The sequence below is a fragment of the Coregonus clupeaformis genome, chromosome 27 (genome assembly GCF_020615455.1).
Source record: "Coregonus clupeaformis isolate EN_2021a chromosome 27, ASM2061545v1, whole genome shotgun sequence".
In the NCBI taxonomy this organism is placed as follows: domain Eukaryota; kingdom Metazoa; phylum Chordata; class Actinopteri; order Salmoniformes; family Salmonidae; genus Coregonus; species Coregonus clupeaformis.
The window spans coordinates 38,207,893-38,279,981 of record NC_059218.1 but is presented as its reverse complement, the minus strand read 5'-3'; the positions used below and the strand labels follow the sequence as shown (position 1 = coordinate 38,279,981).

The following is a 72,089-nucleotide window of genomic DNA, read 5'->3' as shown; positions in this document are numbered from 1 at the left end:
AACGTGGGATGTTCAATCGTCATTACAATGAATATCCATTGATTCTTGAAGAACAATGTAACATAGCTCGATTTAGCCTAAACCAAGCCTAGTACAACCGTCTCATCTGAGCTAGAAAAAAAAACGTATTACTCTGGTGTTTGTTTTATATCGTCATTGGAGTCTGTATACACAACAATGTCATCTCAGAGACTATCAGTCCTTGCATCCACAGCACATTCTAATAATTTGAGACTGGTTTAATTCCCCCAGCAGCTTTACCAAACCAAGTAGCGGGGCTGCAGTTGTGCTGAAGCACGAACTCAGGCTTTAACTTCCTGGCACTACATCAAAATATATTTTGGCAGCTGAATCGCCTAGCCACAGACCAAATACAGGGACTACAAAATTAACTTGCAGGTGTCCATGGCATGTCTCAAAATGTTGCTAGCTAGCGATTAGCTTACCAGTAAACTGTACTCACCAGCCCCGTGTGCTTGCAAATATGAGCATCTAGTTTCCATGCTTTGTTGTACGATGCATGACAGTCAGGGAATGAACATATAAAACTTTTGCGCGGTACTTGCTGACTTAATTCCATTATAATCTGAAAAAGCGAGGATTACAGTGTGTTGTTGACCTACACACGTGTGGAGTTGACAGGAAGAAGACCTTTCGCCGCTACCATGTTGGCTCTAAAAAGAGGTGGGGTTGTAATAATAAGAAAACAAAATACCATTCCAGTCACCAAACGCGTCAGTAAAATTTATATTTTTGTTAATAAATTGTAATACTACGTCGAAATGGACACGTTGTTTCTGTGTTTGTCGACACATTTGGGTATTTTTCTTTCGACGTTTAAAATAGGCTGACCCAGCAAAAACATAGCCCGTGTAAGCTATTGCACTCGTTTTGCCAGACGGATTGCCCCGTTTCTGACCCCGGCATTCTCGGCGCCTGTGGAGACGGGAATCCTATGCGGAGTGAGCCGCTCAATATTGACAGCAAGTTAAAAAACAAAATGCCTTGTTGAGACAAACATTTATGTTGTTTCTCAAAAAAGTTATATTGTTATACTAAGCAGTATAGAGACCAATGATGTAAACAAATGTTATGTTTTTGTGTACATAATTGGTCTAAGTAGTAAGTAGACTAGACACCCCCAGTGAGCACCCTCTGACACCGACGTCCATGGACGTTAAAAATACGTTCAGTCCGTCCAGCCTGGCCTTGATTTCAACGTCCACAGATGTCGTTTTCCGGTCCGGACCGGCCTTGATTTAACGTCCACAGACGCCTGGATCCGACTTGAATTGGCCCAAATATAGATGTCTATGGTTGGTTCAGATTTGGTCGAAGTTTGGACAGCACAGTGCAGTAGAGCACAGCAGAGGACAGTCAGGACCGGCATTATGGGTGGGCCTTAGGGGGCCTGGCCCTCCCTACCATACATCCTTGCCCATCCAAATAAAATATTTAAATATTGATAATTTATTAGACCGAGATGCGCGCCGACAGAAATACGCATCAATCTCAGATAAAACATCAGAGCGAGAGAAAAAGCACCCCTCTGTCTCATTATGTGTAGCCCATGTATCTGATACTGTCTGGCCAAAAATAATATTACATTTTAGCAGACACTCTTATCCAGAGCAACTAGGATTAAGTGCATTGCTCAAGGGAACATTGCCAGATTTCTTTAACTAGTTGGCTCAGGGATTCAAACCAGCAACCTTTCGGTTACTGACCCAATGCTCTTAACCGCTAGGCTACCTGCCACCAACAGTGTGGCATGTCACACTCTTTTTGGCCAGACAGCATCAGATACACATTAAAATATAATACATTTTTACAGTCAAATTACGTCTTTACTATAAAACCCATAAAAAAAAATGTGTCCACACGAAAGTGTGTGCACACATCGGAGGTCCTGTGGAAAAAAAACATGGAAATCAAATGCCCATCCAACTGATTATTTCTGGCCCCGGCCCTGAGTACAGTACAATTAAGTATAGTAAAGAAAAGTAGAGTATAGTTCAGTACAGTACAGTAGAGTACAGTACAGTACAGTACAGTAGAGTACAGTACAGTACAGTAGAGTAGAGTACAGTATAACATTATGTATTGTATTGTACTGCACTGTACGGCACTGCACTGCACTCTACTGCACTCTATTGTGCTCTACTGTACTATACTGTGCTGAACTGTTCTGTGCTGTCATAACTTGTGAAACATAGATGTCTATGATTGGTTCAGATTTGGTCCGGTCCGGAACAACCAAATTTGGTCTTGCTTCGGGGTGGAGCTTATTAGAATAATACCCAGCATGCTTTGCAAGTGTTCATTTTTACGTTTACATTTTGCTAATTTAGTAGATATGCTCTAATCCAGAGCGATTTACAGACTTACTGTAACCATTACTGAGAATGGTATTGTAGTTGAAATATTCTTTTTTTTTTTTCTGTTGTCAGAAAACATTGAACATGATCACTGTCAGAAAAAGCTAGTGCATGTGACAGTTGCAAGCAATAATAAATGTTCCACACTGCAATCTTCAGTTGGCTCCCTTTTCCTATTGTAGCCCATTCCTGCAATCAAATGACCTAGTGGCCTCATCGGTGGAATGTTATTCATATTTTTCATAATTTCAAAATTAATTAACAAACACCGAAAATCCAGTGTTTCTATATCAAACGGTTTTGTTATATTTCAAATCGTGTTTGTTGCTCTTTCCTATATTTTATTGTTACTGTTACATAAAATACGAACAGGTTAGTAGTTTTGTCACACACAAACATCAAGGAGATACACTACATGACCAAAAGTATGTGGACACCTGCTCATCAAACATCTCATTCCAAAATCATCGGCATTAATATGGAGTTGGTCCCCCCTTTGCTGCATCAACAGCCTCCACTCTTCTGGGAAGGCTTTCCACTAGATGTTGGAACATTGCTACGGGGACTTGCTTCCATTCAGCCACAAGAGCATTAGTGAGGTCGGGCACTGATGTTGGGCGATTAGGCCTGGCTCGCAGTCTGCGTTCCAATTCATCCCAAAGGTGTTCAATGGGGTTGAGGTCAGGGCTCTGTGCAGGCCAGTCAAGTTCTTCCACACCGATTTCGACAAACCATTTCTGTATGGACCTCACTTTTTACACGGGGGCATTGTCATGCTAGGACAGGAAAGGGCCTTCCCCAAACTGTTGCCACAAAGTTGGAAGCACAGAATTGTCTAGAATGTCATTGCATGCTGTAGCGTTAAGACTTACCTTCACTGGAACTAAGCCCAAAACATGACAAACAGCCCCAGACCATTATTCCTCTTCCACCAAACTTTACAGTTGTCACTATGCATTGGGGCAGGTAGCATTTTCCTGGCATCTGCCAAACCCAGATTCAACCATCAGACTGCCAGATGGTGAAGCTAAGGTATTTGACAAACTGACTTGTTGGAAAGGTGGCATCCTATGATAGTGCCACATTGAAAGTCACTGAGCTCTTCAGTAAGACCATTCTACTGCCAATGTTTGTCTATGGAGATTGTATGGCTGTGTGTTAGATTTTATAGACCTGTTAGCAACGGGTTTGGCTGAAATAGCCAAATCCACTCATTTGAAGGGTTGTCCACAAACTTCTGTATATATAGTGTATGTGCTTTTATTTATCCCTTATTTTACCAGATAAGTTGACTGGGAACACGCTCTAATTTACAGCAATTACATGGGGAATGGTTACAGGAGAGCGGAATGAGCCAATTGGATGCTAGATGACCATGATGGTATGAGGGCCAGATTGGGAATTTAGCCAGGACACCAGGGTTAACACCTCTTCTCTTATGATAAGTGCCATGGGATCTTTAGTGACCACAGAGAGTCAGGACACCCGTTAAACGTCCCATCCGAAAGACAACACCAAACATGGGGCAATGTCCCCGATCACTGCTCTGGGGCTTTTTTTTTTTACCAGTGGAAATAGTGCCTCCTACTGGCCCTCCAACACAACTTCCAGCAGCATCTGGTCTCCTATCCATTGACCGACCAGGACCAATTCTGCTTAGCTTCAGAGGCAAGCCAGCAGTGGGATGCAGGGTGGTATGCTGCTACTGGAATCAGGCTATGGAATCAGGCCTACTCAAGACTGCCATCAAGTGGCTAAATTGGGTTATAATGGCAATGACATGCTGTTGGTAAAACCAGAACTGCAGGCATATATATTTTCCAATCTCTATCACACTGTTCATTTCATTGAAAGTGTGTGGGTATATCAGATTGATCTCCATATTATAACTCAGGTGTGTAACAATATGTAACACTCATTTAACAGAGAATACATTATTTTATGATTTACAAAATGATTAGCATTATTATTTGCAAAGAATTTTGAAAAATCATGTTAATTAAAAACGTAATCAATAAAAAATACAGAATGATTTAGCAGTTTTGCATAGCAACCAGTCAGTCTCCCTTATGCAAATGTGTATTACTGTATCAACAGGCAAAAAGTCATACCGTGGTTCTTGCCCAATTCCATGGCTTTGAAAGCTCATTTACCTCTTTGAAATGAGTAACAGAAAGCTTTTTGAGTTTCATTATCTCTAGATCTCATACAATACCAATATACAGTGTATACTGTGGTAGCATAGCTGTATGTCTTCTCCCACCCCCACACCCACACTTACGCACACGATGAGATTCCTCGAAGCACACGGTCACAGGCTTTTAGACACTCATTAGGCCATATGAATACAATAAGTGTTAGCTCCCATTACATGGTGTTGTGTTGGAGTTTGGGATTGGGACACCACCCCCAACTCCATACATGGGGTGCTACCTCCTTCCCACACAGCACTGCATCTCACAGAGACAATATATGGATTGTTTTCTCTCTCTGTTGCCTTTGCCTCACGTACACACACACACACACACACACACACACACACACACACACACACACACACACACACACACACACACACACACTCTCTCTCTCTCTCTCTCTCTCTCTTGTTCTCTCTCCCTCCTTAACACTATAAACAAGAATCACAGACTGCATACGTTAACAGACTGAATTTGAACATAAACCCCCCCCAAGGTTCCATCATGACGTAGAAACGCAGATTATCTTCATCTGGGGTTGGATCGGGACAGGCAGCTGTTTAAGGAACCTCCCCACCCCACTCTGTCCCTATTGCGTTGTCTCATTTATAGACAGCACACGCTGAGTTATAACAAAATCTTAATTAAGGCTCTTAATCCTCAGTGCCATCGCCTGGCCAATGCTGTGCACTCACGTGCAGACTACTCTTCAAAAGCACAAATCAATTCAGGACACGGATGAATAGAAAACACCTATCCATATGCCACAGGCCATGCCCAGTATCAATGTGTTACTGTAACAGTACTGTCATATTCTAGATTAGTCCAACACATTTACTGTTGATCTAGTGTAGTTTAGTGCCAGAACAACATTTTATAATGCAGTGATGAAGATGTGGACTGGTGTTCTGCGACACTCGGGACAAGGACCTGTGCCACATTCCGTAAGATATCTGATGGTACAAACATGAATATCTCCTTACTTGTGTACTACTACTACTACTTCTACTACTTGTGGCTTCTTGACAGATGTGTGAGTATGTTGTAGGCGAGCTAGGGTCTTGATTGAAAATGCCCACACAGCGACATCCTCAGTCAATTGCTCAAACATTTTTATTTATCAAAGTCCATGAAACATTATGTTGTCTGGTACCAGCAAGCATATACATTTGCTTTGAAATGCATTCATATAGAGATGGTTTGTAATATATTTTTGTACGACCACATTAGTAGACTTCACAAATTGGGTAGACATTTTAGAGATTTCATCAGAAATTTGATTTCAGGTTTGATATGTTGCGTAGTTAGAGAAGGTCATTGGTTGACCAGAAAAGCAACGGGCGTAGGAGACTACCTTGTGGTGCTCCACAATCAACTGCTACCACTGTTGGTTCTGAGTATTGACCACTGACACAACTGATTTCTGTTCACCAGTGAGGTAACATTCAAAACAGGATATGAGGCAAATACTGAAACCATAACTTTCAACACCAAAGGCTATTTTCTCTAAATCGAAAGGTGTTTGATGCTTTGAGTATTTGAGTCGTTCCACGAAAAGAGTGCCTTTTGCATCCCTTTGATATTTTAAGTAAAAATTGTGCACCAATATTTAATTTTAAAAGCCTGTTATATTAAATGAAGTGCCATTTAATATAGACCACATGGAGAATTCAATACATCTGATTTTTAATATGAATAAAGACTTGCTAAAGTGCCAAAATCCAGCATTTTGACATGTCCCTCTGTCCCTGTGTCACTTATTTTGACATGTCCCTCTGTCGCTGTGTCACTTCTAGGAAGATTTCAACCGACTTAATTCATTGCCTTTAATTGACACTCCCTGTTGCACACAACAAGCTTCCATTCCCCATGTCATGAGGGGATTTATGGCTGATTTAAGATGAAATCGTCAACCCTGTTATGATCAACCCTGTTATGATCAACCCTGTTACTTTATTTGGCACTTACTATACTCTTTTTTTTCATTGAACTTCTTGAGTTTTGAAGTTGAATGTGTTTTATGACAGAATGTTAAAATGAGGTGAAATCAAACGTTTTTTTACTTCACAAAAGGCGCCGAATTGGTGGAACGACCCATTCGCTTTTGTCCTTGGGGAGGCTTGTATTCATCAGAGAAGCTTTTTATTTAGTGGAGTGTTAAAGGCCATGTGGTTTGGGAGACCTCGTGCCCCACCTCTCTTTAAGGAACAGATGCCTTGATGGAAGACGTGCGACAGACGAGCTTGTCACGTGAGTTTGACACGTGTTAAACAGGTGCAGTCACGTAAAGCTTTGAAGTTTGACAAGATGATGGGCAGAACTTGAAGCAATCATTATCACCTCCACTCAAGCTTGTGATTAATATTCAGTACTGCCCTTTTTGAAAGACATCGATAAATGTCAGGATGCAAATAGTTTGAACAGATTGTCAGTGGTCGATGAGATGTTTGAATAAATTCAATGGAAGAATTATTTGCATTTCCATTGTCAGGTATTTTTATAAGCTGTTACTGAGATTGAATATAGCTCTGATACACTGTATATGACTGACAAATGAATTGATAGATATCTGGGAGAGAATTCTCATATTTCTGGGCCTTATTCCGCAGTAGACCAAGCGTGGACTAAATACATGTTCATTTTAAATGAGGACTCACATTTCCAACAGAACGTATGTCATCACAAGAACAGATAGAGCCGGTAAGGATTACATGACAAAAATGTAATACAATCTATACGTGGCCCTGTGTCAGATTAAATGGATACCAACATTCATTCTCAATCTCACACACTTTCATAAAGTTTTCTTTCAGTCACTGCTACCTCTCACTTTCGTACACCCTAGCCCGTCCCGTCTTACAAAGGTGCCAATGATGGCGATTAAGGCCTGGGGAGGGACATGCCAGGGAGGGAGGTGTCCCCCCCCCCCGCCCCCTTACCCACCCTCCAGAACCGTGCGGACCACAGGGGCTGGGTTAATCACATTAGAGGCCCAGGAGAGAGATGGGAAGTAGACAGTACCGTGACAGCCGGGGGAGCACTGGCACGACTAATCCCGTTAGGACAGGGAAAAAGGGGGACGCCATCACTCCTACTAGGCTGAGAAAAGAAACATTTTCCCAGGAATGAGTTCACCTGTATGGTAACACAGAAAAGTTGCCCTTTTGATGCCTATAGAATGAGACAATTACTCTTGGCACATACAAATGGGTTTTTATTCATCTTGGGCACTACTTATTGTCGGTGCATAAAAACAAAACAGCTATAGACAGTGGCATTGCATGAGATCCTCTTTCATGCCACAGCAAAGCAGCCCTTTTAAACCCGGCGGAACCAGCCTCTCTAACAGTGAGAAGATGGGGAGGGGTGCTGTTAGAAAGATAGAGCTTACTTTATCTGCTATTGTAAGCGCACCCGAGTTCAACCTTAATGTAAACCTTAGCAGGAGGGATAAGAATGGGATGTTCTCTATAAAAATATATCCTGCTGGGTAATCCGGCAGATGGCAACAGCAGCGGACACTACTAGAGCGGCTGGCCACTGCAGGGGTAACAGGGAATGTCCGATCACCAGCCACTCTCCGGCCTGGGAGATTTGGAATCAAGATTCCTCTCTCCCCTTAGCAACGCTGGGAAACTGAGACGTCAGTTTGCATCCATCAAGTTTCTAGTTAATCTCACACTCCACTTCTCTTTCTCCATTCTCTCCTTTTTGTATATTTCTCTTTGTTGGGAGGATTAAGCTGAGTGGTAAAACAGTGATTTGATGATCTTTCCATGGCTGTGTGCACCACTTAAACCATGAGACAAACAAGCTGAGGCATTCTGGGAGTCACTCCCTCTGAAGGCAGCGCTCGGGGAACTGTGTGAGGCTTTTGATACAGCTGATGTTCTGGGGGATTTTATTCCCTCTATGGTCTGTTTTGCTGAGAACTGGTCTGGGAAAATATAGACTTGGTAAATAATGAATTATGCACCAGGTTTATAAGGCTCTTGCTTTTTTGTGTAAAAGTACAGAGAGCTAACGTTTTGAACAATTATGCATTTCTTTGTATAATAATGAACATTGGTTATCCAATGGTTGTCTTTTGCCATCATACAATTGTCAGCAAATTCAGATATTCAAACTCAGAATTTACTAAATATAAAAATAGTTTCTGAAGTTTGTTACGGAAAGTGAATCCATTCACAAAGTTTTCTGTTTGTGGGTTGCATTAGCAAAGTTAAAGGACTATTATGCAAACACATCTAATATCTACATTTGTACATTTTAACTATTGTTTTTCACTGCAAACAAACATTTAAAACATAGTCATTTAACTTCATAACTAAACATGATCCCTCACAATGCAAGAGGGAACGCTTCTTTGTATTTTCCTGGAAACCTTGTGACCCAATTAGATTCATGTTGGTTGCCCTAATGTGTTGTTAATGTCTCTTCCTCATCTTTGTGACAAATGGATACAATGGAAGACACATGACATCAAAAAGTGAACACACAGACGTCATCTAGGTTTTATCCAAGAGTCTCTCACGCTATCCTGAGTGTGCACTATGCACTCAGAGAGTTACCTGATACGTGCATAGGTCTGTCTGTGTTTAGAGGGATTACCCTTCCCCCTCCTGCAGCATTAGGAGAGCTTAAAACTGTACCTGTAGGGAGACTTGTTAATACAGCCACAGTGTCTAGGACCCTGGGTAGGCACCCTCTCAAACTTTGTTAAAAAGGAAACTTCACCGCTAGACACTATTTGGTGTGTTTTCCCATTCTCCCTACATAATTATGAGTGATGAGAGGTGTTTCAGACATATTTATGCACCATAGTGGTATTTTTTTATTTTTGCGCCGGGAGAGTTCAACCAATGACGAAATCGGTTGATTGAGCCTGATGTCTGATCTAAAAATGAATGGAGTCATGTTTTGTTGCAATTATTGTGGCCTTTGTGTTTCGCCGATTGTACGATTACTCTAGCATCGAGTAGATTTGGTTGTCCTTGTCAAACTATGCTGATGCTGCATTAATATGAGTTTTACATGGAAAATTAACTACAAAGAGGCAGTTTGTTCTTATAATGCGTATGCTTTAGAGACACGTCCACTTCTTAGGAAATACACTAGAAGCATGTTCAGTGCCTTGCAAAAGTATTCATCCCCCTTGGCATTTTTCCTATATGGTTGCATTACAACCTGTAATTTTAAATAGATTTTTATTTGGATTTCATGTAAAGTACATACACAAAATAGTCCAAATTGCTGTAGTGGAATGAAAAAAACAACTTGTTTAAAAAAATTCAAAAAGATAAATAACTGAAAAGTTGCGTGTGCATGCAGTGGGGAAAAAAAGTATTTAGTCAGCCACCAATTGTGCAAGTTCTCCCACTTAAAAAGATGAGAGAGGCCTGTAATTTTCATCATAGGTACACGTCAACTATGACAGACAAATTGAGAAAAAAAATCCAGAAAATCACATTGTAGGATTTTTAATGAATTTCTTTGCAAATTATGGTGGAAAATAAGTATTTGGTCACCTACAAACAAGCAAGATTTCTGGCTCTCACAGACCTGTAACTTCTTCTTTAAGAGGCTCCTCTGTCCTCCACTCGTTACCTGTATTAATGGCACCTGTTTGAACTTGTTATCAGTATAAAAGACACCTGTCCACAACCTCAAACAGTCACACTCCAAACTCCACTATGGCCAAGACCAAAGAGCTGTCAAAGGACACCAGAAACAAAATTGTAGACCTGCACCAGGCTGGGAAGACTGAATCTGCAATAGGTAAGCAGCTTGGTTTGAAGAAATCAACTGTGGGAGCAATTATTAGGAAATGGAAGACATACAAGACCACTGATAATCTCCCTCGATCTGGGGCTCCACGCAAGATCTCACCCCGTGGGGGTCAAAATGATCACAAGAACGGTGAGCAAAAATCCCAGAACCACACGGGGGGACCTAGTGAATGACCTGCAGAGAGCTGGGACCAAAGTAACAAAGCCTACCATCAGTAACACACTACGCCGCCAGGGACTCAAATCCTGCAGTGCCAGACGTGTCCCCCTGCTTAAGCCAGTACATGTCCAGGCCCGTCTGAAGTTTGCTAGAGTGCATTTGGATGATCCAGAAGAGGATTGGGAGAATGTCATATGGTCAGATGAAACCAAAATAGAACTTTTTGGTAAAAACTCAACTCGTCGTGTTTGGAGGACAAAGAATGCTGAGTTGCATCCAAAGAACACCATACCTACTGTGAAGCATGGGGGTGGAAACATCATGCTTTGGGGCTGTTTTTCTGCAAAGGGACCAGGACGACTGATCCGTCTAAAGGAAATAATAAATGGGGCCATGTATCGTGAGATTTTGAGTGAAAACCTCCTTCCATCAGCAAGGGCATTGAAGATGAAACGTGGCTGGGTCTTTCAGCATGACAATGATCCCAAACACACCGCCCGGGCAACGAAGGAGTGGCTTCGTAAGAAGCATTTCAAGGTCCTGGAGTGGCCTAGCCAGTCTCCAGATCTCAACCCCATAGAAAATCTTTGGAGGGAGTTGAAAGTCCGTGTTGCCCAGCGACAGCCCCAAAACATCACTGCTCTAGAGGAGATCTGCATGGAGGAATGGGCCAAAATACCAGCAACAGTGTGTGAAAACCTTGTAAAGACTTACAGAAAACGTTTGACCTGTGTCATTGCCAACAAAGGGTATATAACAAAGTATTGAGAAACTTTTGTTATTGACCAAATACTTATTTTCCACCATAATTTGCAAATAAATTCATTAAAAATCCTACAATGTCTCATTTTGTCTGTCATAGTTGACGTGTACCTATGATGAAAATTACAGGCCTCTCTCATCTTTTTAAGTGGGAGAACTTGCACAATTGGTGGCTGACTAAATACTTTTTTTCCCCACTGTATGTCTTCACCCCCTTTGCTATAAAGCCCCTAAATAAGATCTGGTGCAACCAATTACCTTCAGAAGTCACATAATTAGTTAAATAATGTCCACCTGTGTGCAATCTCAGTGTCACATGATCTGTCACATGATCTCAGTATATATACATCTGTTCTGAAAGGCCCCAGAGTCTGCAACACCACTAAGCAAGGGGCACCACCAAGCAAGCGGCACCATGATGACTAGGGAGCTCTCCAAACGGGTCAGGGACAAAGTTGTGGAGAAGTACAGATCAGGGTTGGGTTATAAAATAATATCCAAAACTTTGAACATCCCACGGAGCACCATTAAATCCATTATAAAAAAATGGAAAGAATATGGCACCACAACAAACCTGCCAAGAGAGGGCCGCCCACCAAAACTCACAGACCAGGCAAGGAGGGCATTAATCAGAGAGGCAACAAAGAGACCAAAGATAACCCTGAAGGAGCTGCAAAGCTCCACAGCGGAGATTGGAGTATCTGTCCATAGGACCACTTTAAGCCGTACACTCCACAGAGCTGGGCTTTACGGAAGAGTGGCCAGAAAAAAGCCATTGCTTAAAGAAAAAAGTAAGCAAACAAGTTTGGTGTTCGACAAAAGGCATGTGGGAGATTCCCCAAACATATGGAAGTAGGTATTCTGGTCAGATGAGACTAAAATTGAGCTTTTTGGCCATCAAGGAAAATGTCTGGCGCAAACCCAACACCTCTCATCATTGAATAGTTATGCACGCTCCAGTTTTATGTTTTTTTCTCTTATTTATTGTTTGTTTCGCAATAAAAAATATTTTGCATCTTCAAAGTGGTAGGCATGTTGTGTAAATCAAATGATACATACCATTCCTAAAAAATCCATTTTAATTCCAGGTTGTAGGGCAACAAAATATGCCAAGGGGGGTGAATACTTTCACAAGCCACTTCTTCAATCCAGGAAACCAAGCCTTGTGCATTTTTTGATTTGCTCATTAAGTAAATGTTGAAGGTTGCTACATTGACTAAAGTGGTTGTGTAAAAATCACCTCTCACACAATTCAATACATTTAAACATCTATCCTTAAAGCTACCCTTCTGAACTCTCGCCAGAGGTTTACCAGGGATTAAACAGTGTTCTCCATGGGGAAACTAGAAGAGCTACAAAGCCACATGGCTGAAGTGCAGTCAACATACAGACAGATGGGGTGGACCATGGTGCAGGTGCAGGTGAAGAATCTGGGGTCATCATTAAAATTACTAAATCTGTCTTCTTCAATCTCTAGAACATCGGCAGACTCCGCCCCTCCCTAAACGACTCAGCGGTTTAAAACCCTTATACATGCCTTCATTACCTCACGGCTGGAATATTGTAATGCTCTCATGTATGGATTCCCCGACAGCTCCGTCAACAAGCTTAAGTATATAACCTCCACTGGCTTCCAATCAAATATCGGATCAACTTCAAAATCCTTCTCCTCACCTGCAGATCGCGGCATGGCTTGGCTCCTTCCTATCTCTACGACATGTTACACATCTACACCCCCACCCAATGCCTTCGATCCTCTGACTCTAGCCTGGGGGATAGTGCCTTCAAATTAAATCAAATTAAATCAATTTTAAAAGTGTGCTGAATAAAACTGGTGTAGACTTTACCGTGAAATGTTTGCTTACGAGCCCTTCCCAACGATACAGTGTTTAAAAATTAAAAAATTAAAAATTAAAATAAAACCTAATAAAATAGTAACACAAGAGGAATAAAATAAAATACACAAGAGTACCAGATCAATTTGCAGAGGTACGAGGTATTTGAGGTAGATATGTATATGAAGGCAGGGTAAAGTGACTAGGCATCAGGATAGATAATAATAAGAGTAAAATAAAGAACAGAGTAGCAGCAGCAAATGATGCGTGTAAAAGTGTGTGTGTATGTATGTGTGTTTTGTGTTGTACGGGTGAATCAGGATGTGGGTAGGTTCCTGTGGTCCTACTGCCAGGACCGGCCAGGGGAGTGGTCGGTGTTCTTGCCATGGGCCGAATATGCCCAGAACTCTCTCCGCCACTCCTCCACTAACCTAACGCCATTTCAATGTGTTTTAGGTTATTAGCCGGTTCTGGCACCGTGGCATCAGAGCCAGACCGAGGCTCCTGCGGTGGATGACTGGTTTTGGCATGTGGAGGAGACGTGGAACGCTTCTCAAGTCCACCTCCAACGCGCCGTGCGTTGCCAGATGGCCAATGCTGACCGCCACCGCAGTGAGGCCCCGGAATTTGTACCGGGTGATAGGGTCTAGCTCTCGACCCGGAATCTGCCCCTCCGCCTGCCCTGCCGGACGCTGAGCCTGCGGTTTGTGGGGCCGTTCAAAGTCCTGCGGAGAATAAACAAGGTTACTTATAGGTTACTACTCCCTCTTGATTACCGCATTAACCCCTCGTTCCATGTGTCTCTCCTCAGGCCGGTGGAGGCTGGTCCGCTCCAGGAGTCTGAGGTGCGGGAGGTCCCTCCGCCCTCTCTGGACATCGAGGGGGCCCCAGCGTACTCTGTCCGTTCCATCCTGGATTCGAGGCGTCGGGTGGGGGGCCTTCAGTACCTCATGGAGTGGGAAGGGTATGGTCCGGAGGAGCGGTGCTGGGTCCTGGTGAGGGATATCCTTGATCCCTCCCTGTTGCCGGATTTCCACCGTCACCTTCCGGCTCGCCCTGCTCCGCGTCCTCCTGGCCGTCCCGAGGCCGGTGTCGGCGCGCTGCTGGAGCTGCGCGCCAAGGGGAGGGTACTGTCCCGACTTCCTCCGAGGCTGCCTCCTCTCCTTGTTCGGGCAGGCTTCGGCGTTTGTCGTCACCGGCCTTCTAGCCACTGCCGCTCCTCATCTAATCATTCCATTTGTTTTGTCTTGTTTATTACTCACACCTGGTTCATATCCCCGCATCAGTACCTGTATAAGTGTTCCCTCTGCCCTCTTGTCTTTGTGTGTGATTGTTATTTGTAGAGGAAAGTGAAGCTCGGTGGAGCTCCGTGTATTTTGTATCGCCAGAATATTTCCCTGTGTGCCTTGTATTTTCCAGTGCGCCTGTTTTGCGCACTGGAGTGTTTTTTGACGCATTACTGCGTAACTCTGTATTTGCGGAATAAAGCCTGTTATTCTGTGATTTACTCGCCTGCGCCTGACTCCTTCAACATCACCTCATCACACTCACTTCCGTTTTGAGCGCGTCACTTGTCTCCCTGCTACGCTGTTTGTTGCTGCTTGGCTACCTGCCAAACTTGACGGTTTTTACTTTTTTTAAACCGTTTAATCTATCTTCATTTAACACATTTTACCAACGTCTTAGTTATTGTTATATTTAAAAGCTCTACTTTTTTCATTCAACTTTTTTTACCCTGGACGCTTTATCTGAACGTGGTTCTACGGGACCTCCAGCAGCAGAAGCTAAGTAGTAACATTAACACTATGCCATCTAATTGCAGTCACTGTACTCATAATATACAGGAGAACTATCGCCTTATGGTGAGGATAGCCGTGCTGCAAGCACAGCTTCAGACGCAATCGTTAGGCAAGGGCAATGTAAGTGTAGGAAAGGATGAAACAGCGTCTGTGCCACCAGTAAGTACTGATAGTAGTATAAATCCCCTGGCTAAGACAAAAACTGGCGAGTGTAGAGAGTATAGGGATATTGTTATCCACGTCGGCACCAACGATGTTAGGATGAAACAATAGCGCAGAAGAAGATGGCAGCCGTTTTACAGTCCTCTAGCCAATTGTACTATTATGTGTGTTTTTTTGCGTTATTTGTAATTTATTCTGTACATAATGTTTCTGCCACCATCTCTTATGACCAAAAAGAGCTTCTGGATATCAGGACAGCGATTACTCACCTCGTATTGGACAAAGATCTTTTCTTCAACGAGTCGGACGCGAAGGATATCCTACAGACACCGACAAGGCCCAAATCCCTGTCATTCTCATGAGAAAGAGATGGAGATATCGTGGACGTAGGTCGGGGTGCCTTGTAAGGATAAACTGCCTCTTCCATCAATCCTATTAGCCAATGTTCAATCATTTTAAAATAAATTAGACAACCTAAGATTACGGTTATCCTACCAACGGGACATTAAAAACTGTAATATCTTATGTTTCACCGAGTCGTGGCTGAACGACGACATGGATAACATACAGCTGGCGGGATATACGCTAGATTGGCAGGATAGAACGGCTGACTCCGGTGAGACAAGGGGTGGCGGTCTGTGTACAGTGGGGAAAAAAAGTATTTAGTCAGCCACCAATTGTGCAAGTTCTCCCACTTAAAAGATGAGAGAGGCCTGTAATTTTCATCATAGGTACATGTCAACTATGACAGACAAAATGAGAAATAAAATTCCAGAAAATCACATAGTAGGATTTTTTAATGAATTTATTTGCAAATTATGGTGGAAAATAAGTATTTGGTCAAAAACAACATTTTCTCAATACTTTGTTATATACCCTTTGTTGGCAATGACACAGGTCAAACGTTTTCTGTAAGTCTTCACAAGGTTTTCACACACTGTTGCTGGTATTTTGGCCCATTCCTCCATGCAGATCTCCTCTAGAGCAGTGATGTTTTGGGTCTGTCGCTGAGCAACACAGACTTTCAACTCCCTCCAAAGATTTTCTATGGGGTTGAGATCTGGAGACTGGCTAGGCCAATCCAGGACCTTGAAATGCTTCTTACGAAGCCTCTCCTTCGTTGCCCGGGCGGTGTGTTTGGGATCATTGTCATGCTGAAAGACCCAGCCACGTTTCATCTTCAATGCCCTTGCTGATGGAAGGAGGTTTTCACTCAAAATCTCACGATACATGGCCCCATTCATTCTTTCCTTTACACGGATCAGTCGTCCTGGTCCCTTTGCAGAAAAACAGCCCCAAAGCATGATGTTTCCCACCCCCATGCTTCACAGTAGGTATGGTGCAACTCAGCATTCTTTGTCCTCCAAACACGACGAGTTGAGTTTTTACCTAAAAGTTCTATTTTGGTTTCATCTGACCATATGACATTCTCCCAATCCTCTTCTGGATCATCCAAATGCACTCTAGAAAACTTCAGATGGGCCTGGACATGTACTGGCTTAAGCAGGGGGACACGTCTGGCACTGCAGGATTTGAGTCCCTGGCGGCGTAGTGTGTTACTGATGGTAGGCTTTGTTACTTTGGTCCCAGCTCTCTGCAGGTCATTCACTAGGTCCCCCTGTGTGGTTCTGGGATTTTTGCTCACCATTCTTGTGATCATTTTGACCCCACGGGGTGAGAACTTGCGTGGAGCCCCAGATCGAGGGAGATTATCAGTGGTCTTGTATGTCTTCCATTTCCTAATAATTGCTCCCACAGTTGATTTCTTCAAACCAAGCTGCTTACCTATTGCAGATTCAGTCTTCCCAGCCTGGTGCAGGTCTACAATTTTGTTTCTGGTGTCCTTTGACAGCTCTTTGGTCTTGGCCATAGTGGAGTTTGGAGTGTGACTGTTTGAGGTTGTGGACAGGTGTCTTTTATACTGATAACAAGTTCAAACAGGTGCCATTAATACAGGTAACGAGTGGAGGACAGAGGAGCCTCTTAAAGAAGAAGTTACAGGTCTGTGAGAGCCAGAAATCTTGCTTGTTTGTAGGTGACCAAATACTTCTTTTCCACCATCATTTGCAAATAAATTCATTTAAAAAATCCTACAATGTGATTTTCAGGATTTTTTTCTCAATTTGTCTGTCATAGTTGATGTGTACCTATGATGAAAATTACAGGCCTCTCTCATCTTTTTTAAGTGTGAGAACTTGCACAATTGGTGGCTGACTAAATACTTTTTTTCCCCACTGTATATTTGTAAACAACAGCTGGTGCATAAAATCTAATACTAAGGAAGTCTCAAGGTTTTGCTCGCCTGAGGTAGAGTATCTCATGATAAGCTGTAGACCACACTATTTACCAAGAAAGTTTTCATCTATATTTTTCATAGCTGTCTATTTACCACCACAAACCAATGCAGGCACTAAGATTGCACTCAATGAGCTGTATAAGGCCATAAGTAAACAGGAAAACGCTCATCCAGAGGCAGCGCTCCTAGTGGCCGGGGACTTTAATGCAGGGAAACTTAAATCCATTCTACCTCATTTCTAACAGCATGTTAAATGTGCAACCAGAGGGAAAAAAACTCTAGACACAGAGATGCGTACAAAGCTCTCCCTCGCCCTCCATTTGGCAAATCTGACCATAACTCTAGCCTCCTGATTCCTGCTTATATGCAAAAACTAAGCAGGAAGCACCAGTGACTCAGTTAATAAGGAAGTGGTCAGATGACGCAGATCCTAAGCTACAGGACTGTTTTGCTAGCACAGACTGGAATAGGTTCCGGGATTCTTCAGATAGCATTGAGGAGTACACCACATCAGTCACGGGCTTCATCAATGAGTGCATCGATGACGTCATCCCCACAGTGACCGTACGTACATACCCCAACCAGAAGCCATGGATTACAGGCAACATCTGCACTGAGCTAAAGGGTAGAGCTGCCGCTTTCAAGGAGCGGGACTCTAACCCGGACACTTACAAGAAATTCCGCTATGCCCTCCGACGAACCATCAAACAGACAAAGCATCAATACAGGACTAAGATTGAATCGTACTACACCGGCTCTGACGCTCGTCGAATGTGGCAGGGATTGAAAACTATTACAGACTACAAAGGGAAGCACAGCCGCGAGCTGCCCAATGACACAAGCCTACCAGACGAGCTAAATCACTCCTATGCTCGCTTCGAGGCAAGCAACACTGAAGTGTGCATGAGAGCATCAGCTGTTCCGGATGACTATATGATCAAGCTCTCTGTAGCCGATGTGAGTAAGACTTTTAAGCAGGTCAACATTCACAGACAGATTATCAGGATGTGTACTCCGAGCATGTGCTGACCAACTGGCAAGTGTCTTCACTGACATTTTTAACATGTCCCTGACTGAGTCTGTAATACCAACATGTTTCAAGCAGACCACCATAGTCCCTGTGCCCAAGAACACTAAGATAACCTTCCTAAATGACTACCAACCCGTAGCACTCACGTCTGTAGCCATGAAGTGATTTGAAAGGCTGGTCATGGCTCACATCAACACCATTGTCCCAGACCCACTCCAATTTGCATACCGCCCCAACAGATCCACAGATGATGCAATCTCTAATGCACTCCACACTGCCCTTTCCCACCTGGACAAGAGCAACATAGCTTCAGCGTGTAAATTAGCTAGAAAGATGTGTCGGCATCGAGTAATTGTCTCTGGCCCCCTTCCAGTTAGGGCGAATGATGAGCTCTACAGCAGAGTCTCACAACTCAATCGCTGGTTGAGAACTGTTTTCTGCCCCTCCCAAAAGATAGAATTTGTAGATAATCGGCCCTCTTTCTGGGACTCACCCACAAACAGCACCAAGCCTGGCCTGCTGAGGAGTGACGGACTCCATCCTAGCTGGAGGGGTGCTGTCTGACCGGAGCTGGAATATTTCAAGGACAGCTTTTTTCCATCTTCGTAACTTTGCAAAAATCAGAAAAGTTTTGTCCAAAAATGATGCAGAAAAGCTCATCCATGTTTTTGTCACTTCTAGATTAGACTACTGCAATGCTCTACTCTCCGGCAACCTGGATAAAGCACTAAATAAACTTCCTAGAATCTTGACTAGAACCATAAAATTGATCATATTACTCCAGTGCTAGCCTGTTAAGGCTAGGGCTGATTTCAAGGTTTTACTGCTAACCTACAAAGCATTACATGGGCTTTATTTATTTATTTTTATTTCACCTTTATTTAACCAGGTAAGCCAGTTGAGAACAAGTTCTCATTTACAACTGCGACCTGGCCAAGATAAAGCAAAGCAGTGCGATAAAAACAACAACACAGAGTTACATATGGGGTAAAAAAACATAAAGTCAAAAAATACAACAGAAAATATATATACAGTGTGTGCAAATGTAGCAAGTTATGGAGGTAAGGCAATAAATAGGCTATAGTGTAAAATAATTACAATTAGTATTAACACTGGAATGCTAGATGTGCAAGAGATTATGTGCAAATAGAGATACTGGGGTGCAAAAGAGCAAAATAAATAACAATATAGGGATGAGGTAGTTGGGTGGGCTAATTTCAGATGGGCTGTGTACAGGTGCAGTGATCGGTAAGGTGCTCTGACAACTGATGCTTAAAGTTAGTGAGGGAGATAAGAGTCTCCAGCTTCAGAGATATTTGCAATTCGTTCCAGTCATTGGCAGCAGAGAACTGGAAGGAATGGCGGCCAAAGGAGGTGTTGGCTTTGGGGATGACCAGTGAGATATACCTGCTGGAGCGCAGACTACGGGTGGGTGCTGCTATGGTGACCAATGAGCTAAGATAAGGCGGGGATTTGCCTAGCAGTGATTTATAGATGGCCTGGAGCCAGTGGGTTTGACGACGAACATGTAGTGAGGACCAGCCAACAAGAGCGTACAGGTCACAGTGTTGGGTAGTGTATGGGGCTTTGGAGACAAAACGGATGGCACTGTGATAGACTACATCCAATTTGCTGAGTAGAGTGTTGGAGGCTATTTTGTAAATGACATCGCCGAAGTCAAGGATCGGTAGGATAGTCAGTTTTACGAGGGCATGTTTGGCAGCATGAGTGAAGGAGGCTTTGTTGCGAAATAGGAAGCCGATTCTAGATTTAACTTTGGATTGGAGATTCTTAATGTGAGTCTGGAAGGAGAGTTTACAGTCTAACCAGACACCTAGGTATTTGTAGTTGTCCACATACTCTAGGTCAGACCCGTTGAGAGTAGTGATTCTAATCGGGTGGGCGGGTGCCAGCAGCGTTCGATTGAAGAGCATGCATTTAGTTTTACTAGTGTTTAAGAGCAGTTGGAGGCTACTGAAGGAGTGTTGTATGTCATTGAAGCTCGTTTGGAGGTTTGTTAACACAGTGTCCAATGAAGGGCCAGATGTATACAAAATGGTGTCGTCTGCTTAGAGGTGGATCTGAGAGTCACCAGCAGCAAGAGCGACATCATTGTTATACACAGAGAAAAGAGTCGGCCCAAGAATTGAACCCTGTGGCACCCCCATAGAGACTGCCATAGGTCCAGACAACAGGCCCTCCGATTTGACACATTGAACTCTATCTGAGAAGTAGTTGGTGAACCAGGCGAGTCAGTCATTTGAGAAACCAAGGCTATTTAGTCTGCTTGCTCCTACCTATCTCTCCAATTTGGTCCTGCTGTACATACCTACACGTACGCTACGGTCACAAGACGCAGGCCTCCTTATTGTCCCTAGAATTTCTAAGCAAACAGCTGGAGGCAGGGCTTTCTCCTATAGAGCTCCATTTTTATGGGATGGTCTGCCTATCCATGTGAGAGACACAGACTCGGTCTCGACCTTTAAGTCTTTACTGAAGACTCATCTCCACAGTAGGTCCTATGATTGAGTGTAGTATGGCCCAGGGGTGCGAAGGTGAACGGAAAGGCACTGGAGCGACAAGCCGCCCTTGCTGTGTCTGCCTGGCCGGTTCCTGTCTCTCCATTGGGATTCTCTGCCTCTGACCCTATTACGGGGGCTGGGTCACTGGCTTACTGGTGCTTTCCATGCCGTTCCTAGGAGGGGTGCATCACTTGAGTGGGTTGAATCACTGACGTGATCTTCCTGTCCGGTTTGTCACCCCCTCAGGCTTGTGCAGTGGAGGAGACCTTCGTGGGCTATACTCAGCCTTGTCTCAGGGTAGTAGGTTGGTGGTCTGTTGATATCCCATGTAGCTCAGTTGGTAGAGCATGGCGCCTGCAACGCCAGGGTTGTGGGTTCGATTCCCACGGGGGGCCAGTATGAAAATGTATGCACTCACTTAACTGTAAGTCGCTCTGGATAAGAGCGTCTGTTAAATTACTAAAATGTAAAAATGTAAATCCCTCTGGTGGTGTGGGGGCTGTGGTTTGGCAATTGTGGGTGGGGTTATATCCTGCCTGGTTGGCCCTGTCCAGGGGGTATCGTCGGACAGGGCCACAGTGTCTCCCGACACCCCGTCTGTCTCAGCCTCCAGTATCTATGCCGCAATAGTCTATGTGCCGGGGGGCTAGTGTCAGTCTGTTATATCTGGTGTTATTGTCCTGTCTTATCCGGTGTCCTGTGTGAATTTAAGTATGCTCCCTCTAATTCTCTCTCTCTCCCGCTCTCCCTCCCATCCCAGAGGACCTGAGCCCTAGGACCATGCCTCAGGACTACCTGGCCTGATGACTCCTTGCTGTCCCCAGTCCACCTGGTCGTGCTGCTGCTCCAGTTTCCACTCTTCTGCCTATGGCTATGGAACCATGACCTGTTCACCGGACGTGCTACCTTGTCCCAGACTTTCTGTTTTCAACTCTCTCTCTCTACCGCACCTGCAATTCAACCTCTAAATGCCCGGCTATGAAAAGCCAAGTGACATTTACTCCTGATGTACTGACCTGTTGCAGCCTCTACAACCACTGTGATTAATATTTGACCCTGCTGGTCATCTATGAACGTTTGAAGATCTTGGAGAAAAATCTGGCCATAATGGTCATTACTGTTATAATCTCCACCCAGCACAGCCAGAAGGGGACTGGCCACCTCGCAGAGCCTAGGTTTCTTACTAGGTTTCTGCCTTTCTAGGGAGTTTTTCCTAGCCCCCATGCTTCTACATCTGCATTGCTTGCTGTTTGGGGTTTTAGGCTGGGTTTCTGTATAGCACTTTGTGACATCTGCTGATGTAAAAAGGGCTTTATTAATACAATTTGATTGATTGATTGATATATTGATGGTAAGAGGAAGGCCACAACAAACAGAAGGGACTGAATTCACACCATACAGTGTCAGGAAAACAGAGTTGATCGTACAGGATGGTTGCGTTTTACGGGGAGCACGAGTGATTATTCCACTTCCAGCACGCCAGGCTATCCTACAGCAGCTACATCAGTCACCCTGGGGTCTCGCGTATGAAAGCGTTGGCTAGGAGTTACTGATGGTGGCCAAAACTAGATGAGGAGATAGAGAATCTAGTCAAGACATGTAACACGTGTCAGGAACACAGAAAGGCACCAGCAGCTCCACTCCACCCTTGGGAGTTTCCAGAGAAACCTTGGAGAAGATTACGCATGGCTGTTCATGGGGGAAATGTTCCTGATAATCATCGATGCACATTCAAAATGGATGGATGTGTATCCTGTTAGTTCTGCTTAATTCACCACCACTATAGATGGCCTATGACAGAGGTTTAGTAACCAAGGGATACCTGAGATGGTGGTGAGCGACAATGCGACCAGTTTCATGAGTACAGAAACACAATAATTATTCAGAAACAACGGTATTGTGCATCTGCTCCATATCATCCATCTTCAAATGGACTGGCGGAACGCACAGTACAGACATTCTAAGAAATTATGAAGAAAAGAGTAGAAGGGAGCATAGCAGAAAAAGTGTAATGTGTTCTGTTCAGCTACAGAACAACACCTCAATCAACAACAGGACTTTCTCCTGCTGAGATGTTGTTAGGTTTTGGACTACGCTCCACACTGGACCTGTTGAGATGTTATTAGGTTGTAGACTACGCTCCACACTGGACCTGTTGAGATGTTATTAGGTTGTGGACTACGCTCCACACTGGACCTATTCTATCCAGACCTGAAAAGGAAAGTTGAACGCAAACAAAACAGACAGAAATAGAACCTTGACAAACGTACTAAGGGCCAAAGTTTTGGAGAGGGGGATTCTGTGCTTACCAGAAATTTCAGTCATGGGCAAAAATGGATTCCTGGATTCATAGAGTTAGTGACTGGTCCTGTCTCCTACAAGGTAATGATATGAGATGGTAAAGTGGTCGCAGACATGTTGATCAGATTCTTGCCAGATGGGAAGGAACAGCAAGTGAGATACCAGTTGTGATGGCAGAGGACAGACTGTTCTCTAGCTATCCAAGTGCTTCTGTGGTGTATGTTTCACAGACAGAGACTGTAACAGAGGAAACAGTTCGACAAGCGCAAAACCCAGTTTCAGAGTCAGATACTCTGAGCTCGACTCAGAAATAGCTTGTGGCCTTTCCACCGTTGAGAATGTACCCTACCCCTAGTGTTCATTGTTCACAGAGGCATGCAATGCTTCCAAGCCACTTAAAAGAATGAACTTTAAAAACAATTTTAAAAAATACAATGGCTTGCAAAAGTATTCACCCCCCTTGGCATTTTTCCTATTTTGTTGCCTTACAACCTGGAATTAAAATGGATTTTTTTTGGGGGGGGGGGGTTGTATCATTTGATTTACACAACATGCCTACCACTTTGAAGATGCAAAAAAAAAAAATTCGTGAAACAAACAAGAAATAAGACAAAAATACAGAAAACTTGAGCATGCATGACTATTCACCCCCCCAAAGTCAATACTTTGTAGAGCCACCTTTTGCAGCAATTACAGCTGGAAGTGTCTTGGGGTATGTCTCTATAAGCTTGGCACATCTAGCCACTGGGATTTTTGCCCATTCTTCAAGGCAAAACTGCTCCAGCTCCTTCAAATTGGATGGGTTCCGCTGGTGTACAGCAATCTTTAATTCATACCACAGATTCTCAATTGGATTGCGGTCTGGGCTTTGACTATTGCAAGACATTTAAATGTTTCCCCTTAAACCACTTGAGTGTTGCTTTAGCAGTATGCTTAGGGTCATTGTCCTGCTGGAAGGTGAACCTCCATCCCAGTCTCAAATCTCTGGAAGACTGAAACAGGTTTCCCTCAAGAATTTCCCTGTATTTAGCGCCATCCATCATTCCTTCAATTCTGACCAGTTTCCCAGTCCCTGCCGATGAAAAACATCCCCAAAGCATGATGCTGCCACCACCATGCTTCACTGTGGGGATGGTGTTCTCGGGGTGATGACAGGTGTTGGGTTTGCGCCAGACATAGCGTTTTCCTTGTTGGCCAAAAAGCTCAATTTTAGTCTCATCTGACCAGAGTACCTTCTTCCATATGTTTGTGGAGTCTCCCACATGCCTTTTGGCGAACACCAAATGTGTTTGCTTATTTTCTTTCTTTAAGTAATGGCTTTTTTCTGGCCACTCTTCCGTAAAGCCCAGCTCTGTGGAGTGTACGGCTTAAAGTGGTCCTTTGGACAGATACTCCAATCTCCGCTGTGGAGCTTTGCAGCTCCTTCAGGGTTATCTTTGGTCTCTTTGTTGCCTCTCTGATGAATGACCTCCTCGCCTGGTCCGTGAGTTTTGGTGGGCGGCCCTCTCTTGGCAGGTTTGTTGTGGTGCCATATTCTTTCAATTTTTTAATAATGGATTTAATGGTGCTCCATGGGATGTTCAAAGTTTCTGATATTTTTTTATAACCCAACCCTGATCTGTACTTTTCCACAACTTTGTCCCTGACCTGTTTGGAGAGCTCCTTGGTCTTCATGGTGCCGCTTGCTTGGTGGTGCCCCTTGCTTAGTGGTGTTGCAGACTCTGGGGCCTTTCAGAACAGGTGTATATATACTGAGATCATGTGACAGATCATGCACAGAGGTGGACTTTAGTTAACTAACTATGTGACTTCTGAAGGTAATTGGTTGCACCAGATCTTATTTAGGGGCTTCAAAGCAACGGGGGTGAATACATATGCTCGCACCACTTTTCTGTTATTTATTTATGAGAATTTTTTGAAAACAGTTATTTTTTTCATTTCACTTCACCAATTTGGACTATTTTGTGTATGTCCATTACATAAAATCCAAATAGAAAATCCATTTAAATTACAAGTTGTAATGCAACAAAATAGGAAAAAATGCCAAGGGGGATGAATACTTTTGCAAGGCACTATAACTATGATATACAGTAAATTGTTTTTAAAAGGCAACTAAAAGACTCACAGTAAAATAGACTCAAGAGTTAAATACTTACAGTTATCCAAGAATGTGAAAATAAAATAAAATGATTGTGAACATGCGAAATGTCATTTTTATTGTTTACACTGACTTGTTTAGATCAGTAGACATTTACATTTACGTCATTTAGCAGACGCTCTTATCCAGAGCGACTTACAAATTGGTGCATTCACCTAATAGCCAGTGGGATAACCACTTTACAATGTGTTTTTTTTATTTTATTTTTATTTTTTGGGGGGTGGGTGAGGGAGGGGTAGAAGGATTTACTTTATCCTATCCCAGGTATTCCTTAAAGAGGTGGGGCTTCAAATGTCTCCGGAAGGTGGTGAGTGACTCCGCTGTCCTGGCGTCGTGAGGCAGCTTGTTCCACCATTGGGGTGCCAGAGCAGCGAACAGTTTTGACTGGGCAGAACGGGAACTATGCTTCCGCAGAGGAAGGGGAGCCAGCAGGCCAGAGGTGGATGAACGCAATGCCCTCGTTTGGGTGTAGGGACTGATCAGAGCCTGAAGGTACGGAGGTGCAGTTTCCCTCACAGCTCCATAGGCAAGCACCATGGTCTTGTAACAGATGCGAGCTTCAACTGGAAGCCAGTGGAGTGTGCGGAGGAGGAGGGTGACGTGAGAGAACTTGGGAAGGTTGAACACCAGACGGGCTGCGGCATTCTGGATGAGTTGTAGGGGTTTAATGGCACAGGCAGGGAGCCCAGCCAACAGCGAGTTGCAGTAATCCAGACGGGAGATGACAAGTGCCTGGATTAGGACCTGTGCCGCTTCCTGTGTAAGGCAGGGTCGTACTCTCCGAATGCTGTAGAGCATGAACCTACAGGATCGGGTCACCGCCTTGATGTTAGCGGAGAACGACAGGGTGTTGTCCAGGGTCACGCCAAAGCTCTTCGCACTCTGGGAGGAGGACACAACGGAGTTGTCAACCGTGATGGCGAGATCATGGAACAGGCAGTCCTTCCCCGGGAGGAAGAGCAGCTCCGTCTTGCCAAGGTTCAGCTTGAGGTGGTGATCCGTCATCCATACTGATATGTCTGCCAGACATGCAGAGATGCGATTCGCCACCTGGTTATCAGAAGGGGGAAAGGAGAAGATTAGTTGTGTGTCGTCAGCGTAGCAATGATAGGAGAGGCCATGTGAGGATATGACAGAGCCAAGTGACTTGGTGTATAGCGAGAATAGGAGAGGGCCTAGAACTGAGCCCTGGGGGACACCAGTGGTGAGAGCACGTGGTGCGGAGACAGCTTCTCGCCACGCCACTTGGTAGGAGCGACCGGTCAGGTAGGACGCAATGCAAGAGTGAGCCGCGCCGGAGATGCCCAGCTCGGAGAGGGTGGAGAGGAGGATCTGATGGTTCACAGTATCAAAGGCAGCAGACAGGTCTAGAAGGACAAGAGCAGAGGAGAGAGAGTTAGCTTTAGCAGTGCGGAGAGCCTCCGTGACACAGAGAAGAGCAGTCTCAGTTGAATGACCAGTCTTGAAACCTGATTAGTTTGGATCAAGAAGGTCATTCTGAGAGAGATAGCAAGAGAGTTGGCTAAAGACGGCACGCTCAATAGTTTTGGAGAGAAAAGAAAGAAGGGATACTGGTCTGTAGTTGTTGACATCAGAGGGATCGAGTGTTGGTTTTTTGAGAAGGGGTGCAACTCTCGCTCTCTTGAAGACGGAAGGGACATAGCCAGCGGTCAAGGATGAGTTGATCAGCGAGGTGAGGTAGGGGAGAAGGTCACCGGAGATGGTCTGGAGAAGAGAGGAGGGGATAGGGTCAAGCGGGCAGGTTGTTGGGTGGCCTGCATTCACAAGTCGCAAGATTTTATCTGGAGAGAGAGCGGAGAAAGAAGTCAAAGCATAGGGTAGGGCAGTGTGAGCAGGACCAGCAGTGTCATTTGACTTAACAAACGAGGATCGGATGTCGTCAACCTTCTTTTCAAAGTGGTTGACGAAGTCATCCACAGAGAGGGAGGAGGGGGGAGGATACAGCAGGGAGGAGAATGTGGCAAAGAGCTTCCCTAGGGTTAGAGGCAGATGCTTGGAATTTAGCGTGGTAGAAAGTGGCCTTAGCAGCAGAAACAGATGAAGAAAATGTAGAGAGGAGGGAGTGAAAAGATGCCAGGTCCGCAGGGAGTCTAGTTTTCTTCCATTTCCGCTCAGCTGCCCGGAGCTCTGTTCTGTGAGCTCGCAATGAGTCATCAAGCCACGGAGCTGGAGGGGAGGACCGAGCCGGCCGGGAGGATAGGGGACATAGAGAGTCAAAGGATGCAGAAAGGGAGGAGAGGAGGGTTGAGGAGGCAGAATCAGGAGATTGGAGGGAGAAGGATTGAGCAGAGGTAAGAGATGATAGGATGGAAGAGGAGAGAGTAGCGGGAGAGAAAGAGCGAAGGTTGCGACGGCGCATTACCATCTGTGTAGGGGCAGAGTGAGTAGTGTTGGAGGAGAGCGAGAGAGAAAAGGATACAAAGTAGTGGTCGGAGACATGGAGGGGAGTTGCAGTGAGATTAGTAGAAGAACAGCATCTAGTAAAGATGAGGTCAAGCGTATTGCCTGCCTTGTGAGTAGGGGGGGACGGTGAGAGGGTGAGGTCAAAAGAGGATAGGAGTGGAAAGAAGGAGGCAGAGAGAAATGAGTCAAATGTAGACGTAGGGAGGTTGAAATCCCCCAGAACTGTGAGGGGTGAGCCATCCTCAGGAAAGGAACTTATCAAGGCGTCAAGCTCATTGATGAACTCTCCAAGGGAACCTGGAGGGCGATAGATGACAAGGATATTAAGCTTAAATGGGCTAGTGACTGTGACAGCATGGAATTCAAATGAGGAGATAGACAGATGGGTTAGGGGAAAAATTGAGAATGTCCACTTGGGAGAGATGAGGATTCCTGTGCCACCACCCCGCTGACCAGATGCTCTCGGGGTATGCGAGAACACATGGTCAGACAAGGAAAGTACATAACAAGTTCAAAATAATGTTTCAGTTAAAGGAACTTTATTTCAGAATTACTTCATTAACGCAATAGAAGAGCATAGGGAATGTCTTATGTTGTATATCCTAAAAAATGGTTTATTTGTGAAGATGTTATAATGAAATCTTAAGAGGGGAGGAATTTGGTAATGTAGTATTAACGTCATTACACATACATGCCACCAGGGGGTGTAGCACTTACCTGACTCATTTCAGGAAACTAGGCATATGTCGCACGTCACTATTTCACAGGAGAGCCATTTGAACTAAACTTTTTTATAAAAATCAAAATGCGTTTTTTGGCAGAAATGCCTTCTGGAACATGTAAACTTTCATATGCCTCATTAACAAACTTGTATGCCATCTGTAAATACGAATAAAATTACAATAATTCAGGAAATTATTTTAACCTAATAATTTAACAACAGAACAACGGGCCTGGCTAAAAAACGGAGCACTGAAATGGGTGAAACAGCACCTCACATTATCAACTGGTATAGGTTACACATTTCGCCAGCTCCAAACGAAATGTGGTCCCTGCAGATGGTATCTCTTCCACATTCCGCCTGGTACACACGTAATCTGGTACCTTCAGAATTGGCACTTCTTCCCATATTACGTAGCATACTGGGTTGGTTTTTTGAAGGAACTCAGTCAGGCTTTCAATTTACTCTTGAAAGTTGTAATAGTAGCATAAAAAAAGTACAATTTCGAAATTTAGTAGTGAATCAGCTGTTTTCCTCTTGTCATGTTGTCATTGCAGACCTTAGAGAGCTATTTATAACCGATCAACTAGCCCATATTTATTTAGGTAGGTGTTTTTAGCCCATTGATTTTGTTGTAATGTTTGAGTCACTCAGTTAATCATGAACACATATAAGACATGGCAAAATGTGTAGAATTGCAGAAAATAAGCTTTAAAAATGCCAACAAGAGGGGTGTGAACAGTTTGTGTCATGGACAGTGCTTGTGATGAAATGGGGGAATGAGTGAAAAAGTTTGGGAAGCATTAATATATACTTTGTAGTAATGAGTAAAAATGCAGAATTTGTATCTATATACTTTTCATAATACATACAGACTTTATATTTATTCTGTTAGTTATATAGTTAATGTAACACTTGAAAACACAGTTTAGCAAGTATTTATTTTAGTCATATACTAGCAGTAACCATTTAAAAGTTCATATATTAAGTATTTATTTTAATAGTTATTGACTGTTTATGTGGATTTATTAAGATGAATATCTCATATTACTATATAGTATTAATGTCATTTATTAATTGTCCCCTCATCTCTAATGTTTCTCTTCCTGTCCATTCCTTCCTGTCTTCCTGTAGTTGATAAGTCTGTTCGTCCAACTCAGGACCTTAACACAATAAACTGAACAAACCTCTGTTTCCCTGTCTATCACACACACTCACACACACACACACACACACACACACACACACACACACACACACACACACACACACACACACACACACACACACACACACACACACACACACACACACACACACACACACACACACACACACACACACACACACACACACATACACATACACACACTCACAGTCTTGCACAGCTAACCTTGTAGGGACATACAATTCAGTCCCATTCAAAATCCTATTTTCCCTAACCACTAACCCTAAACCTAACCCTAACCCGTACCCTTACCCTAACCCTAACCTTAACCCTAACCCTAACCCTAACCCTAACCCTAACCCTAACCTTAACCCAAAAACCTAACCTTAACCCTAACCCTAAACCTAATCCTAGCTCCTAACCCTAACCCTATCTCCTAACCCTAACACTAATTCTAACCTTAACCCTAAACCCCCTATAAATAGCATTTGACCTTGTGGGGACCAACAAAATGTCCCCAGTTGGTAAAACATTTATTGGTTTACTATTCTTGTGGGGACTTCTGATCCCAACAAGTATAGTTAAACACGTCCACGCACACACACACAAGTTTCTGAAGGCAAGCCAAAAGTGTCCTCTGATGCAGTAGCTCAGCTTGACCACTGGAGGGTAACAATTGTGCTGTGGAGGTGTGTGTGTGTTTGTGAGTGTTTTTTTGTGTGTGTGCATAAAAAAGAACAGTCACCAATAGAGTTGATAAGAATATATTGTAAATACAGTCCACTGATTAAGTACAATACATGAAGCTGTTTTCTTTTAGTATAAAAGAAGCCAAGCACATCTGTGGCCCTGAAGCCTTATCTGTAGGCTATATGAGAACTAATCAGGTGGAGTGAATACATCTCCAAAGCAGTGGACCTCTGGGCTCTGAGTGGTGGTGTGTCACTTGCTGAAGTCCCATTCAAGCTTGGTACCAAACAGAGAAATTGATGTTTTCTTCCCGATAGAGAAGCCTGTACCAAAAAATTGTGCCTCGACCCCATCCTTACCTACTCCAAAGCCTGTATCAGCTGCCAGACGCATTGTGGCTGTCAACTTCCCGTGGGATACAGAGGCACCTAGGAGCTCAGCTGTGGCCATGGCTTTAACTCCATCGTTAGTTATCCCAGCAGCAACACCGGCATTGGGCAACCTGCCCTCCACCATCAACTCGCCACCAAGGTCTAATTGAGTCTTCCCCAAACTGTAGTCAAGGTGCCCACTAAGTCCTTTTTCCTTCGATGCCACACCACCAACACCCATATTGCCAATCTCGGTCACTGACTTCACGTGCCACTCTCTCTTGCCGTCTTCCTTGTTGTCATACAGCGTCTCAATGGATGCCTTTACAGGTATACTTCTTTCCTCACTCCTTTTCATCTCTTCAATGGCAGTGATGACTGGAAAACACACAAGACAGATGTTAGCACAGGATGGAGAGAGAGAGAGAGAGAGAGAGAGAGAGAGAGAGAGAGAGAGAGAGAGAGAGAGAGAGAGAGAGAGAGAGAGAAAATGAAGAGAATGATATTATGGATAAAAGAACGGACAGTCGATGAGATCAACATTGTTTGTTAATAAATACTAAACAAAAACAAATAACGACCAACTTAGATGTGGGTTAAGGTTACAATGGGGTAAGGCTAAGGTCAAGAGGGTGGGTATAGATCATGAATTGGTAATGATCATTATCAAACATTAACAGCACAGAAATCTACACTATATATACAAGAGTATGTGGACACCCCTTTAAATTATTCAGCTATTTCAGCCACACCCGTTGCTGACAGGTGTATAAAATCGAGCACACATCCATGCAATCTCCATTGACAAACATAGAAAGTAGAAGTCAGTTTGTCAAATTTCTGCCCTGCTAGAGCGGCCCCAGTCAGCTGTAAGTGCTGTTATTGTGAAGTGGAAACGTCTAGGAGCAACGACGGCTAAGCCGCGAAGTGGTAGGCCACATAAGCTCACAGAACAGGACCGCTGAGGGCTGAAGCACGTAGCACGTAATAATCATCCGTCCTCGGTTGCAACACTCACTACTGAGTTCCAAACTACCTCTGGAAGCAACATCAGCACAAGAACTGTTAGTTGGCAGCTTCATGAAATGGGTTTCCATGGCCGAACAGCCGCACACAAGCCTAAGATCACCATGCTCAATGCCAAGCGTCGGCTGGAGTGATGTAAAGCTCGCCGCCATTGGACTCTGGAGCAGTGTAAACGCCTTCTCTGGAGTGATAAATCACGCTTCACTATCTGGCAGTCCAACGGACAAATCTGGGTTTAGCGAATGCCAGGAGAATGCTACCTTCCCGAAAACATAGTGCCAACTGTAATGTTTGGTGGAGAAGGAATAATGTTCTGGGGCTGTTTTTCATGGTTCGGGCTAGGCCTAATCGCCCAACATCAGTGCCCGACCTCACTAATGCTCTTGTGGCTTAATGGAAACAAGTCCCTGCAGCAATGTTCCAACATCTAGTGGAAAGCCTTCCCAGAAGAGTGGAGGCTGTTGTAGCAGCAAAGGGGGGACCAACTCCATATTAATGCTCATGATTTTGGAATGAGATGTTCGACGAGCAGGTGTCCACATACTTTTGGTCATGTAGTGTATGTGGAGCGATAGGTTAGGATGCCATAGGTAAGGAGAAGGAGGCGGTCAAAGGAAGGTGAGTGCAACCGGTGTGAAATGGCTAGCTAGTTAGTGATGCTTCGTGGGAGTCAGTTGTTGATGTGTTCAGAGGGTCCCTGGTTAAAGAGGGTCCCTGGTTAAAGCCCAGGTTGGGGAGTGGAAAGGGATGGAAGCAATACTGTTACACACGTACTCAAATCTCCATGTGGCTGTATCTATAGGTATACAGATACAGACATAAATAAACATACATATGTACAAATACAATAGCAATCAGACATACAGTCTGTTGATGCTCTGCCTCAAGGCTCAATGGTCCGCTGACATAAGGAATTTCTTAGGGTGTTTCAAAATGGGGTTTTCAACACCTTCACCCTCTGTCTCGATTCGTTTTGAAAAAGGTCAAAGGTAATCAAGGAGAGGCGACGAGGTGAGGGAACGTGGATGAAAATGCACTTGTATGTAAAGAGACACTTTCCCCACTCACGAGTCACCATGCAAAGGACGTTTACAAGGTTGGAATCCCAAAATAAGTGTAAAGTAGTAAAAATAAATTAAGCTAGTTGTGCTAGACATTTTTTAGATAAAAGTAGAATATTGTTTTTAAACATATGCATGTTTTTCTCTTCCGACAAAACAGCTGATTCAAAGGGGATGTGGTGGATCTCAAAACTCTTCCACGGAGGACTCAGGTAGGATACTCTTGAGCTTTCTTGACGAATTGACCCTCTCCTTGACCACTCAACCACTTATCGGTTTCCCGGTCAGGAAGGAAAGGAGGACGGAGGAGTTGAGGAAAGGACTTTTTCCCAATTAAGAATCTCCCATTGTTATTTTTGTTAGTGATCAGAAGGGTGGGAGCATATACAGTGCCTTCAGACAGTATTCACAACCCTTGACATTTTCCACATTTTGTTGTGTTACAGCCTGAATTTTAAATGAATACAATTTAGATTTTGTGTCACTGGCCTACACACAATACCCCATATTTTTTTTTACAACTTAATAAAAAATGAAAAGCTAAATGGCTTCAGTCAATACGTATTCAACCCCTTTGTAATGGCAAGCTTAAATAAGTTCAGGAGTAAAAATGTGCTTAACAAGTCACATAATAGGTTGCATGGACTCATGTTTCATACTTTCAGAATGCACTGTATATACAACGAGCTGTTTGTATGTGTCTGGTTGAAAGTAAACTGTGTTTGAGTGTGATCAGAGGTGTATTCATTGCACCGATTCTGTTGAAAAACGTTTCTTAAACGGAACGAAACGTGGATAAACATACCTGAATTTGTCCAATAGAAACTATCGTTTGCAACTGTTGACTAATGATTACACCCTAGATCAGCTACAGTAGATGCAGGCAAGAGTGTGCAAGGCGGTATTGAATGTGTCACTGTCTGTCACCTTGATTACTCAAAATTCTCTCGAACTTTCATTCATAGACTAGGTGTAGCAACCTAATGATGGGTACAGGGAAAATTAGACTATCATGTTGTAGCCTAAACCTATCGATGCTCTATTGAGCTGGGTAAATGGAATATGAATGACAGTCATACAATATGCTGTAATAGAAATAAAGCCATGTTCATAAAAAATATAAATCATCCTCCCATCTTAAACGGCACCGACCGCAACTGGGCACTATGGTATTGAAGGCAGAGCTGTAGTCGATGAACAGCATCCTCACAAATCCATTACTTTTGTTCAGGTGGGTAAGGGCAGTGTGAAGTGCAATGGCGATTGCGTCGTCCGAGGATCTGTCAGGGCGCTAGGTGAATGGGAGAGGGTTGAGTGTGTCGGGGAGGGAGGTGGTGATATGGTCTTTGACTAGCCTCTCAAAGCACTTCATGAGGACGGAAGTGAGTGCTACTGGTCTGTAGTCATTCAGTTCAGTTATTAGATTGAAAGTGGCTAATATTGCGTTAATTCGATTACAATTCCCAAAGGAGACCGAATCATTGATAGTGTTAACTAATATAAAAACTGTAGAAAGTTATCTGAAGTTCAATCTCGTGCTTCTCTGCGCGGGCTCATATTTCTGCTGCGCAGCAGTTCGAAGGGAGCTGTGGGCCCGTGCACACAGGCGCGCAGCTGAGAGGGAACATTGCTTATAAGCATATCTTGTCAACTAAATGAACAAAACTACAGTCTATGGCATGGAGCATAGACAGATAACTAACATACAGTAGGCCAACACATTCTGTTCTTCTGAAATAATGTTTCTTTAGACCTGACTAAAATAAACAATGAATTTATTGTGATGGTGTATATTAAATTTATTTATTCAACTTTTTTAAATGTAGATGTTCCATGCATAGAGACCTGGAGATGTTAAATGTGTTTATGTTAAAGGTCAATTACTGTGAGACCGGCAGTCTTTGCTTGACAATAACCGGCTGACAAAATGTATTGACCGCCACAGCCCTATGTGCAACTCAATATTAGGAAGTTGTTCCTAATGTTTTGTATACTCAGTGTACACACAGTCATCCTTTTCTTTTGTTCACAACCCCAAGTGTGGTGACACTAAAAGTTTGTTCAGAGTAGTTTAGTTTGATACTTACCTTTCTGCTCTGTCTACAGGTGTTCTCAGGATTGGAATCTTGAAGTGGATGTGATGTCGTACTGTTGCGGCTCAAACATTTATAGTTCTACTTCTCTATCATTATTAGCCCATGAAGTACAACCAACCAATTAGAGTACATGGTTTTATCAGAGAAGGGGAGGGGGAAACTGATAGGCTGGGTACTTATCTGTTTAGCTAACATGCCACTACTTGTAGAGTATAAACAGGAAAAGAAGTGGGCCTCCACCCCCAACCTCCCTTCCCACTCCTCCAACCCCACCCAGCCAACGTCTCCATCCTCCAGCCCTATTGTAATAATATACTTGTAGTCCGTGTCTTAAACAAATATGTTAACTTTGACTCTTACAACAACTCAGTAAAACCCAGCAGTTATTTCTAAGAAGTAGAAAATGAAAGTGTGAGAGCATCAGACTCTCTCGGGGTCATTTCTTTTGGACCAATTATTTATTTATTTTGTCACTGTTTTGTTTGGGGGTTACAGGTACATTATCCATTTACATTTATACGTTTATAAAACCTGTACCTGTAGGCTGCCACTCAAAATAAAATAAAAAACGGTCAGAAATACATACAGAGTTTAAGTAATAATACATTCAGTATTGATACATTGTAAATGACTGTTTTATAGTAGTGTTAGGGTTAAGCTCTTTGTGTATGAGAAGTGTAATTATTTAGTGGACAGCAGTGGATTGTAGGAATGTGTACTCCCAATAACTGAAGGCCTCTACTGACTGATAAGGTGATATGCACGAAGGAGAATGGAGAAATCCTGGATAATGGAAAAGTGGGGGTTTGGTCCACTGACCACTGGAGGTATAGCGCTTGGCACTGGCCACTGGAGGGGGAACACTCTGGAGGGGTGGCACGTTGGGTTCATGACTAGGTGTCTGGTATCCGTCCCATCTTGGCTGGGGATTGGGTTAGCTGGCTGGCTGCTCAGGGTAGGCATAGGAAGCCTGATAATGCTGAGCTGGTTGTTGGACTTGGAACTGGTAATGCTGAGCCGGTTGTTGGACTTGGGACTGGTAATGCTGAGCTGGTTGCTAAGCTGGAGCCACTGGGCTTGTTGCTAGGTAAGGTTGGGCTGGTAGCTTAGCTGAGGCCTGGTAAGGTTGGGCTGGTAGCTGAGCTGGGGCCTGGTAAGGTTGGGCTGGTAGCTGAGCTGGGGTCTGGTAAGGTTGGGCTGGTAGCTGAGCTAGGGCCTGGTAAGTTTGGGCTGGTAGCTGAGCTGGGGCCTGGTAAGGTTGGGCTGGTAGCTGAGCTGGGGTCTGGTAAGGTTGGGCTGGTAGCTGAGCTGAGGCCTGGTAAGGTTGGGCTGGTAGCTGAGCTGGGGCCTGGTTAGGTTGGGCTGGTAGCTGAGCTGGGGCCTGGTTAGGTTGGGCTGGTAGCTGAGCTGGGGCCTGGGCCAGAGGCTGATGGGGCTGAGCTGGGGCCTGGGCTGGAGCCTGGTATAGCTGTGCCAAGGGCTGGTAGGGCTGAGCAGGGGGCTGGATTCTGGTATGGCTGGGCTGGAGGCTGGTAGGGCTGAGCCGGAGACTGGTAGGGCTGAGCCGGAGACTGGTAGGGCTGAGCCGGGATAGGGCTGAGCCGGAGACTGGTAGCGCTGAGCTGGGATAGGGCTGACCCGGAGACTGGTAGGGCTGGGGTGGTGAGGCCTGGTTGGTAGGGCCCTGAGTTGAGGCCTGGATACCATGAGTTGAGGCCTTGATGGCCTGAGTTGAGGCCTTGGTGGCCTGAGTTCAGGTTGAGGCCTGGCAGACCTGGGTTGAGGCATGGATGAAACACAAGGAGAGGGTAGCCTTTTGACCTTTTATTGAAACAGGTTTGTTGGTCTTTTGTAGGCTTCAAATGATGAGAAATGCTTTGGCGGGGAGATGAAGTACTTATTTTTCACGTCTTGCGGTAAAACGTGGGCCCGATCTTTGACGAGTTTGGCTTGGGAACTCTTGTGACGTGCGGCACACTGCAATGCAGCATTGGGACAAGGAACTTTAATCAAGATTCTGTAATAGACCGCAGCACACATGAATCACTCAGTGGCGATTTTAGCATGTAAATCTTGGTGGGGCATGCCAGCAAAGCCACTGCACAAGTCAACACTAAACAATACATTAATTGCACTATAACAGTGACAAACAATGCCCACAAACTGTTAGGGCCTACATAAAGCTGTCCTGACAGCGGAGCTTTCCTTTCAGCACCAAGGAATTCATCTTTACCGCTGCTACACCTGGCTATCAGCGGAGCCTCGTCTGGCAGCGAAACAGTTCATTCAGCCTCATTTACTGAATCTTTAAAGCCATAGCTGATATGGCTGACTTGCTTAAACAAATTTGGTTTCTACTGACTCCTTGTGGATTAATTTAAGTCGATAAGAACCTCATTGTCCTTCAATAATAACGAACGACAACAAATGTTTTGAATTTTGAACCATACACAAACATTATTACATTTATGTTCAGTAAATTCATAATGTTTGTTCTTATATCATTAACACATAGCTCTAAGTATAAGCAACTGCAAGCAAAGGAGCTGTGATGAGGTAGGCCTATTTGTTCAGCACTTTCAAAATGGACACAGACAGAAATACAGATAGATTCAGACAGAGAGAGAGCGACGCGGCTAGCCTGCCATTTAAAGTATTTTATTAGGCCTATGTGGTCTAAAAAGGAAGGAAAATACAATCACGAAGATCCACTTTTATAAACATTAAATTGACGCACAGACAGCGCCTTGCACAAACAAAACAACTCTCGCAATAACAACTGGAATTACATGGGTCTATTACTGAACTTTTTGTTGGATGACCTTTCAAAACGTATTTTCCCAGTCGGAGACAGTTTTTTCAGAGTTCCCAGTTGTCTTGAACTCACTGAAGTCTGAGATTTCCCAGTTCCGAGTTTCCAGTTGTTTTGAACCGAGCAGAGGTCATGCTGGATTGACAGCATGGCCAATGTATTCAACCTTTTCTGGCCCAATGTGTTGTGAGTGAATGTTTATCCTTTTAAGCTTGGAAAAGAGACCATTTCAGACAGATGTTTTAAATCCTTAAACCCAGACTTGGACCACACACCCTCTCCACATAATAGCAGGCTGGGCAAGCAAAATAGTGATTGCTTTGCAACGCTTGCATTTAGCCATTGATTCCATCCAAACTACTCATTGTTGAATTTGCGATTTCCGACTTGTTGTGTAATGTTTATGTTAATGGCCGATGAGCACCGATACCTTTTATCTATAATTAATCTTCATATGACAAGGATTGAAGAGGATTTGCCAGTAGATTGTCGACGTGATTCATAATGATGACTGCTTGTCTAGCTTGCTAGCTAAGATTTTGAAAGTAACATGATCAGTCCAATCAAAGCTACGGTAGATATAATGTGATTTGACGTCATTTCATCTGTAGCCAATGACCTTAAGCCTTCTTGGATGGACACTTCTAATGTAAATCTATGGCAGCACCAAAGGGGGCTTGAACTATCTCTCCCTGTAGATTCTGTGGTGACGTAGTGTCCCCATGAGTGACAGAACACTGAGCCAATCACGGCGCAACTAGAGAAGATTACCAACGCCTACGCTCTCTATATTCTGCTGGCTGCCCCTCCACCACAGAAAGCACTGAGCTAGGCTGAAACACCTGCATTTTGGAGCTGCCTTACTCAAGAGAGAGACCATGTTAGTATGCAGCTTGATTAACTTTTTTTTTTCATTGTTTGCAAACATATCTGTGACATGAATTAATGCCAAAATAACGTGCTTTTTCTTTTTAGCTAAACAGGTGGGGCTCAAAACAGGTGGGGCTCTGCCACTGGAATACATCGATTCAAACGCAATCCCGGTATTATAGCTTCCATTGTCTGCCTCATAACACCAGCCGGGCCAGAGCTCTGAACAAGGCAGCAATTCATCCGTCATCCACTGATGAAGAAGTGAAGTTGATAACTTTGAAATTGACCTGTGTGTTTGTGTGTGTTATTTGGCCATGGGTGATGTCCAGAGATAGGAGTGTTCGACTGGGACGGGTGAGTAGGTGTGGAGGCCTGTAGGCCTGGAGGTCTGGGCTTCCAGGGAGTAAGCTGGACTATCACGCCCAGGGAGAGGGCAGGCAGGGGCCAGAAACAGACTGTGAGACCCGAGCAGGCGGGTAGAGGGTGAGAAGAAGATGGGGGCTCTGGCTCCGGAGATAGGGGGCCAGGCGGTGGTTTCCCCATCACCAGGCCCCTCCGCTGGGACTGAGTCCGGGCAGGGGCGACCGGACTCGTGCAGGGGGCATCGCTGCACTTAGGCTGTGGAACGTAGAGTGAGTGGGTTACCGGGTGCACAGAGTTATAGGTTACCAAGAAGTTCAATTATTGCAATAGTTGTCACTTCCCGTTTACACGTGAATCTGTCCACGAGAGATTACGTGTAACCCGACACCACCTCCACTCCCTCCGTCCGCCTCAAGCCTTCCACCAGCTCCATTGGTCTCTAGACTTCCGTCTAGCTCAAGCTCTTCATCCATTAGACATTGCCTCTAGCATGGGGGCTCCAAAAGTCCTCTACCATTGCTCAACCTTCTAGAAGGGTAGTGAAAGTTCTGTCTTTTGTTCAGAAGGGACCAGCGGAGTAAAATTTGTCTGTGGTAAAATAAATGCACTTGTTGGAACATATCAAACACCCTAAACCAATCTCGCAACCTGAAACTAAACACAGGTTCATAAAAATTGACCTGTGTGCAAGCGTCTGAAAACAGAAATGAGTTAACAGACTTTGTAGCATTCGCACATTCTGAACAACCTAAATGGTAACTCTGGACTATAGACTAAAGACAATATTTGTAGGGCCTTCAGATCCTCTAGGCCACAGACTTCATCTTCAACAGCATAACCAGGCAGAGAAGATCCACTCAGTGCATGTTCCATCTGACATTGAGCCAAACGTATCTTAAGACATTCTTATGGTTTATTGTTGTGACTCAGAAACACAGGACACAGCACACCAAGAAATGGTCTAGGAGTCATATTTGCAATATTGCGTCAGTATTTCTTGAGGTTTTTTCTCACACGTAGTGTTCACAGCACTAACAGGGCATTTGACACTTCTAAATTTGGCAGCATGTCCAACCGGCCTCACAACCGCAGACTGCATGTAACCACGCCAGCCCAGGACCACCACATCCCGCTTCTTCACCTGCGGGATCGTCTGAGACTAGCCACCCGGACAGCTGATGGTTTGCACAGCACAACCGAAGAACTTCTGCACAAACTGTCAGAAACTGTCTCAGGGAAGGTCATCTGCATGCTCGTCCTCCTCACCAGGGTCTTGGTTTATGGCGTCGTGTGGGCGAGCGGTTTGCTGATGTCAACGTTGTGAACAGAGTGCACCATGGTGGCGGTGGGGTAATGTTATGTCAGGCATAAGCTACGGACAACTAACCCAATTGCATTTTATCATTGTCAAATTAAATGCAAAGAGATACCGTGATGAGATCCTGAGGCCCATTGTCGTGCCATTTATCTGCTGCCATCACCTCATGTTTCAGTATTATAATGCACGGCCCCATGTCGCAAGGATCTGTACACAATTCCTGGAAGCTGAAAATGTACAAGTTCTTCCATGGCCTGCATACTCACCAGACATGTCACCCATTGAGCATGTTTGGGATGATCTGGATCGACGTGTACGACAGCGTATTCCAGTTCCCGCCAATATCCAGCAACTTTGCACAGCCATTGAAGAGTGGGACAACATTCCACAGGCCACAATCAACAGCCTGATCAACTCTATTCGAAGGAGATGTGTCACGCTGCATGAAGCAAATTGTGGTCACACCAGATACTGACTGGTTTTCTGATCCACGCCCCTACCTTTCTTTTTAAGGTATCTGTGACCAACAGATGCATATCTGTACTCGTGAAATCCATAGATTAGGGCCTAATAAATCTATTTCAATCGACGGATTTCCCCCTTGGCGTTTTTCCTATTTTGTTGCATTACAATCTGTAATTTAAATGGACATACACAAAATAGTCCAAATTGGTGAAGTGAAATGAAAAAATAACTTGTTTCAAAAAAGTATAAAAAATAAATAACGGAAAGTGGTGCGTGCATATGTATTCACTCTATTTGCTATGAAGACCCTAAATAAGATCTGGTGCAACCAATTACCTTCAGAAGTCACATAATTAGTTAAATAAAGTCCACCTGTGTGAAATCTAAGTGTCACATGACCTGTCACATGATCTCAGTATACACTACCGTTCAAAAGTTTGGGGTCACTTAGACATTTCCTTGTTTTCCATGAAAACATACATTAAATGAGTTTGAATAGGAAATATAGCAAAATGCATAGAAAATTTAGTCATTGACAAGGTTAGAAATAATGATTTTTAATTGAAATAATAATTGTGTCCTTCAAACTTTGCTTTCGTCAAAGAATCCTCCAATTACAGCCTTGCAGAGCTTTGGCATTCTAGTTGTCAATTTGTTGAGGTAATCTGAAGAGATTTCACCCCATGCTTCCTAAAGCACCTCCCACAAGTTGGATTGGCTTGATGGGCACTTCTTACGTACCATATGGTCAAGCTGCTCCCACAACAGCTCAATAGGGTTGAGATCCGGTGACTGTGCTGGCCACTCCATTATAGACAGAATACCAGCTGACTGCTTCTTCCCTAAATAGTTCTTGCATAGTTTGGAGCTGTGCTTTGGGTCATTGTCCTGTTGTAGGAGGAAATTGGCTCCAATCAAGCGCCGTCCAAAATGGAGTGATAACCTTCCTTCTTCAAGATCCCTTTTACCCTGTACAAATCTCCCACTTTACCACCACAAAAGCACCCCCAGACCATCACATTGCCTCCACCATGCTTGACAGATGGCATCAAGCACTCCTCCAGCATCTTTTCATTTGGTCTGCATCTCACAAATGTTCTTCTTTGTGATCCGAACACCTCAAACTTCAATTCGTCTGTCCATAACACTTTTTTCCAATCTTCCTCTGTCCAGTGTCTGTGTTTTTTTGCCCATCTTAATCTTTTATTTGTATTGGCCAGTCTGAGATATGGCTTTTTCTTTGCAACTCTGCCTAGAGGGTCAGCATCCCGGAGTCTCCTCTTCACTGTTGACGTCTAGACTGGTGTTTTGCGGGTACTATTTAATGAAGCTGCCAGTTGAGGACCTGTGAGGCATCTGTTTCTCAAACTAGACACTCTAATGTATTTGTCCTCTTGCTCAGTTGTGCACTGGGGCCTCCCACTGCTCTTTCTATTCTGGTTAGAGCCAGTTTGCGCTGTTCTGTGAAGGGAATAGTACACAGCGTTGTACGAGATCTTCAGTTTCTTGGCAATTTCTCACATGGAAAAGCCTTCATTTCTCAGAACAAGAATAGACTGACGAGTTTCAGAAGAAAGTTATTTGTTTCTGGCCATTTTGATTCTGTAATCAAACCCACAATTTCAGATACTCAACTAGTCTCAAGAAGGCCAGTTTTATTGCTTCTTCAATCAGCACAACAGTTTTCAGCTGTGCTAACATAATTGCAAAAGGGTTTTCTAATGATCAATTCGCCTTTTAAAATGATAAACTTGGATTAGCAAACACAACGTGCCATTGGAACACAGGACTGAGGGTTGATGCTACAATAGCCATTTACAATAGCCATTTACAACATTAACAATGTCTAAAATGTATTTCTGATCAATTTGATGTTATTTTAGTGGGCAAAAAAATTGCTTTTCTTTCGAAAACAAGAACATTTCTAAGTTTTGAATGGTAGTGTATATACACCTGTTCTGAAAGGCCCCAGAGTCTGCAACACCACTAAGCAAGTGGCACCACCAAGCAAGCGGCACCATGAAGACCAAGGAGCTCTCCAAACAGGTCAGGGACAAAGTTGTGGAGAAGTACAGATCAGGGTTGGGTTATAAAAAAATATCAGAAACTTTGAAAATGCCACGGAGCACCATTAAATCCATTATTTAAAAAAAAAAAAAATATGGCACTACAACAAACCTGCCAAGAGAGGGCCGCCCACCAAAACTCACGGACCAGGCAAGGAGGGCATTAATCAGAGAGGCAACAAAGAGACCAAAGATAACCCTGAAGGAGCTGCAAAGCTCCATAGCGGAGTATGGAGAATCTCTTAATCGGACCACTTTAAGCCGTACACTCCACAGAGCTGGGCTTTACGGAAGAGTGGCCAGAAAAAAATCATTGCTTAAAGAAAAAAATAAGCAAACACATTTGGTGTTCGCCAAAAGGCATGTGGGAGACTCCCCAAACATATGGAAGAAGGTACTCTGGTCAGATGAGACTAAAATTGAGCTTTTTGGCCATCAAGGAAAACGCTATGTCTGGGGCAAACCCAACACCTCTCATCACCCTGAGAACACCATTCCCACAGTGAAGCATAGTGGTGGCAGCATCATGCTGTGGGGATGTTTTTCATCAGCAGGGCATGTGAAACTGGTCAGAATTGAAGGAATGATGGATGGCGCAAAATACAGGAAAATTCTTGAGGGAAACCTGTTTCAGTCTTCCAGAGATTTGAGACTGGGACGGAGGTTCACCTTCCAGCAGGACAATGACCCTAAGCATACTGCTAAAGCAACACTCGAGTGGTTTAAGGGAAAACATTTAAATGTCTTGGAATGGCCTAGTCAAAGGCCAGACTTCAATCCAATTGAGAATCTGTGGTATGACTTAAAGATTGCTGTACACCAGCGGAACCCATCCAACTTGAAGGAGCTGGAGCAGTTTTGCCTTGAAGAATGGGCAAAAATTCCAGTGGCTAGATGTGCCAAGCTTATAGAGACATTCCCCAAAAGACTTGCAGCTGTAATTGCTGCAAAAGTTGGCTCTACAAAGTATTGACTTTGGTGGGTGAATAGTTATGCACGCTTAAGTTCTGTTTTTTTGTCTTATTTCTTGTTTGTTTCACAAGAAAAAATATTTTGCATCTTCAAAGTGGAAGGCATGTTGTGTAAATCAAATGATACAAACCCCCCAAAAATCCATTTAAATTCCAGGTTGTAAGGCAACAAAATAGGAAAAATGCCAAGGGGGTGAATACTTTCACAAGCCATTGTAACTAGGCTACTATTTTCAGCATTTAGTTTGCATCATTTTGGTAAGACAGCTGTGTGTACGGCTGCATTCACATAGGCTGCTTGTAATAGGGTAATTTCCCATCTAAACAGTATTGCTGTAGGGCACAGTCCATTGGGCTGATACAGCGCAGCAGAGATATGCTACATACTTCAAAAGCACTCAGTGATCTCGGAGTCTCTGCATTTAGACTTTATGTTTATTATGGTATAGCGTGATTATATAAGCAGAATTCAGTATAATTTGAATGCAAAAATGTAACAATTTTCAACTGCCCCCTTATGGCCAGGTCTGACACACACACACACACACACACACACAAACACACACGCACACACACACACAAACACACACACCCACACACACAAACACACACACGCACAAAAAGTCCCCACAAGAGTCTGACACTTTCACTTTCCACTTAGAAATCACTACCGGGTTTTACTGAGTTATTGTAAGAGTCCAGGTTAACATATTTGTCTAAGACACTGACTACAAGCATGTTGATCCAATGGGGCTGGAGGATGGAGACATGTTGGCTAGGTGGCGTTGGGGGAGTGGAATGTCAGTGAGAGTCACAAGAAGTGGTCTTATTTTGATTTTTTGTGTGTCTGCAGAGCAGAAGAAGCATGTTTTAAGACTGAAAAAGATATTGGAGTGGAATGTTTCCTGTATGGATTTTCGTAGCAGGGCGCCTATCAAGGGGATTATTTCTGGAGTGGTGCAAGAAGTAAAGGCAGAGGATATAACTGAAGACATCAATAGGGATGTATTTTGGAGTGGACTCACTTCACTCTTCACATGGGTTTTGTTAATTGACGTGTTTAATGTTACATTTTGTATGATGTCGTTTTCCCCCTTTCCCGCAATGGTTTTTTATTTTCACATTCAATACCCTGTCCAGCTAGTGGTGGTAATGCACCATTAACATTGGATGTCAACTGCCGTTAAACCCCATCGAAGAAGATTAAGTATTTCTGACCACACCAGGAAGTCGTTGCATACTTGATAATTTTTATCAAAATCTAAATGAACAACCCATATTTGAGTGAATGTCCTAAGCATCTGAATATGTCATGACTACAATCCCTTGAAAGTGACAAACTGACACTTTCTCAATTTTTGTCAACAATAATGATATATTGTAGTTGCTACAATCAGAGATTATCCATTATATTGACCAGATACTAGTGGCCGCTCTAAAAATGAAAATGAATGTCTTCAAAAATTCAATCTTGGTTTCATCAGATCAGAGAATCTTGGTTCTCATGGTCTGAGAGTCTTTGGGGGCCTTTAGGCAAACTCCAAGCAGGCTGTCATGTGCCTTTTACTGAGGAGTGGCTTCCATCTGGCCACTCTACCATAAAGGCCTGATTGGTGGAACGCTACAGAGATGGTTGTCCTTCTAGAATGTTCTCCCATCTCCACAGAGGAACTCTAGAGCTCTGTCAGAGTGACCATCGGATTCTTGGTCACCTCCCTGACCAAGGCCCTTCTCCCCCGATTGCTCAGTTTGGCCAGGCGGCCAGCTCTAGGAAGAATCTTGATGGTTCCAAACTTCTTCCATTTAAGAATGATGGAGGCCACTGTGTTCTTGGGGACCTTCATTGCTGCAAAAATGTTTTGGCACCATTCCCCTTGAGCTGTGCCTCGACACAATTCTGTCTTGGAGCACTACGGACAATTCCTTCAACCTCTTGGTTTTTGCTCTGACATGCACTGTCAACTGTGGGACCTTATATAGACAGGTGTGTGCCTTTCCAAATCATGTCCAATCAATTGAATTTAGCACAGGTGGACTCCAATCAAGTTGTAGAAACATCTCAAGGATGATCAATGGAAACAGGATGCACCTGAGCTGAATTTCGAGTCTCATAGCAAAGGGTATGAATACTTATGTAAATAAGGTATTTCTGTTTTTATTTTTTATACATTTGCAAAAAAATTATAAAAACCTGCTTTCGCTTTGTCATTATGGGGTATTGTGTGTAGATTGCTGAGAGAAAAATAATATTTAATCCATTTTAGAATAAGGCTGTAAAGTAACAAAATGTGGATAAAGTCAAGGGGTCTGAATAATTTCTGTTTGTATGTGTATTAAAGTAGTAAAAAGTTAAGTATTTGGTCTGATATTCATGGCAGGCAATGACTACATCAAGCTTGTGACTCTTCACATTTTTGGGATCTATTTGCTGTTTGTTTTGGTTGTGTTTCTGATTATTTTGTAACCAATATAAATGAATGGTAAATAATGTATTGTGTCATTTTGGAGTCACATGTATTGTAAATAAGAATATAATATGTTTCAAAACACTTCTACATTCATGTGGAGGCTACCATGATTACGGATAATCCTGAATAAATCGTGAATAATGATGAGTGAGTTACAGACGCACAAATACACTACATGACCGAAAGTATGTGGACATCTGCTCGTCGAAGATCTCATTCCAAAATCATGGGCATTAATATAGAGTTGGTTCCCCCCAAACAAACTGACTGTTAAGAGTATCCAAGTTAGAGCAGTATCCTATTCCAAAAACAGAGGATCTATTTACAAAGTTAGATATGAGCCATGCATACCAACAGATCACTCTGGATGAGGAATCTAAGCATTGTACAATAAATACACACAAGGAGTTGTTTATGTATAAACGTTTACCTTTTGGTGTCTCCAGCAGTCCTGCTATTTTTCAGAGGACCATCGAGGGCGTACTTCAAGGGATTCCACGTTGCCATTTACTTGGATGACATCCTGGTGACGGGGAGGAGTGACCAGGAGCATCTGAGCACACTGACTGAGGTACTACAGAGATTGGAGAGTGAGGGCTTACGTCTCAAGCGGAGTAAGTGTACCTTCATGGGGAATGAGGCAGTGTTCCTAGGACACAGAATGGACGCCACAGGTATCCATCCACTAAATGACAAGGTACAAGCAATCCAGAACGCACCTGCTCCTACAAATGTGATTGAGTTAAACGGTTACCTGGGACTGCTAAACTATTATAACAGGTTACCTGGGACTGCTAAACAGGTTACCTGTTGACAATTTTGGCAAAAACCTGTCATAATGGTTTAGAATTCCCAGATAACCTGTTATGATGGTTTAGCAGTCCCATGTAACCTGTTATAATGGTTAACTGAGACTGCTAAACCATTATAACAGGTTACCTGGGACTGCTAAACCAATATAACAGGTTACCTGGGACTGCTAAACCACTATAACAGGTTACCTGGGACTGCTAAACCATTATGACAGATTTTTGCCAAACTTGTCAACAGTGTTAGCAGCTCTTCACACACTACTGTGTAAAGAAACAAAGTGGCAGTGGGGGAAGGAGCAGGAGGCTTCGTTTGCAAAATCAAAGAAACTGATGCAGTCATCAGATGTCTTGGTTCACTACGGTGGAGAGAAGGACCTCATTCTCTCGTTTGATGCGTCACCCTACGGGTTAGGGGCAGTTCTGTCACACCGTATGCAGGACGGAACTGTGAGACCAATAGGGTTCATGTCGAGAACTTTTAACCCAGCAGAAAAGAACTATTCCCAACTAGACAAGAGGGGTTAGCAGTAATGTTTGGGATTCAGAGGTTCCACAAATACAAATATGGCAGGTATTTGACCATATGTACCATCTCTTTTCAATTAAATGAAGGCAGTTCCACAGATGTTGTCTCAGAGAATCCAGAGGTTGGCAGTGACGTTGAGGGCGTGCGAGTATGTCATCGTTTTCAAGGCAGGAAAGTACCATGGGAACGCAGATGCCTTGAGCCGTCTTCCGCTTCCATACACGCCTTTCATAACAGCTCAAGAGGACAGAGTGCTGATGTTCGTGGACACAGACACGGCACTCGTGAACGCAGAGCAAGTGAGAACCTGGACAGGTAAAGATACAGTACTTTCTGGAGTTAGAGAACATGTGGTAAGGGGAAGGCCACAACAAACAGAAGGGACTGAATTCACACCAAACAGTGTCAGGGAAACAGAGTTGATCGTACAGGATGGTTGCGTTTTGTGGGGAGCACAAGTGATTATTCCACTTCCAGCATGCCAGGCTATCCTACAGCAGCTACATCAGTCACCCTGGGGTCTTGCGTATGAAAGCGTTGGCTAGGAGTTACTGATGGTGGCCAAAACTAGATGAGGAGATAGAGAATCTAGTCAAGACATGTAACATGTGTCAGGAACACAGAAAGGCACATGCAGCAGCTCCACTCCACCCTTGCGAGTTTCCAGTGAAACCTTGGAGAAGATTACGCAGGGCTGTTCATGGGGGAAATGTTCCTGATAATCATCAAAGCACATTCAAAATGGATGGATGTGTATCCAGTTAGTTCTGCTTAATCCACCACTACTATAGATGGCCTATGACAGAGGTTTAGTAACCAAGGGATACCTGAGATAGTGGTGAGTGACAATGCGACCAGTTTCATGAGAACAGAAACGCAAGAATTCTTCAGAAACAACGGTATTGTGCATCTGCTCCATATCATCCATCTTCAAATGGACTGGCGGAACGCACAGTACAGACATTCTAAGAAATTATGAAGAAAAGAGTAGAAGGGAGCATGGCAGAAAAAGTGTAATGTGTTCTGTTCAGCTACAGAACACCTCAATCAACAACAGGACTTTCTCCTGCTGAGATGTTATTAGGTTTTGGACTACGCTCCACACTGGACCTGTTGAGATGTTATTAGGTTGTAGACTACGCTCCACACTGGACCTGTTGAGATGTTATTAGGTTGTAGACTACGCTCCACACTGGACCTGTTGAGATGTTATTAGGTTGTAGACTATGCTCCACACTGGACCTGTTGAGATGTTATTAGGTTGTAGACTACGCTCCACACTGGACCTGTTGAGATGTTATTAGGTTGTAGACTACGCTCCACACTGGACCTGTTGAGATGTTATTAGGTTGTAGACTACGCTCCACACTGGACCTGTTGAGATATTATTAGGTTGTGGACTACGCTCCACACTGGACCTGTTGAGATGTTATTAGGTTGTAGACTACGCTCCACACTGGACCTATTGAGATGTTATTAGGTTGTGGACTACGCTCCACACTGGACCTGTTGAGATGTTATTAGGTTGTAGACTACGCTCCACACTGGTTTTGGAGAGGGGGACCCTGTGCTTACCAGAAATGTCAGTCACTCGCCAAAATGGATTCCTGGATTCATAGACTCAGTGACTGGTCCCGTCTCCTACAAGGGAATGTTATGAGATGGTAAAGTTGTTCGCAGACATGTTGATCAGATTCTTGCCAGATGGGAAGGAACAGCAAGTGAGATACCAGTTGTGATGGCAGAGGACAGGCTGTTCTCTAGCTATCCAAATGCTTCTGTGGTGCACGTTTCACAGGGAGAGACTGTAACAGAGGAAACAGTTCGACAAGAGCAAAACCCTGTTTCAGAGTCAGATACTCTGAGCTCGACTCAGAAACAGCTGGTGGCTTTTCCACCGTTGAGAATGTACCCTACCCCTAGTGTTCATTGTTCACAGAGGCATGCAATGCTTCCAAGCCACTTAAAAGACTGAACTGAAGAAAAAAAAACTGTGATATACAGTAAATTGTTTTTAAAAGACAACTAAAAGATTCACAGTAAAATAGACTCAAGAGTTAAATACTTACAATTAATGAAGAATGTGAAAATAAAATAAAATGATTGTGAACATGTGAAATGTCATTTTTATTGTTTACTGTCGTGTATTGAGATTATGACGTTGTTAATGTTTTAAGTGGAACCAGAGAGGACGTTAATTTTAGTATCAAGAGGGAATGTTTTAGTGTAACGCCACATACAACAGACAGGAAGTGTGTTGTAGACAGGGGAGACTGGTGATTGGCCAGAAGAGGGAGCCCATCTTTTTGCATTGTTTATAAGTAGGGGTTAAACGATGAAAGGGCAGAGCGGCCATTTCAATCTGAGGCGTCGCTCTCCGGATGTCATGACATCTGTCACTTATGCTGAAGCTTGTGATCTGAATAAACCTTATGATCAAAGTTCAGTATGAGCGGACTCCTTTGTTTATCAGCAATAATTGCCACCATTCACCCGATACGACATTACACTGACTTGTTTAGATCAGTAGAGTACATAACAAGTTCAAAATAATGTTTCAGTTAAAGGACCTTTATTTCAGAATTACTTTATTCACGCAATAGAAGAGCATAGGGAATGTCTTATGTTGTATATCCTAAAAAAGGGTTTATTTGTGAAGATTTTATAATAAAATCTTAAGAGGGGAGGAATGTGGTAATGTAGGATTAACGTCATTACACATACACGCCACCAGGGGTGGAGCACTTGAGTTACCTGACTCATTTCAGGAAACTAGGCGTCACTACTTCACAGGGGAGCCATTTGAACTTAAACCTTTTTTTTTTTATCAAAATGCGTTTTTTGGCAGAAATGCCTTCTGGAACATGTGAACTTTCATGTGCCTTCATAACAAATGTGTATGCCATCTGTATATACGAATACAATTGTTAAATTATGAGCCTAGTTGGATTAGCCACGGAAAAAGACAGGAACCTTCCCGCTAGCCATGATTGGCTGAGATAATGGAAGGGCTGGACATGCCGAGAGATACGTTCGGATTGGTCTGCCATGTAGCACGCTTTTGTCTATAATATGAGCTGGTCAGTATGTGTAGGTAATCCTTTCTAACGCGCTATTTTGAAAGATATCACGTAGTAGAACTGCATAAGTGTTGCTCTCCACTTTCTGGAGGACCGAGTTTTGAAATCAGTGGAATGCCGGGTGGAATTAGAGTATGATAGCTAAGGAGATGGAAAAAAATCTGGCGTTTGATTGCAAATATGCAGAGGGAATCAAAAAGAGAACACACAGAAGGCTGTTGTATAAAACACCTGTCTCCGGATTACATCTTCAAACTAAGGGCAACCATGTCATCCGTGACAGAGAGGGAGAAGCGTCCATCCATATATACGGGTAAGATAGTCTAGCTAGCTACATTTTCAGATATTATACGTTTCTAATTTTGTCAGAAAGTCATTTTCATTTCAAGTTAAAGCTTACTGTTAGCTAGCTAGCTAACATTAGCTGGCTGGCTCGCTAGCTAACGTTACGTGTATGATCTGTGTAGTAATATTATTCGTATATCAGAGCCATTTGCATTTCTAGTTATAGCCTAATGTTAGCTAGCTAGCTAACATTGTACCTGGTTGGTTAGCTACCTGCAGATTCATGCAGGGTAGTAACATTATGAGTTGGGATTATGCTTCATTGTTTAGCTAGCTAGCTACATGTCTAAACAAAAGACTCCACTATGTAAGTAACCATTTCACTACACCTTCTGTATCCTGTGCAACATTGATTTTATTTGATATAGTATGTGTTTACCAGAGACGGTAATGTGAAGAACATGCACCAAAGTCAAATTAGGATATAACGTTAGGCCAACGAGACAGTGTCCAAGTTATAATATTCTCCAGTAGAATGACCTGCTTTAATTTCGTCACACTCAGAACCGTAACCTATTTTCTGTAATTGGCTCGCCATTAACTTGTAAATAATGATGTTGTTGTGCGTTTGTATTTTCCTGTAATAATGAAGACAAATGAGCTAAAGTGAAGACGTTGTCAGGTATATGATATGGTCATTATTTGAACTGGCTAGCCAGCTAACAAGCTAGAAACAAACCAAAACATTGTTTAGAAAGTTGCTTTTCGTTGCATGGATTGCTAGACAGGTGGTTTTATAGGTGTTTAAAATACTCAATTTATGCTATTTTGGACCACCAGGCTGTCATGCAGCCTGTAGATTTTGTGTTTATACTTTTTAATAACGACAACGACAACGACAACGACAATGACGTCACTGCGACAACTGTCGATAGACGTAGTATAAACCAGCCTTCAATCTTGTAATCTTTGGTTGTTTAGTACATGGCATCACATGTGAATCCTTAAAGAGATGGGTGGGGCTAAGGCTTAAGAGGGTGTGAACGATCCTGAATGGGTGTAGACAAAGGAGAGCTCTCCTGTAGGTTTCCCAAAACATTCAAGGGCCATTTTCTCAAAAGTGAGGTTACAAGTTTATCAACTTTCAAAGCAGAATTACTTTCCCATTGTTCCTCAACTTCAGTGTATGAAATACCATTTTCTAGCTCTGAGTCTCTACTTTTATCCAATGCAAAAAACACAATTTCAAATGTTGCTACATAAGACCGAATCGAGCCGGTCGGTCAATATTGGTATCATTGTTAGAGTATTGGAATGCACCCTATACACTTGACTGCCTGCCTGTTACACCATGCTCCGGGTAAGTAATAAAGTCATCCGTTTATAAAGAGCTACTCCCTCACCTTCCAAGGTATAAAGATGTCATGGGTTATTACACCATTATTCAAAATGTCGAAATAAAGACACAAACCTGGTTAACAATACATTTTTATTACATCAAATTGCGGATAGGCCTACAGTGTGATTTAGCCTCTACAGGTTTACTAATCATTTTTAAATAAATTCTAACCTAACAAACAATATTCAAACAACAGCACAGTAACATGAGCAAAATATTTTATTATCAATATTATTACCATCAATTACAATAATTCAGGGAATTATTTTAACATATTTAACAACAGAACAACGGGCCTGGCTAAAAAACGTAGCACTGAAATGGGTGAAACAGCACCTCACATTATCAACTGGTATAGGTTACACATTTTTTCAGCTCCAAACGACATTTGGTCCCTGCAGATGGTATCTCTTCCACATTTCGCCTGGTACACACATAATCTGGTACCTCAGAATTGGCAATTCCTCCCATATTACGTAGCATACTGGGTTGATGTTTTTTGAAGGAACTCAGTCAGGCTTTCAGTTTACTCTTGAAAGTTGTAATAGTAGCATAAAAAAGGAACACTTTTGAAATTTGGTAGTGAATCAGCTGTTTTCCTCTTGTCATGTTGTCATTGCAGACCTTAGACAGCTATTTATAACCGATCAACTAGTCCATATTTATTTAGCTAGGTGTTTTAGCCCATTGATTTTGTTGTAATGTTTGAGTCACTCAGTTAATCTTGAACAAATACTGTATAAGACATGGCAAAATGTGTAGAATTGCAGGAAATAAGCTTTAAAAATGCCAACAAGAGGGGTGTGAACAGTTTGTGTCATGGACAGTGCTTGTGATGAAATGGGGGAATGAGTGAAAAAGTTTGGGAAGCACTAATATATATACTTTGTAGTCATGAGTAAAAATGCAGAATTTGTATCTATATACTTTTCATAATACATACAGACTTTATATTTATTCGGTTAGTTATATAGTTAATGTAACACTTGAAAACACAGTTTAGCAAGTATTTATTTTAGTCATATACTAGCAGTAACCATTTAAAAGTGAATGTATGAAGTATTTATTTTAATAGTTATTGAATCTGTTTATGTGGATTTATTAAGATGAATATCTCATATTACTATATTGTATTAATCTTATTTATTAATTGTCCCCTCATCTCTAATGTTTCTCTTCCTGTCCATTCCTTCCTATCTTCCTGTAGTTGATAAGTCTGTTCGTCCAACTCAGGACCTTAACACAATAAACTGAACAAACCTCTGTTTCCCTGTCTATCACACACACACACACACACACACACACACACACTCACACACACACACACACACACACACACACACACACACACACACACACACACACACACACACACACACACACACACACACACACACACACACACACACACACACACACACACACACACACAGTCTTGCACAGCTAACCTTGTAGGGACATACAATTCAGTCCCATTCAAAATCCTATTTTCCCTAACCACTAACCCAAAACCTAACCCTAACCCGTACCCTTACCCTAACCCTAACCTTAACCTTAACCTTAACCTTAACCCTAACCCTAACCTTAACCCAAAAACCTAACCTTAACCCTAAACCTAACCCTAGCTCCTAACCCGAACACTAGAACCTAACCCTAACACTAATTCTAACCTTATTTTTATTAATTTTTTATTTAACCTTTATTTAACCAGGTAAACCAGTTGAGAACAAGTTCTCATTTACAACTGCGACCTGGCCAAGATAAAGCAAAGCAGTGCGATAAAAACAACAACACAGAGTTACATATGGGGTAAAAAAACATAAAGTCAAAAAAAATATATATATATATATAAAAACAATAATAAAAAATAAATAAAAATACAACAGAAAATATATATATACAGTGTGTGCAAATGTAGCAAGTTATGGAGGTAAGGCAATAAATAGGCTACAGTGCAAAATAATTACAATTAGTATTAACACTGGAATGCTAGATGTGCAAGAGATTATGTGCAAATAGAGATACTGGGGTGCAAAAGAGCAAAATAAGTAACAATATAGGGATGAGGTAGTTGGGTGGGCTAATTTCAGATGGGCTGTGTACAGGTGGAGTGATCGGTAAGGTGCTCTGACAACTGATGCTTAAAGGTAGTGAGGGAGATAAGAGTCTCCAGCTTCAGAGATTTTTGCAATTCGTTCCAGTCATTGGCAGCAGAAAACTGGAAGTAATGGCGGCCAAAGGAGGTGTTGGCTTTGGGGATGACCAGTGAGATATATCTGCTGGAGCGCAGACTACGGGTGGGTGCTGCTATGGTGACCAATGAGCTAAGATAAGGCGGGGATTTGCCTAGCAGTGATTTATAGATGGCCTGGAGCCAGTGGGTATGACGACGAACATGTAGTGAGGACCAGCCAACAAGAGGGTACAGGTCACAGTGGTGGGTAGTGTATGGGGCTTTGGAGACAAAACGGATGGCACTGTGATAGACTACATCCAATTTGCTGAGTAGAGTGTTGGAGGCTATTTTGTAAATGACATCGCCGAAGTCAAGGATCGGTAGGATAGTCAGTTTTACGAGGGCATGTTTGGCAGCATGTGTGAAGGAGGCTTTGTTGCGAAATAGGAAGCCGATTCTAGATTTAACTTTGGATTGGAGATTCTTAATGTGAGTCTGGAAGGAGAGTTTACAGTCTAACCAGACACCTAGGTATTTGTAGTTGTCCACATACTCTAGGTCAGACCCGTCGAGAGTAGTGATTCTAGTCGGGTGGGCGGGTACCTTAACCCTAAACCCCTTAGAAATAGCATTTGACCTTGTGGGGACCAACAAAATGTCCCCAGTTGGTAAAACATTTATTGGTTTACTATTCTTGTGGGGACTTCTGGTCCACACAAGTATGGTTAAACACGTCCACACACACACACACGCGTTTCTGAAGGCCAGCCAAAAGTGTCCTCTAATGCAGTAGCTCAGCTTGACCACTGGAGGGTGATAATTGTGCTGTGGAGGGGACAAGGCTTCCATGACCTATACCTCTGTGTGAGGTGTGTGTGTGTGTGTATGTTTTTGTGTGTGTGTGCGTGCATGTTTTTCTGTGTGCGTGCATAAAAAATAACAGTCCAGTCGCCAATAGAGTTGATAAGAATATATTGTAAATACAGTCCACTGATTAAGTACAATACATGAAGCTGTTTTCTTTTAGTATAAAAGAAGCCAAGCACATCTGTGGCCCTGAAGCCTTATCTGTAGGCTATATGAGAACTAATCAGGTGGAGTGAATACATCTCCAAAGCAGTGGACCTCTGGGCTCTGAGTGGTGGTGTGTCACTTGCTGAAGTCCCATTCAAGCTTGGTACCAAAAAGAGAAATTGATGTTTTCTTCCCGATAGAGAAGCCTGTACCAAGAAATTGTGCCTCGACCCCATCCTTGCCTACTCCAAAGCCTGTATCAGCTGCCAGACGCATTGAGGCTGTCACCTTCCCGTGGGATACAGAGGCACCTACGAGCTCAGCTGTGGCCATGGCTTTAACTCCATCGTTAGTTATCCCAGCAGCAACACCGGCATTGGGCAACCTGCCCTCCACCATCAACTCGCCACCAAGGTCTAATTGAGTCTTCCCCAATCTGTAGTCAAGGTGCCCACTAAGTCCTTTTTCCTTCGATGCCACACCACCAACACCCATATTGCCAACCTCGGTCACAGACTTCACGCCACCGATGTCTAATTTACCCTTATACACTCCTGCCTCCCCGTGCCACTCTCCCTCGCTGTCTTCCTCATTGTCAAACAGCGTCTCAATGGATGCCTTTACAGGTATACTTGTTTCCTCACTCCTTTTCATCTCTTCAATGGCAGTGATGACTGGAAAACACACAAGACAGATGTTAGCACAGGATGGAGAGAGAGAGAGAGAGAGAGAGAGAGACAGAGAGAAAACAACAACAACATTTATAGAATGATATTATGGATAAAAGAACTGACAGTCGATGAGATCAACATTGTTTGTTAATAAATAATAAACAAAAACAAATAACAACCAACTTAGATGTGGGTTAAGGTTACAATGGGGTAAGGCTAAGCTCAAGAAGGTGGGTATAGATCATTAATTGGTAATGATCATTATCAAACATGAACAGCACAGAAATCTACACTATATATATACAAGAGTATGTGGACACCCCTTTAAATTATTCAGCTATTTCAGCCACACCCGTTGCTGACAGGTGTATAAAATCGAGCACACCGCCATGCAATCTCTATAGACAAACATTGGCAGTAGAAGTCAGTTTGTCAAATTTCTGCCCTGCTAGAGCTGCCCCAGTCAGCTGTAAGTGCTGTTATTGTGAAGTGGAAACGTCTAGGAGCAACGATGGCTCAGCCGCGAAGTGGTAGGCCACACAAGCTCACAGAACAGGGCCGCTGTGGGCTGAAGAAAGTAGCACATAATAATCATCCATCCTCGGTTGCAACACTCACTACTGAGTTCCAAACTACCTCTGGAAGGAACATCAGCACAATAACTGTTAGTTGGGAGCTTCATGAAATGGGTTTCCATGGCCGAGCAGCCGCACACAAGCCTAAGATCACCATGCTCAATGGCAAGCATCAGCTGGAGTGGTGTAAAGCTCGTCGCCATTGGACTCTGGAGTAGTGGAAACGCGTTCTCTGGAGTGATAAATCACGCTTCACTATCTGGCAGTCCGACGGACGAATCTGGGTTTGGCGGATGCCAGGAGAACGCTACCTTCCCGAATACATAGTGCCAACGGTAATGTTTGGTGGAGGAGGAATAATGTTCTGGGGCTGTTTTTCATGGCTCGGGCTAGGCCCCACATCGAACACCTTTGGGATGAATTGGAACGCTGACTACGAGTCAGGCCTAAATCGCCCAACATCAGTGCCCGACCTCACTAACGCTCTTGTGGCTGAATGGAAACAAGTCCCCGCAGAAATGTTCCAACATCTAGTGGAAAGCCTTCCCAGAAGAGTGGAGGCTGTTGTGGCAGCAAAGGGGGGACCAACTCCATATTAATGCTCATGATTTTGGAATGAGATGTTCGACGAGCAGGTGTCCACATACTTTTGGTTATGTAGTGTATGTGGAGCGATAGGTTAGGATGCCATAGGTAAGGAGAAGGAGGCGGTCAAAGGAAGGTGAGTGCAACCGGTGTGAAATGGCTAGCTAGTTAGCGGTGCACGCTAGTAGCGTTCCCCTTGCTCTGCAAGGACTGCGGCTTTTGTTGAGCGATAGGTAACGATGCTTCGTGGCAGTCAGTTGTTGATGTGTTCAGAGGGTCCCTGGTTAAAGCCCAGGTTGGGGAGTGGAAAGGGATGGAAGCAATACTGTTACACACATGTACTCAAATCTCCATGTGGCTGTATCTATAGGTATACAGATACAGACATAAATAAACATACGTATGTACAAATACAATAGCAATCAGACATACAGTCTGTTGATGCTCTGCCTCAAGGCTCAATGGTCCACTGACATGAGGAATTTCTTAGGGTGTTTCAAAATGGGGTTTTCAACTCCTCCACCCTCCGTCCTCGATTCGTTTTGAAAAAGGTCAAAGATAATCAAGGAGAGGCGACGAGGTGAGGGAACGTGGACGAAAATGCACTTGCAAAGGATGTTTACAAGGTTGGAATCCCAAAATAAGTGTAAAGTAGTAAAAATAAATTAAGCTAGTTGTGCTAGACATTTTTTAGATAAAAGTAGAATATTGTTTTCAAACGTATGCATGCTTTTGTCTTCTGACAAAACAGCTGATTCAAAGGTGATGTGGCGGATCTCAAAACTCTTCCACGGAGGACTCAGGTAGGATACTCTTGAGCTTTCTTGGCAGCAGGAGACTATCGAGGAGGCGAGGACCCTCCTCCATTCGCCTACTAACAAATTGACCCTTTCCTTGACCACTCGACCACTCATCGGTTTCCCAGTCAGGAAGGAAAGGACGGAGGAGTTGACTTTTTCCCAATTTTTTATTTATTTATTTTTTATTTCACCTTTATTTAACCAGGTAAACCAGTTGAGAACAAGTTCTCATTTACAACTGCGACCTGGCCAAGATAAAGCAAAGCAGTGCGATAAAAGCAACAACACAGAGTTACATATGGGGTAAAACAAAACAAAGTCAAAAATACAACAGAAATACATATATATACAGTGTGTGCAAATGTAGCAAGTTATGGAGGTAAGGCAATAAATAGGCTATAGTGCAAAATAATTACAATTAGTATTAACACTGGAATGATAGATGTGCAAGAGATGATGTGCAAATAGAGATACTGGGGTACAAATGAGCAAAATAAATAACAATATAGGGATGAGGTAGTTGGGCGGGCTAATTTCAGATGGGCTGTGTACAGGTGCAGTGATCGGTAAGGTGCTCTGACAACTGATGCTTAAAGTTAGTGAGGGAGATAAGTGTCTCCAGCTTCAGAGATTTTTGCAATTTGTTCCAGTCATTGGCAGCAGAGAACTGGAAGGAATTGCGGCCAAAGGAGGTGTTGGCTTTGGGGATGACCAGTGAGATATACCTGCTGGAGCGCAGACTACGGGTGGGTGTTGCTATGGTGACCAATGAGCTAAGATAAGGCGGGGATTTGCCTAGCAGTGATTTATAGATGGCCTGGAGCCAGTGGGTTTGGCGACGAATATGTAGTGAGCACCAGCCAACAAGAGCGTACAGGTCACAGTGGTGGGTATTATATGGGGCTTTGGAGACAAAACGGATGGCACTGTGATAGACTACATCCAATTTGCTGAGTAGAGTGTTGGAGGCTATTTTGTAAATGACATCGCCGAAGTCAAGGATCGGTAGGATAGTCAGTTTTACGAGGGCATGTTTGGCAGCATGAGTGAAGGAGGCTTTGTTGCGAAATAGGAAACCGATTCTAGATTTAACTTTGGATTGGAGATTCTTAATGTGAGTCTGGAAGGAGAGTTTACAGTCTAACCAGACACCTAGATATTTGTAGTTGTCCACATACTCTAGGTCAGACCCGTCGAGAGTAGTGATTCTAGTCGGGTGGGCGGGTGCAAGCAGCGTTCGGTTGAAGAGCATGCATTTAGTTTTACTAGTGTTCAAGAGCAGTTGGAGGCTACTGAAGGAGTGTTGTATGGCATTGAAGCTCGTTTGGAGGTTTGTTAACACAGTGTCCAATGAAGGGCCAGATGTATACAAAATGGTGTCGTCTGCGTAGAGGTGGATCTGAGAGTCACCAGCAGCAAGAGCGACGTCATTGATATACACAGAGAAAAGAGTCGGCCCAAGATTTGAACCCTGTGGCACCCCCATAGAGACTGCCATAGGTCCAGACAACAGGCCCTCCGATTTGACACATTGAACTCTATCTGAGAAGTAGTTGGTGAACCAGGCGAAGCAGTCATTTGAGAAACCAAGGCTATTTAGTCTGCCAATAAGAATGCGGTGGTTGACAGAGTCGAAAGCCTTGGCCAGGTCAATGAAAACGGCTGCACAGTACTGTCTATTATCGATCGCGGTTATAATATCGAATTAAGAATCTTCCGAATCTCCCGAATTAAGAATCTCCCATTGTTATTTTTGTTAGTGATCAGAAGGGTGGGAGCATATACAGTGCCTTCAGACAGTATTCACAACCCTTGACTTTTTCCACATTTTGTTGTGTTATAGCCAGATTTTTTTTTTTTTTTTTACAACTTAATTAAAAATGAAAAGCTAAAATGTCTTCAGTCAATAAGTATTCAACCCCTTTGTAATGGCAAGCCTAAATATGTTCAGGAGTAAAAATGTGCTTAACAAGTCACATAACAGGTTGCATGGACTCATGTTTAACAAAATGTGGAAAAAGTCAAGGGGTCTGAATACTTTCCGAATGCACCGTATAAACTGTGTTTGAGTGTGATCAGAGGTGTATTCATTGCACCGATTCTGTCGAAAAATGTTTCTTAAACGGAACGAAACGTGGATAAACATACCTGAATTTGTCCAATAGAAACTATCGTTTGCAACTGTTGACTAATGATTACACCCTAGATCAGCTACAGTAGATGCAGGCAAGAGTGTGCAAGGCGGTATTGAATGTGTCACTGTCTGTCACCTTGATTACTCAAAATTCTCTCAAACTGTGCGCCTACGAACTTTCATTCATAGGCTAGGTGTAGCAACCTAATGTTGGGTATAGGGAAAATTAGAGTATAATGTTGTAGCCTAAAACTATCGATGCTACATTGAGCTGGATAAATGGAATATGAATGACAGTCATACAGTATGTTGTAAAATAAATAAGGCCATGTTAATAAAAATATATATATCATCCTCCCATCTTAAACGGCACCGACCGCAACTGGGCACTATGGTATTGAAGGCAGAGCTGTAGTCGATGAACAGCATCCTCACAAATCCATTACTTTTGTTCAGGTGGGTAAGGGCAGTGTGAAGTGCAATGGCGATTGCGTCGTCCGAGGATCTGTCAGGGCGCTAGGCGAATGGGAGAGGGTCGAGTGTGTCGGGGAGGGAGGTGGTGATATGGTCTTTGATTAGCCTCTCAAAGCACTTCATGAGGACGGAAGTGTGTGCTACTGGTCTGTAGTCATTCAGTTCAGTTATTAGATTGAAAGTGGCTAATATTGCGTTAATTCGATCACAATTCCCACAGTAGATCGAAACATTGAGAGAGTGTTAACTAAAGGGAAAAACTGTAGAAAGTTGACTGAAGTTCAATCTCGTATTTCTTCTGCGCAGCAGTTCAAGAAGAGCTGTGGGCCCTCGCGCAGCAGAGAGGGAACATTGTTTATAAGCATATCTTGTCAACTAAATTAACAACACTACAGTCTAGGGCATGGAGCATAGACAGATAACTAACATACAGCAGGCCAACACATTCTGTTCTTCTGAAATACATTTTCTTCATATCATAATGTTTCTTTAGACCTGACTAAAATAAACAATGAATTTATTGTGATGGTGTATATTAAATTGATTTATTCAACATTTTTAAATGTAGATGTTCCTGTGGTATCTAAAAATATGTTGCTAATTATACTGTGATGATAAGAAGTCCGCTTACACTGTACTTTGATTATAAAGGTTTATTGTATCAAAGATCACAGTATCAATTTACAGACATCTGCAGATATCTGGAGAACAACGGCCCAATCTGTTAATATGTGGTTTTCTCTCGTCCTTTGTTCAAACATGGTATTTATCCTATGTAACATAAGATGGGTGGTTTTAGATAGACCAATCCCTGGCCTCCTCATATCTCCAAATGTCCTCTATTCCAATAAGCCTATGTAGCAATGCTTTCCAGATGCTTCAGCAAAGCAGAGTAAAGTTCATCTATTACACCATTTGCAAACATCAGCAAAATCATAGACCTTCAGACCCTACATTCCAAAGGCGCACATCAGCACCTTGATGCATTGAGACCTGGAGGTGTTAAATGTGTTGATGTTAAATGTCAATTACTGTGAGACCGGCAGTCTTTTGCTTGACAATAACCGGCTGACAAAATGTATTGACCGCCACAGCCCTATGTGCAACTCAATATTAGGACGTTTTTCCTAATGTTTTGTATACTCAGTCATCCTTTTCTTTTGTTCACAACCCCAAGTGTGGTGACACTAAAAGTTTGTTCAGAGTAGTTTAGTTTGATAATTACCTTTCTGCTCAGTCTACAGGTGTTCTCAGGATTGGAATCTTGAAGTGGATGTGATGTCGTACTGTTGCGGCTCAAACATTTATAGTTAAACTTCTCTATCATTATCAGCCCATGAAGTACAACCAACCAATTAGAGTACATGGTTTTATCAGAGAAGGGGAGGGGGAAACTGATAGATTGGGTACTTATCTGTTTAGATAACATGCCACTACTTGTAGAGTATAAACAGGAAAATAAGTGGGCCTCCACCCCCAACCTCCCATCCCACTCCTCCAACGCCACCCAGCCAACATGTCTCCATCCTCCAGCCCATTGTAATAATATACTTGTAGTCCTTGTCTTGGACAAATATGTTAACTTTGACTCTTACAATAACTCAGTAAAACCCAGCAGTTATTTCTAAGAAGTAGAAAATGAAAGGGTGAGAGCATCAGACTCTCTCGGGGTCAGTTTTTTTTGGACCAATTATTTATTTGTTTTGTCATTGTTTTGTTTCGGGGTTACAGGTACATTATCCATTTACATTTATAAGTTTATAAAACCTGTACCTGTAGGCTGCCACTCAAAATAAAATAAAAAACGGTCAGAAATACATACAGAGTTTAAGTAATAATACATTCAGTATTGATACATTGTAAATGACTGTTTTATAGTAGTGTTAGGTTTAAGCTCTTTGTGTATGAGAAGTGTAATTATTTAGTGGACAGCAGTGGATTGTAGGAATGTGTACTCCCAATAACTGAAGGCCTCTACTGACTGATAAGTTAAATCTAGAATCGGTTTCCTATTTCGCAACAAAGCCTCCTTCACTCATGCTGCCAAACATGCCCTCGTAAAACTGACTATCCTACCGATCCTTGACTTCGGCGATGTCATTTACAAAATAGCCTCCAACACTCTACTCAGCAAATTGGATGTTGTCTATCACAGTGCCATCCGTTTTGTCTCCAAAGCCCCATATAATACCCACCACTGTGACCTGTACGCTCTTGTTGGCTGGTCCTCACTACATATTCGTCGCCAAACACACTGGCTCCAGGCCATCTATAAATCACTGCTAGGCAAATCCCGCCTTATCTTAGCTCATTGGTCACCATAGCAACACCCACCCGTAGTCTGCGCTCCAGCGGGTATATCTCACTGGTCATCCCCAAAGCCAACACCTCCTTTGGCCGAAATTCCTTCCAGTTCTCTGCTGCCAATGACTGGAACAAATTGCAAAAATCTCTGAAGCTGGAGACACTTATCTCCCTCACTAACTTTAAGCATCAGTTGTCAGAGCACCTTACCGATCACTGCACCTGTACACAGCCCATCTGAAATTAGCCCGCCCAACTACCTCATCCCTATATTGTTATTTATTTTGCTCATTTGTACCCCAGTATCTCTATTTGCACATCATCTCTTGCACATCATTCCAGTGTTAATACTAAATTGTAATTATTTTGCACTATAGCCTATTTTATTGCCTTACCTCCATAACTTGCTAAATTTGCACACACTGTATATATATGTATTTCTGTTTCTGTATTTTTGATTTTTGACTTTGTTTTGTTTTACCCCATATGTAACTCTGTGTTGTTGTTTTTTTATCGCACTGCTTTGCTTTATCTTGGCCAGGTCGCAGTTGTAAATGAGAACTTGTTCTCAACTGGTTTACCTGGTTAAATAAAGGTGAAATAAAAAATAAATAAAAAAATAAGGTGATATGCACGAAGGAGCACGGAGAAATCCTGGATAATGGAAAAGTACTGAAGTACATCTTTGTGGAAGGGAGAGCTAAGGGTATAAATGGACACTGCACTGTATTGAATGCATGTATTCAGCTGATGCATCTTCACTGAGTAAACATTTGAAACATCAGAGTTTGGCCTCTTTTGTATGATAAATACGTTTATTGTATATTAAACAGAAAACGTAAAAAATAAATGGGCCTCCACCCCCAACCTCTCTTCCCCCAACATTTCTCCATCCTCCAACCCCATTGTATCAACATCCTTGTAGTCTGTGTCTTATACCAATATGTTAACTTTGACTTACAATAACTCAGTAAAACCCAACAGCGATTTCTAAGAAGTGGAAAGTGAAAGTGTGAGAGCATCAGACTCTCGCAGGTTTTTTTTGTGTGTCCCCCATGCCATAACTCAGTATGGAACTTGAACTCACTGTTACAATAACTCAGTCAAATCCGTCAGTGATTTCTAAGAAGTGGAAAGTGAAAGTGTGAGAGCAGCACCAGACTCTCTTGTGTGTGTGGATATGTTTAACTATACTTGTGGGGACCCAACATACTTTGACAGAATACGAAGGGTTTCTCGTGTGTAAAATAGCTTAAAGTCTGGGTAGCATGTAACGCAATGGGTATGTCTGTAAGAACATAAGGGGAGGGTAGCCTTAAACCTTTTATTAAAATCAGTTTGTTAGTCTTTTGTAGGCTTCAAATGATGAGAAATATCACAGCTGATGAAAGATGGTGATGTCTAGGCACATGCTGAATAAAGGGCAAACATCCCAATCTGAAATATTCCAAACACTACAGCGTTACACAATTAGCAAATACAGGAAGTGCATTTATATGCACAACAATATAAATCTACATAACTACAAAGAAAATTAAATACCCTGGCCACCACAAACCACACTCATGCAATACTCAGTCAACAACGCATCTCTAGTGGTCTGTGCTGATTGGTTGAAAGAGTACTAATGACTGCAGGTGGGGCATTTAAAGCGGTAGCCCTGCCTCTTTCAGGTGGACTTGATTGTTCTTAACTAGCTTTGATGGAGGTGTGTGGCTACCAATAAGGGATGTGGGAGGGGTTTTACACAGCTGCCCCTCAAATGTGCATGCACATGGTGGTGTGCCTTAGAGGGTAGAGGAGCCAATGGCCGCCCCATAGGGGGGTGTAGGTAGTGGCATGACTCGATTTGGGCACCCCATGGAATGCCACTGGGGGTGGCTCAGGTGGGGGTCGGAGCTGACCGTCGGGGTTCAGGGTGGGGGTCGGTCTGGCCGTATGGGTTCGGGAGCCGGGATGGCCTTCTGGGGGGCCGGGATGGCCAGCGGACTCTGGGTGGCCAAGATGGCCATCTGGATTTGGGGATCCGGGTGTATGAGCTTTAGGGGGGCGAAGCCACTGTACAGGGAGTGTTCAGGGGGCATGATAGGTTGGTCATTGTAGGGGGAGCACTCTGGGGGTTTGGTCCACTGACCACTGAAGGTATAGCGCTTGGCACTGGCCACTGGAGGGGGAACACTCTGGAGGGGTGGCACGTTGGGTTCATGACTAGGTGTCTGGTATCCGTCCCATCTTGGCTGGGGATGGGGTTAGCTGGCTGGCTGCTCAGGGTAGGCATAGAAGGCCTGATAATGCTGAGCTGGTTGTTGGACTTGGGACTGGTAATGCTGAGCTGGTTGTTGGACTTGGGACTGGTAATGCTGAGCTGGTTGCTAAGCTGGAGCCACTGGGCTTGTTACTAGGTAAGGTTGGGCTGGTAGCTGAGCTGGGGCCTGGTAAGGATGGGCTGGTGGCTGAGCTGGGGCCTGGTAAGTTTGAGCTGGTAGCTGAGCTGGGGCCTGGTAAGTTTGGGCTGGTAGCTGAGCTGGGGCCTGGTAAGGATTGGCTGGTAGCTGAGCTGGGGCCTGGTAAGTTTGAGCTGGTAGCTGAGCTGGGGCCTGGTAAGTTTGAGCTGGTAGCTGAGCTGGGGCCTGGTAAGTTTGGGCTGGTAGCTGAGCTGGGGCCTGGTAAGGATGGGCTGGTAGCTGAGCTGGGGCCTGGTAAGTTTGGGCTGGTAGCTGAGCTAGGGCCTGGTAAGGTTGGGCTGGTAGCTGAGCTGGGGCCTGGTAAGTTTGGGCTGGTAGCTGAGCTGGGGTCTGGTAAGGTTGGGCTGGTAGCTGAGCTGGGGCCTGGTAAGGTTGGGCTGGTAGCTGAGCTGGGGCCTGGTAAGGTTGGGCTGGTAGCTGAGCTGGGGCCTGGTAAGGTTGGGCTGGTAGCTGAGCTGGGGCCTGGTTAGGTTGGGCTGGTAGCTGAGCGGGGGTCTGGTTAGGTTGGGCTGGTAGCTGAGCTGGGGTCTGGGCTAGGGCTTAGCATGGCTGTGCCAGAGGCTGATGGGGCTGAGCAGGGGGCTGGAGCCTGGTATGGCTGGGCTGGAGGCTGGTAGGGCTGAGCCGGAGACTGGTAGGGCTGAACCAGGATAGGGCTGAGCCGGAGACTGGTAGGGCTGAGCCGGGATAGGGCTGACCCGGAGACTGGTAGGGCTGGGGTGGTGAGGCCTGGTTGGTAGGGCCCTGAGTTGAGGCCTGGATACCCTGAGTTGAGGCCTTGATGGCCTGAGTTGAAGCCATGGTGACCTGAGTTCGGGTTGAGGCCTGGCAGACCTGGGTTGAGGCATGGATGAAACACAAGGAGAGGGTAGGCTTTTGACCTTTTATTGAAACAGGTTTATTGGTCTTTTGTAGGCTTCAAATTATGAGAAATGCTTTGGCGGGGAGATTATGTACTTATTTTTCACGTCTTGCGGTAAAACGTGGGCCCGATCTTTGACGTGTTTGGCTTGGGAACTCATGTGACGTGCGGCACACTGCAATGCAGCATTGGGACAAGCCTTTAATCAAGATTCTGTAATAGACCGCAGCACACATGAATCACTCAGTGGCGATTTTAGCATGTAAATCTTGGTGGGGCAAACTCAACTTTTTTTTTTTGATGCATGCCAGCAAAGCCACTGTACAACTCAACACTAAACAATACATTAATTGCACTATAACAGTGACAAAATGTGCCCACAAACTGTTAGGGCCTACATAAAGCTGTCCTGACAGCAGAGCTTTCCTTTCAGCACCATGGAATTAATCTTTACCGCTGCTACACGCCTCGTCTGGCAGCGAAACAGTTCATTCAGCCTCATTTACTGAATTTTTAAAGCCATAACTGATATGGCTGACTTGCTTAAACAAATTTGGTTTCTACTGACTCCTTTTGGATTAATTTAAGTCGATAAGAACCTCATTGTCCTTCAATAATAACGAACGACAACAAGTGTTTTGAATTTTGAACCATACACAAACATTATTACATTTATGTTCAGTAAATTCATAATGTTTGTTCTTATATCATTAACACTTAGCTCTAAGTATAAGCAAATGCAAGCAAACGAGCTGTGATGAGGTAGGCCTATTCGTTCAGCACTCTCAAAATGGACACAGACAGAAATACTGTCACGGATTCAGCCGAGGCTGCCCCTCCTCCTTGCTCGGGCAGGCTTCGGCGTTCGTCGTCACCGGAGTACTAGCTGCTACCGATCTATGTTTCTGTGTTCGACTTGTTCTGTCTTGATTGTGTACACCTGTTTCCCATTATGTTGTATTGTCTTCCCTATTTAACCCTCTGTCTTACACTGTGTGTTGTGTGTGATTGTATTCGTTATCGGCAGTCGTTAGTGTGCGGGTTATTTCCTCCCTGTGTGGAGATTGTGTATTCTCAGTTTACTTTCTAGTAAAGTACGTTTTCGGATCAGCTCTGTGTCCTGCGTTTGACTTCGCCCACCGCATTTCACTGACGCCTTTGACAAATACAGATAGATTCAGACAGAGAGAGAGAGACGCGGTTAGCCTGCCATTTAAAGTATTTTATTAGGCCTATGTGGTCTAAAATACAATTTTATAAACACTATATCGATGCACAGACAGCGCATTGCACAAACAAAAAAACTCTCGCAATAACAACTGGAATTACATGGGTCTATTACTGAACTTTTTGTTGGATGACCTTTCCAAACGTATTTTCCCAGTCGGAGACAGTTTTTTCAGAGTTCCCAGTTGTCTTGAACTCACTGAAGTCTGAGATTTCCCAGTTCCGAGTTTCCAGTTGTTTTGAACCGAGCAGAGGTCATGCTGGATTGACAGCATGGCCAATGTATTCAACCTTTTCTGGCCCATTGTGTTGTGAGTGAATGTTTATCCTTTTAAGCTTGGAAAAGAGACCATTTCAGACGGATGTTTTAAATCCTTAAACCCAGACTTGGACCACACACCCTCTCCACTGTCACGGTTTCGGCCGAGGCGGCCCCTCCTCCTTGTTCGGGCAGGTTTCGGCGGTCGTCGTCTCCGGAGTACTAGCTGCCACCGTTCTATGTTTCTTGTTTGATTGGTTTTGTCTGTTTGTCACACCTGTTTTGTGTTATGTCTCATTAAGCACCCTATTTAGTTCCTTGTTGTTAGTTAGGTGTTGTGTGTAATTGTTCCTTGTCGTGTTGCTGCGCTACCTGGATTTTGGTGTGCTGTTTTGTAGCTTACCTCCTTGTTTGTTTTAGGAGAAGCTTTTTTCGCCTCCGGGCTGGTTTTGGATTATTGTTGTGTAATCTACTAAAGTATTTTGTTGGACTTTACTTCTGCGTCCTACGCCTGATTCCAAACCACACCTACCTACAGCAACTCTTGACAGAATTACACACCACATATGGAATCAGCAGGAGCACCCACCGACATCATGGAGGAGCGTCTTCGTGGTCAAGAGGATCGAATCAACCAGATCGGGCACGCCTTGGACCGCGTCATGAACACCCTCCATCGATGGGAGACCAGCGGGGTACCCACATCCCCACCTATCGCACCATCACCATCGGACAGCCCGCCCGTCCAACTACCGGAACCCAGTGGGATTCGGCTCTCGCTCCCGAGGGCGTACGACGGCACCGCTGCCGGGTGTCAGGGGTTCCTATTACAAGTGGAGCTCTACCTTGCCACCATACACCCGGCGCCCTCGGGATACGAGAGCGTTTCCGCCCTCATCTCCTGTCTCACCGGCAAGGCGTTGGAGTGGGCCAACGCCGAATGGAGGGGAATAGACGCCGCCACAGTCACCTATGCGGAGTTCTCCCGCCGCTTCCGTGCTGTCTTCGACCATCCACCAGAGGGGAAGGCGGCGGGGGAGCGTCTATTCTACCTCCGACAGGGGATGAGGAGCGCTCAAGAGTTTGCGCTGGAGTTCCGGACTCTAGCGGCAGATGCAGGGTGGAATGAGAGGGCCCTCATAGACCACTTTAGATGTAGCCTTCGGGAGGACGTCCGCAGAGAGTTAGCGTGCAGGGATACTACACTAACATTTGACCAGTTGGTGGACATGGCCATTCGGCTGGACACCCTGCTCGCGACCCGCGGACGTCCCAGGTGGGGGCCTCCCATTCCACCCTCCAGCGCCTCCGAGCCGAGCCCGATGGAGCTTGGAGGTGCTGGCGCTAGAGGGAGGAGAGGAAGGAGCCCGAGGGGGCAGTCTCCTGCACCAACTGTGGCCGCGGAGGGCACACCGCGGCTAGGTGCTGGGGAGGGTCCCCTGGTGAGGGAGATGGCAGGTCACACATTGGGGAGTCCTCCCAGGTGAGTAGGCGCCCTACTTACCCAGAGCTTTCTGTCGTACACATTACATTACCTGTTTGTTTCCCACAGGTTGCACCTCGTTCCCAGCATAAGGCGCTAGTCGATTCAGGCGCAGCTGGAAATTTTGTAGATCGTAAATTCTGTGTTAAGTTAGGGATTCCCCTCCTTCCAGTCGATAAGCCCTTCCCTGTACATGCCTTAGATAGTCGTCCGTTAGGATCTGGGTTGATTAGGGAGGTCACGGCGCCACTTAGGATGATGACGCAGGGGGGTCATGAGGAGACGATTCAACTCTATCTGATCGACTCTCCTGCGTATCCGGTGGTACTGGGGCTTCCCTGGTTGATTACCCATGATCCTACGATTTCGTGGCGAGAGAAGGCTCTTAAAGGGTGGTCTGCTCAGTGTGAGGGGCTATGTCTGGGTGTTTCCGTAGGGGCGACCTCGGTGGAGAGCCCGAACCAGATGCCAGCACTGCACATTCCGCCTGAGTATGAGGATTTGGCACTCGTGTTTAGTAAGACCAGAGCGGCACGGTTGCCACCTCATAGACAGGGGGGATTGTGCGATAGACCTCCAGATAGGAGCTGCGCTCCCCGCTGAGCCATGTGTATCCTTTGTCACAGGAGGAGAAAAGGGCAATGGAGACTTACATTGCCGAGTCTCTGAGACAGGGATACATTCGGCCCTCCACTTCTCCCGCGTCCTCGAGCTTCTTTTTGTGAAGAAAAAGGATGGAGGTTTGCGTCCGTGTATTGATTACCGCGGTCTCAATCAGGTGACTGTGAAATATAGTTATCCACTCCCGCTGATTGCGACCATGACGGAGTCATTACACGGGGCACGGTTCTTCACAAAATTGGACCTCAGGAGCGCATATAACTTGGTGCGCATTAGGGAGGGCGATGAGTGGAAGACAGCATTTAGTACTACCTCCGGCCATTACGAGTATCTCGTCATGCCATATGGGTTAATGAATGCTCCATCAGTCTTCCAATCGTTTGTAGATTAGATTTTCCGGGACATGCAGGCGCAGGGAGTAGTGGTGTACATAGATGATATTCTTGTGTACAGTTCTACTCGGGCCGAGCATGTAGCCCTGGTGCGCAGGGTATTGAGGAGACTGTTGGAGCATGACCTGTATGTCAAAGCCGAGAAATGTCTGTTCTTTCAGGAGTCAGTTTCCTTTTTGGGTTACCAGTTGTCTGCGTCAGGGGTGAGAATGGAGGTGGACCGAGTGTCTGCCGTGCGTAATTGGCAAACCCCAACTACGGTTAAAGAGGTGCAGCGGTTCTTGGGTTTTGCGAATTACTACCGGAGGTTTATCCGGGGGTTTTGGACAGGTGGCAGCTCCCATAACGTCTCTTCTGAAGGGGGTCCGGTGCGCTTGCAGTGGTCGGCTGAGGCGGACAGGGCCTTTGGGAGACTGAAGGACCTGTTTACCTCGGCTCGGTGCTGGCGCACCCGGATCCCGCTTTACCCTTCCAAGTAGAGGTGGACGCGTCTGAGGCCGGTATCGGGGCAGTTCTTTCACAACGGTCCGGCACACCACCTAAGCTCCGCCCCTGTGCTTTTTATTCTAAGAAGCTCAGTCCGGCGGAGCGGAATTATGACGTAGGGGACAGGGAGCTGTTAGCCGTAGTACAGGCCCTAAAGGTGTGGAGGCATTGGCTTGAGGGGGCTCAACACCCTTTCCTCATTCTGACCGACCACCGTAACCTGGAATACATTCGGGCAGCTAGGAGACTGAATCCTCGCCAGGCTCGATGGACTATGTTTCTCGCCCGGTTTTTTTTTCAAGATCACTTACATCCCTGGGTCCCAGAACGGGAAGGCAGATGCCCTGTCCCGGCGGTATGACACGGAGGAGAGGTGCGTGGAGCCCATTCCCATACTACCGGAGTCTTGTCTGGTGGCACCGGTGGTGTGGGAGGTCGATGCGGAGATCGAGCGGGCATTACGCACCGACCCTAGCCCTCCACAGTGTCCGGTGGGTCGGACGTACGTCCCGCTCGAGGTCCGGGATCGGCTGATTTATTGGGCTCACACGTCACCCTCCTCTGGACATCCAGGTATTGGCCGGACAGTGCACTGCCTTAGTACGAAGTACTGGTGGCCAACGTTAGCCAGGGATGTGAGGGTTTATGTCTCCTCCTGCTCAGTGTGTGCCCAGTGTAAGGCGCCCAGACACTTGCCCAGGGGTAAATTACAACCCCTGCCCGTTCCACAACGACCCTTGTCTCACCTCTCGGTGGATTTTGTTACCGACCTTCCCTCCTCACAAGGGAATACCACCATCCTGGTCTTTGTGGATCGGTTCTCGAAGGCCTGTCGTCTCCTTCCCATGCCGGGTCTTCCTACTGCCCTACAGACCGCTGAGGCTCTATTTACTCACGTCTTCCGGCATTACGGGGTACCCGAGGATATAGTGTCCGATCGAGGCCCCCAGTTTACCTCCAGAGTCTGGAGAGCCTTTATGGAACGGTTGGGGGTCTCGGTGAGCCTTACCTCGGGTTACCACCCGGAGAGTAATGGGTAGGTCAAACGAGTCAACCAGGATGTGGGTAGGTTTCTGAGGTCATATTGTCAGGGCCGGCCGGAGGAGTGGGCGAGATATGTGCCCTGGGCCGAGATGGCACAGAACTCTCTCCGCCACTCCTCCACTAGACTAACCC

General features: G+C 44.2%; 1 protein-coding gene and 2 long non-coding RNA genes across 4 annotated transcripts in view; 1 reads left to right on the top strand and 2 right to left on the bottom strand.

Annotated features, from left to right (window-relative positions):
* gtf3aa (general transcription factor IIIAa) overlaps positions 1-659 on the bottom strand; it is a 7,531-nt gene extending 6,872 nt beyond the window's left edge. Inside the window, exon 1 of one of the 2 annotated variants that reach the window (XM_041851330.2) lies at positions 464-659. In XM_041851330.2, the coding sequence (XP_041707264.1) occupies positions 464-580 (117 nt within the window). In that variant the 5' untranslated portion in view covers positions 581-659. The remainder of the gene's footprint in view (positions 1-463) is intronic. The other variant, XM_041851331.2, reaches the window with a different exon arrangement.
* Positions 660-30,451: 29,792 nt separating this feature from the next.
* LOC121541247 lies at positions 30,452-34,993 on the bottom strand. Its single transcript, XR_005995732.1, has 2 exons — positions 34,939-34,993; positions 30,452-31,142 (listed from the first exon to the last, which is right to left on the bottom strand). It is a non-coding gene; the product is annotated as an uncharacterized LOC121541247 (long non-coding RNA).
* Positions 30,629-55,731, top strand: LOC123482004. The gene is made up of 3 exons (XR_006657506.1): positions 30,629-30,673; positions 34,820-34,822; positions 55,662-55,731. It is a non-coding gene; the product is annotated as an uncharacterized LOC123482004 (long non-coding RNA).
* Positions 55,732-72,089: the final 16,358 nt, after the last annotated feature.